General features: G+C 46.8%; 1 protein-coding gene across 1 annotated transcript; it reads right to left on the bottom strand.

Moving 5' to 3' along the window:
- Positions 1 to 26,261: 26,261 nt before the first annotated feature.
- IGF2BP1 (insulin like growth factor 2 mRNA binding protein 1) lies at positions 26,262 to 65,183 on the bottom strand. The gene is made up of 15 exons (XM_014740998.3): positions 64,909 to 65,183; positions 63,661 to 63,721; positions 40,465 to 40,513; positions 39,894 to 39,945; positions 36,615 to 36,678; positions 34,947 to 35,228; positions 33,967 to 34,101; positions 33,172 to 33,294; positions 32,242 to 32,377; positions 31,407 to 31,529; positions 30,874 to 30,993; positions 29,974 to 30,048; positions 29,065 to 29,196; positions 28,701 to 28,814; positions 26,262 to 26,818 (listed from the first exon to the last, which is right to left on the bottom strand). The coding sequence occupies exons 1-15, from the start codon at positions 65,081 to 65,083 to the stop codon at positions 26,726 to 26,728; spliced, it is 1,734 nt and encodes a 577-aa protein (XP_014596484.1). The 5' UTR covers positions 65,084 to 65,183; the 3' UTR covers positions 26,262 to 26,725.
- Between the last annotated feature and the right edge of the window lie 3,371 nt (positions 65,184 to 68,554).

The raw sequence follows: 68,554 nt of genomic DNA, 5'->3' as shown, positions 1-68,554 counted from the left end.
AAAATTTCAGCTCTATAACAGAATAGGTCAGTAAACAATTATGACATAAAAGACAAAGGGAAGGGAAGCATCAAAAATAACTATAAACACTTCAATTTAGTCACAAACTCACATTGTAGAAAAGAACAATTTGTGACAACAATAACTCAGAAGGGAAAGAGGAAAGAGAGGGAACTTGCTTGGGCTGATAGAGATAAGAGGTTATCAGGAAATGGACTATCTCATCTATGAGATCTTTTATATAAACCTCATGATAACTACTAAACAAAAAATCAGAGCAGTGGGCTGGCCCCGTGGTCCAGTGGTTAAGTTCGTGCACTCCACTTCAGTGGCCCAGGGTTTCACCAGTTCGGATCCTGGGCACAGACCTAGCACTGCTCATCGAGCCATGCTGAGGTGGTATCCCACATAGCAGAGCCAGAAGGACGTAAAACTAGAACATACAACTATGTACTTGGGGACTTTGGGGAGAAGAAGAAGAAAAAAATAAAAAAAGAAGATTGGCAACAGATGTTAGCTCAGGTGCCAATCTTTAAAAAAAAAACAAAACAAAACAAAAAACCAAAACCAGAGCAGAGATACAAATCACAAATAAAGACACAACTAAGAAAACCATCACAGAAAACCACCAAACTGAAATGGCAGTCAGAAACACAAGGGAAAAGAAAAAATAGAAATATAGGACAACCAGAAAACAAGAGATAAAATGGCAGTATTAAGCTCTCAATAATATATGGATAATCACTCTAAATATAAATGGATTGAATTCTCCAATCAAAAGACACAGAGTGCTTGGATGGATGAAAAAACAAGACCCAAGAATATGCTGCCTCCAGGAAACACATCTCAGCTCTGAAGACAAACATAGACTCAGAGTGAAGGCATGGAAGACGATACTCCAAGCAAATGGGAAGCAAAAGAAAGCAGGTGTTGCCATACTTATATCACACAAAGGAGACTTCAAGAAAAAAAGACAATAAGAGACAACAAGGGACTGTATATAATGATAAAAGGAACATTCCACCAAGAGGACATAACACTTATGAATATATATGCACATAACACAGGAGTGCCAAAGTATATAAAGCAACTATTAAAGGACCTAAAGGGAGAAATGGACATCAACACAATAATAGTAGGGGACCTTAACACCCCACTTACATCAATGGATAGATCATCCAGACAGAAAGTCAACAAGAAAACAGTGGCCTTACTAGAAATTAATTACAAGAAAAAAGCTGAGAAAGGCACAAAGATGTGGAGACTAAACAACACACTACTGAACAAGCAATGGATCATTGAAGAAATTAAAGAAGAAATAAAAAAATACCTGGAAACAAATGAAAATGATAGCATGCCACACCAACTCATATGGGATACAGCAAAAGCTGTATTAAGAGGAAAATTCATCGCAACACAGGCACATCTTAACAAACAAGAAAAATCCCAAATAAGCAACCTTAAAGCACACCTAACTGAACTAGAGAAAAAAAGAACAAATGAAGCCCAAAGTCAGCAGAAGGAGAGAAATAATAAAAATCAGAGCAGAAATAAATACTATTGAAACAAAAAAAGGCAGTAGAAAGGATCAATGAGACAAAGAGCTAGTTTTTTGAGAAGATAAATAAAATTGACAAACCACTAGCCAGACTTACAAAGAAAAAAAGGGAGAAAGCTCAAATAAACAAAATCAGAAATGAGCAAGGAGAAATAACAACAGACTCTGCAGAAATACAACAAATTATAAGAGAATACTACAAAAAACTATATGCCAACAGAATGGATAACCTAGAGGAAATGGATAAATTCTTGGACTCCTAGAATCTCCCAAAGCTCACTCAAGAAGAGGCAGACAATTTGAACAGACCAATCACAAGGAAAGAGATTGAAACAGCAATCAAAAACATCCCAAAGAATAAAACCCCAGGATCAGATGGCTTTCCTGGGGAATTCTACCAAACTTTCAGAGACGATTTAATACCTATCCTTTTCAAGCTATTCCAAAAAATGAGGGAAGATGGAACACTTCCTAACACATTCTATGAGGCCAACATCACGCTGATACCAAAACCTGACAAGGACACCACGAAAAAAGAGAACTATAGGCCAATATCACTGATGAACATAGATGCAAAAATTCTAAACAAAATTTTGGCAACCGGAATTCAGCAATTCATCAAAAGAATCATACATCATGATCAGGTGGGATTCATACCAGGGACCCAGGGATGGTTCAACATCCACAAATCAATCAACGTGATACACCACATCAACAAACTGAGGAATAAAAACCACATGGTCATCTCAATAGATGCAGAGAAGGCATTTGACAAGATCCAACAGCCATTTATGATAAAAACTCTGAACAAAATGGGCATAGAAGGAAACTACCTCAACATAATAAAGGCCATATGTGACAAACCCATAGCCAACATCATACTCAATGGGCAAACACTGAACACCATCCCCCTGAAAACAGGAATGAGACAAGGATGCCCTCTATCACCACTCTTGTTTAACATAGTACTGGAGGTCCTGGCCAGAGCAATCAGGCAAGAAAAAGGAATAAAAGGAATCCAAATAGGGAGGGAAGAAGCGAAACTCTCGCTGTTTGCAGACGACATGATCTTATATATAGAAAACCCCAAAGAATCCATTGGAAAACTGTTAGAAGTAATCAACAACTACAGCAAAGTTGCAGGGTATAAAATCAATTTGCATAAATCAGTAGCATTTCTATACTCCAGTAATGAACCAACAGAAAAAGAACTCAAGAATATGTTACCATTCACAATCACAACAAAAAGAATGAAATACCTTGGGGTACATTTAACTAAGGAAGTGAAGGACCTATATAATGAAAATTAAGGCCTTTCTGAGAGAATTGGATGATGACAGAAGGAGATGGAAAGACATTCCATGTACATGGATTGGAAGAATAAACCTAGTTAAAATGTCCGTTCTACCTAAAGCAATCTACAGATTCAACACCATCCCAATAAGAATCCCAATGACATTCTTTACAGAATTAGAACAAAGAATCCTAAAATTCATATGGGGCAACAAAAGACCCCGAATTTCTAAAGCAATCCTGAGAAAAAAGAACAAAACAGGAGGCATCACAATCCCTGATTTCAAAACATACTACAAAGCTACAGTAATCAAAACAGCATGGTACTGGTACAAAAACAGGTGCACAGATCAATGGAACAGAATTGAAAGCCCAGAAATAAAACCACACATCTATGGACACCTTATCTTTGACAAAGGAGCTGAGGGCATACAATGGAGAAAAGAAAGTCTTTTCAACAAATGGTGCAGGGAAAACTGGAAAGCCACATGTAAAAGAATGAAAATTGACCATTCTTTTTCACCATTCACCAAAATAAACTCAAAATGGATCAAAGACCTAAAGGTGAGACCTGAAACCATAAGGCTTCTAGAAGAAAACGTAGGCAGTACACTCTTTGACATCAGTATTAAAAGGATCTTTTCGGACACCATGCCTTCTCAGAGAAGGAAAACAATAGAAAGAATAAACAAATGGGACTTCATCAGATTAAAGAGCTTCTTCAAGGCAAAGGAAAACAGGATTGAAACAAAAAAACAACCCACTAACTGGGAAAAGATATTTGCAAGTCATATATCTGACAAAGGCTTAATATCCATAATATATAAAGAACTCTCGCAACTCAACAACAAAACATCAAACAACCCAATCAAAAAATGGGCAGGAGACATGAACAGACATTTCTCCAAAGAAGACATACTGATGGCCAATAGGCACATGAAAAGATGCTCATCATCGCTGATCATCAGGGAAATGCAAGTCAAAACTACACTAAGATATCACCTTACACCCGTTAGAATGACAAAAATATCTAAAACTAATAGCAACAAATGTTGGAGAGGTTGTGGAGAAAAAGGAACCCTCATACACTGCTGGTGGGAATGCAAACTGGTGCAGCCACTATGGAAAACAGTATGGAGATTCCTCAAAAAATTAAAAATAGAACTACCATACGATCCAGCCATCCCACTACTGGGTATTTATCCAAAGAGCTTGAAGTCAGCAATCCCAAAAGTCCTATGCACCCCAATGTTCATTGCAGCACTGTTTACAATAGCCAAGACGTGGAAGCAACCTAAGTGTCCAGCAACAGACGAATGGATAAAGAAGATGTGGTACATATATACAATGGAATACTACTCAGCTGCAAAACAGAACAAAATCATTCCATTTGCAATAACATGGATGGACCTTGAGAGAATTATGTTAAGTGAAATAAGCCAGGGAGAGAAGGATAATCTGTGTATGACTCCACTCATATGAGGAATTTAAAATTATGGACCAAGAACAGTTTAGTGGATACCAGGGGAAAGGTGGGGTGGGGGGTGAGCACAAAGGGTGAAGTGGTGCACCTACAACATGACTGACACACATTAATGTACAACTGAAATTTCACAAGATTGTAACCTATCAATAACTCAATAAAAAAAAAAAAGAAAAAAAAGAAAACAGTGGCCTTAAATGAAATACTAGACCAAATGGACTTAATAGATATGTATAGAACATTCCATCCAAAAAGAGCAGAATTCACAATTTTCTCTAGTGTATATGGAACACTCTCAAAGATAGACCCTATGTTGGGAAACAAGGCAAGCCTCAATAAATTTAAGAAGATTGAAATCATATCAAGCTTCTTTTCTGACTACAATGCTATGAAACTAGAAATCAACCACAAGAAAAAAGCTGAGAAAGTCACAAGTATGTGGAAACTAATCAGCATGCTACTGAACAACTATTGGATCAACGAAGAAATCAAAGTAGAAATCGATAAATACCTAGAGACAAATGCAAATGAAAACACAACATACCAACTCTTATGAGATTTAGCAAAGGTGGTTCTAAGAGGGAAATTCACAGTAACACAGGTCCGTCTCAATAAAGAAGAAAAATCTCCAATAAGTAATCTTAAACTACACCCAACAGAACTAGAAATATAGAACAAAGTCCAAAGTCAGCAGAAGGAGAGAAATAATAAGAATTAGAGCAGAAATAAATGAAATAGAGACTAAAAATAGAATAGAAAGGATCAATAAAACTAAGAGCTGGTTCTTTGACAAGATAAAAATAATTGATAAACACTTAGCCAGACTCACTAAGAAAAAAAGAGGGGAGCCTCAGATAAATATAATTAAAAATGAAAGAGGAGAAATTACAATGGATACCACAGAAATACAAAGGATTATAAGAGAATACTATGAAAAACTATATGCCAACAAATTGGACAACCTAGAAGAAATAGATAAATTCTTAGACTCGTACAACCTCGCAAAACTGAATCAGGAAGAAATAAAGAATCTGAATAGGCAAATCACAAGTAAACAGATTGAAACAGTGTTCAAAAATCTCCCAAAAAATAAAAGTCCAGGATCAGATGGCTTCTCTGGAGAATTCTACCAAAGATTCAAAGATTTAATATCTACACTCAAACTATTCAAAAAAAATGAAGAAGACAGAATGCTTTCTAACTCATTTTGTGAGGCCAACATTACCCTGACACCAAAACCAGACAAGGACAATACAAAGAAGGAAAATTATAGGCCAATATCACTGATGAACATAGATGCAAAAATCCTCAACAAAATATTGGCAAATCAAATACAGCAATACATTAAAAGAATCATATGCCATGATCAAGTGGGATTTATACCAGGAATGCAGGGATGGTTCAACATGTGCAAATCAATCAATGTGATATACTCCATTATCAAAATGAGGAATAAAAATCACATGATCATCCTAATAGATGCAGAGAAAACATTTGACAGGATCCAGCACTCATTTATGATAAAACCTCTCAATAAAACTGGTATAGAAGGAAAGTACCACAACATAATAAAGGCCATATATGACAAACCCACTGCCAACATCATAGTTAATGGTGAAAAACTGAAAGCCATCCCTCTAAGAAGAGGAACAAGACAAGGGTGCCCATTCTCACCACTCCCATTCAACATAGTACTGGAGGTTTTGGCCACAGAAATTAGACAAGAGTAAGAAATAAAAGGTATCCAAACTGGTAAGGGAGAAGTGAAACTCTCACTGTTTGTGGATGCCATGATCCTATATATAGAAAACCCCAAAGAATCCACCAGAAAGCTATTAGAAATAATCAACAATTAGAGCAAAGTTGCAGGGTACAAAATCAGCTTACAAAATTCAGTTGCATTTCTATACATTAATAATGAACTAGCATAAAGAGAAGTCAAGAATACAATCCCATTCACAAGCTCAACAAAAAGGATAAAATATCTAGGAATAAATTTAACCAAGGAGGTGAAAGACCTATACACTGAAAACTATAAGACATTATTGAAAGATATTGAAGAAGATACAAAGAAATGGAAAGGTATTCCATGCTCACATATTGGAAGAATAAATGTAGTTAAAATGTCCATATTACCTAAAGCAATCTATAGATTTAATGCAATCCCAATCAGAATCCCAATGACATTCTTCACAGAAATAGAACAAAGAATCCTAAAATTTGTATGGAACAACAAAAGACCCTGAATAGCCAAAGCAATCCTGAGAAAAAAGAAAAAATCTGGAGGCATCACAATCCCTGACTTCAAAATATACTACAAATCTATAGTAATCAAAAGAGCATGGAACTGGCACAAAAACAGACACAAAAATCAATGGAATAGAATTGAAAGCCCAGAAATAAAACCACACATCTATGGACAGCTGATCTTCGAAAAAGGAGCTAAGAACATACAATGGAGAAAGGAAAGTCTCTTCAACAAACGGTGTTGGGAAAACTGGACAGCCACACGAAAAAGAATGAAAGTAGACCATTATCTTATACCATAAACAAAAATTAACTCAAAACGCATTAAACATTTGAATGTAAGACCTGAAACCATAAAACTCCTAAAAGAAAATATAGGTAGTACGCTCTTTGACATCAGTCTTAGCAGCATCTTTTCAAATACCATGCCTACTCAGGCAAGGGAAACAAAAGGAAAAATAAACAATTGGAACTACCTCAGACTAAAAACCTTCTGCAAGGCAAAGGAAACCATGAACAAAACGAAAAGACAACCTACCAATTGGAAGAAAATATTTGCAAATCATATATCCAACACGGGTTAATTTCGCAAATATATAAAGAACTCATACAACTCAACAACAACAACAAAAACAACCCAATCAAAAATTTGGCAAAGGATATGAACAGACATTTTTCCAAAGAAGATATACAGATGGCCAACAGGCACATGAAAAGATGTTCAACATCGCTGATTGTTAGGGAAATGCAAATCAAAACTTCAATGAGATATCACCTTACACCCGTCAGAATGGCTATAACTACCAAGGCAAAAAATAACAAGTGTTAAAGAGGATATGCAGAAAAGGAAACCCTCATACTAGTGGGAATGCAAAGTGGTGCAGCCACTGTGGAAAACAGTACGGAGATTTCTTTAAAAGTTAAGAATAGAAATATCATATGATCCAGCTATCCCACTACTGAGTATTTATCCAAAGAACGTGAAATCAACAAATCAAAGAGATTTATGCACCCCTATGTTCATTGCAGCATTATTCACAACAGCCAAGACATGGAAGCAACCCAAGTGCCCATCAACTGATGAATGGATAAAGAAGATGTGGTATATATATAAAATGGAATACTACTCAACCATAAAAAAAGACAAAATCGTCGCATTCACAACAGCATGGGTGGACCTTGAAGGTATTATGTTAAGCAAAATAAGCCAGACAAAGAAAGACAAACACCATATGATTTCACTCATATGTGAAAGGTAAACAAACACATGGATAAAGAGAACAGATTAGTGGTTACCAGAGGGGAAGGGAGTTGGGGGCTGGATGATAGACATAAAGGGGCACATATGTATGGTGACAGACAAAAATTAGACTATTGGTGGTGAGCATGATGCAGTCTATATAGAAACTGATATATAATAATGTACATCTGAAATTAAACCAATGTGACCTCAATAAAATAACTGAAAAAAATAAAAATAAAAATTATTTGACACATACCAACCAAAAAAAAAAAAGGAAAAAATTGAGTTTGTTTTTCTATCAAATTATATTTGTTTCATTTCTTCCTCCACTCTCCCAACCTCTGCTTTTTCTAACATAAGCAGTCCAAAACTTCTACTGAAGACTAAATCTTTGTCCTCTTTCTTCCAGAATCTTTAACACTCTTAACCCCAAAACTACACCTGTTTTGTTCTGTCTGCTCAGTATAGAGACTCTTGTTCAAAGTTTGAGGAAGAAAACCCAATTCTGAGAAATCAAAAGTGAAACAATGAATTAAAAAATAAAATTTCTCTCCAGAAGGGCCAACTGAGGGGGCAGCAAATTTCCCACAAAGTCTAATTTTATTCCTATGCTTCTTAGATCTGGTTTCTTGTGGTCAGCCCAGATTTCCCAACTCAGAATAAAGAAAGCTCAGCAAACAATCTCAGCTGTTCTAAGAACAATCTGAGATCTCAGACAGACCATGTCCTTGGAGTAAGGCCACATACACTCCAAGAATAAAGGCAAAACTAAAATAAAAAATAAACCCCCTCTAACAAAGCCTAAAACCAAACTTCAATAAGACAGGGTTATTGACTGGTAATTTAACTGCCTGCCAGAACAAAATATATACTCTTTATGGGAATATAAAATAATCTAGAACCTCCACAAAACATTATCACAATGTCCAACATACAATAAAAAATTTCTGGACATGAGAAGCAGGAAAGAAGTAACCAAAAATCTTAAGATAAAACAGTCAATAGAAGCAACTTCTTCCATTTATTTGTAGCTACTTCAGACAATTTCTAACTCTGTGATACCCTGGGTTCTCTGTTTACACTTTGAGTTACCTCCTTAACAACTTTATACCTAACTAACAATTTCTTTTTAATTATGGAGGTATAATTGACACATAACATTATATTAGTTTCAGGTGTACAACATAATGATTCGATATTTGTATATATTATGAAATTATCAGCACAATAAGTCTAGTTAACATCTGTCACCATACATAGTTACAAAATCTTTTTCTTTTGATGAGAACTTTCAAGATTTACTCTTAGCAACTTTCAAATATGCAATACAGTATCATTAACTATAGTTGCCAGACTGTACACTACATCCCCATAACTTACTTGTTTTATTACTGGAAGTTTGTACCTTTTGACCTCTTTCACCCATTTCACCCACTCCCAATCCCCCATCTCTTGCAACCACCAATCTGCTCTCTGTATCTATGAGTTTGGTTTTTCAGTTTTTTTGGATTCCACATACACATGAGATCATACGGTATTTGTTTTTCTCTGTCTGACTTATTTCACTTAGCATAACGTCCTCAAGATTCGCCCATGTTGTTGCAAATGGTAAGATTTCCTTCTTTTTTGTGAGGAATAAGATTCCTTTATAGATACACCATACTTTCTTTATCCATTCATTCACTGATGGACATTTTGGTTGTTTCCATATCTTGGCTATTGTAAATAATATTGCAATGAACATGGGGACACATGTTAGCGATTCTTAACAACATTTTATTTTAAATTCTATCTTTCCAGATAACTGATATGGCTTCTGTCTCCTCACTGGACCAAGCAACAAAAAGAATGACAACAGCAATGAGTTAAAACACATCAATGATGTTTAAACTCTTGAATTCATAATAATATTTCAAAATATTTTTTGGTTTTGGAGAATGCTTGGAAACCAACTTGTTCTTTAGGAAACAGGTAAATAAAGGTGAAAATTTCAAGCATTTATCCTGTCTTTTATGTATGAACTGTTCCTCAGGGCAACCAAATAGCTCATGAGGGAAAGTTTTCATTATAGAAACATTCCAGTTAATAAATAAATAAGGAATGATAGAATTAGAATATCAACAACATTGCAATCTCTAATGAAATAGTGAAGCTAGGCAGGAATTGTAAGCAGCTGCTAAAAGCATTAGGTGTAAAGCTGCCTATATTTTCACTCCTATGCATGCGTAATAGTAATATATGATTTAAAAAATGTGCAAATAAGTCTAAAAAGGTTCTTTCAATGAAATAATTTTTTTTTTTTTGGTGAGGAAGATTGCCCCTGAGCTAACATCTGTTGTCAATCTTCTCTTTTTGCTTGAGGAAGATTGTTGCTGAGCTAACATCTGTGCCAGTCTTCCTCTGTTTTGTATGTGGCATGCCGCCACAGCATGGCTTGATGAGGAGTGTGTAGATCCGCACCTGGGATCTGAACCCATGACCCTTGGGCGGGTGAAGTGGAGCACATGAACTTAACCACTACACTACTGGGCCAGCCCCTAAAATAAAATTTCTAAGTGATAGGAAGCAATGACAACACGCTCAACATCATTAGCCATCAGAGAAACGCAAATCAAAACCACAACGAGATAGTACTTCACACCCACTAGGACAACTATAATCAAAAAGACAGATAGATAATAATAACATTAGTATTATTGAGGGTGAGAAAAAATTGGAACCTCATACATTGCTGGAGGGAAAGTAACATGGTACAGCGACTTTGGAAAACAGTTTGGCAGTTCCTCAAAAAGTTAAAAGTAGAGTTATCATATAGCCCAGCAACTCCATTCATAGGTATATACCCGAGAAAGAAAAATACATCTCCACACAAACACTTGGACAGGAATGTTCACAGCGACATTACTCATAACAGCCAAAAGGTGGAAACAACCCGAACATGCATGAACTTATGAATGGATAAACAAAGCTCATACAGTGTGATGTTATTTAGTGATAAAAAGAAATTAAATACTGATAAATCTATGACATGAATGAACCTTGAAAACACTATGCTAAATGAAAAAAAGCCAGTCCTATCGTATGATTTCATTTATAGGAAATATGCAGACTGGGCAAATCTATAGAGACAGGAAGTAAATTAGTGGTTGCCAGAGGCTGAAGGAAGGGGCTACAGGGAGTGACCAGTAATGGGGTGTCTTTGGAGGAAGGGATAAAAACGTTCTAAAATTAGAGCATGGTGATAGATACTCAACTCTATGGATATACAAAAACCATGGAATTGTACACTTTAAATGGGTGAATTTTATAATATGGAATTATAACTCAAGAAAATGGTTACCAAAAAAAATCTCAAAAAGAAGCAGTGATGGCACTTTCCTTTCATAGTGACATCTGAATCGATGCTGCATTTTACAATTGATGTAATCTTAGCAGTGATTAAACATGTTAGTTTGTTTTCTTAATTATCAAAGCAATTTGGGACTTAAGTATTAATATCTCTGTCTCGTAGATGAGTGGACAGGCCTTTTTCTGGATTTGAGGGTAGGTCTATATAGCTCCCACACTCTGACTGGGGAGAGTTTGAGTGATGGCAGACCCAGGGTTAGTGCCCAGCAGGAAGGATGTTGTGGTCTGAAGGAGCCAAGGTCAAGGCTGAGCCTACAGAGAAAGTAGAGCTGCTTTTGACCCCAGGAGTCCAGATGGAGGAGAATCAGGCAGGTGCTGATTTCTTCCAGGCTGGTCAAGAAGGTAGTTCCTAGCTATGGAACATGGAGAAAATGGGGCTGGGGGCAGAGTAGAGTTATCCTAAGGTCAGTAGTTTCCTCAGAAGCCTGCTCAAGGCTAACTCCTCCATTGAGTATACCGTATGGGATCCACCCCCAACCCCCAATTGTCAGGGATGGGCAATCACAGGGCTCCTCGGTCCCCAGGGGTAATGCCACGAGCTCCAGCTCTCCCTGGGAACGAGAACGTTTCCTCTGTGTTGCAACACTGCAGCCAGAAACATCCTTCCCTCTTCCTGGTACAGAGGCTCTTTCCCTTAGGGATGGCCGGGCTCTGTCCCAGGGAGAAGCCTGCAGATGCTCTCACAGGCTAGTGGTGCACAGCAGACAGCTGTTTGGACCGTTTCTGGACCCTTATTTCCAGCGATGACTTGAGACTGGGTTAGAATTTTGGCTTCAAACAATTAGCAAACCAGCCACAAAAGCCATCTGGGCGAGGACGAGAGAAGAGAAGGCAGAAGACTTAGGTGTTTGCATCTGAATGCGTGGTTTCACCCCTAGACGATGTCCAGAAAACAAGGATCCTTTGAGTAAGATCGTTATTCTGGAGAGTGACAATAATGTGCAAACCCACCCTGAGTCCCCTCTCTTTCCTGCCTTCTCTGGGTTAGTTTTCCAGCCTTGACCAGTTTTCTTGTCTGTCTTGTCCCCCACCCCCTAACTCCCCTGAACTTCGCTGTGTCACCCTGTTTTCCCTTCCTGAGGCTCAGTTTTGCCCTCAACGACATAGGTAGATTTATCTCTGCTCTGGAAACCATCGCTGCCGGGAATGTTGCCACTTCCTCATTCTTCCCAGCCTCCTGCAGGAGCATCTTTTGGAAGCACTCTGCTCCATCTGCCCCTGCCCTCTTGAACTGTCAGGAGTCTGCTCTGGGTTCTCCTCATCTGGCATCCTCCCTTCGGGGTGGGGCAGTGGTGGAGCTCTCTGCTTTGGTCAGGAAAGGACAGACAGAGTTCAGCCTATTGGGAACGGATAATGCAGCACCGGGAATCAGTTGACATACCGGCATGGGTCAGGCTACCAAGTGGAAAGGTGGGTGGTGGAATCTGCACACCTGGAGACCTCCTCTCTCCTCCCGAAAGAGTGGTGACTCAGCCCTGGGACAAGCTCCCCAAGGAGAACCCTACGGGAGCCTTCTCTGCAGCTCCATCATGTCACAATAGAACAAGACCCACTTGAGGGGAGTTAGAAATAAGAGGGAGGCCTACCCAGCCCCACAAATCTCTGCCCACAGTGCTTGCGTCACCCTGCTTTGTCACATTGCCTGACTTAGCTTCATTACCTAACCTCCTGAGGTCTGAGATTTTCTCTCCCCAGAAGCGGGGATTCTTCCCCTCCTTCCACGGCCACATGATTGTAGGACCAGCCTCTGCAGCAACAGCTTCCCCTTTCTCCAGCCTCCCCAAGTCTTGCCCACCACACACGCAGCCTCATCCCTAGGTGGTTCAGCAGTTTCTTACATGCCTTGTACCATCCTAGAACATCTACCCCATGTGAGCTATGCCAGGACCACCTTAGGAGTTGTCACTTTGTATTCTTGATCGTTATCATCAATGTCCATAATTGCCCAAATCCAGCAAGCATAGCTAGGTGATGGGGGGTTGGGGAGGGAGGCATAAGAAGCACCAGGAGAGTTGCCAACCTTCTTTGTTACTCGCAAATTCCAGTAGCCCGGTCTCCCAGGGGTAGATGTGGGAGGGGGGAAGGTGGAGTGAGAAGGGTTAATTATGTGGTTTGGGTCTCTTACAGCCATTATGGGCCTCTTCCCCTCCTCCCCAACCTCGTGATTAAGCAATTGATAAATTAATTAAATGGGAGGGAACTGCCACATTTAGAGGCCAAACTGCCTGTCTGAAGTGTTCCGCTGAAAACTGAACTTGGGTTGTCCAGTTACTCTTCTCCAGTTTTTCCTTTTTTAAAATCCATACCATGTGTCAGTGGCACCTGCTGCCTGAGAACGACAAGGGGTGTGAAAAGTCCCGCGAATGTTCCAGGTGCTGCCCACTACTGAGTACTTTTTGCTACAAAGGCAATGCCATTGTCTGATTGCACGTGTTCAGGGATCCAAAAACGTGGCACGGGCCATCTAAGAGTCCTTGAATATTATGGCACCCATCTCTCATGCAGATGGAGATGGCAGTGCCACCCTGAGAAGATATCTATGGACCACCAAAGATATCCACATTCTAATCTCCTGAATTTGTGAATATATTATATTACCTAGCAGGGGGAATTCGAGTTGCAGATGGAATCAAGGTTGCTATCAGCTGAATTTGATGTAGGAAGATCTGGATTCTCTGGGTGGGCCCAATGTAATCCCTAGGCTCCTTATAAGTGAAAGAGGGAGGCAAGAGAGTCAATGTCAGAGTGACACACGCATGTGAGGAAGGCCGGATCGGCCACTGCTGGCTCTGAAGATGGAAGGGGTCCAGGAGTCAAGGAACACGAGCAACTTCTAGAAACTAAAAAAGGCAAGAAAAGGTTCTCCCTTAGAGCCTCCAGAATGGAAAGCAGTTCTGCCAACACCTTGTTTTAGCATATTTTGGATTTCTGAACTACAGAACAGTAAGATGATAAATTTATGTTGATCTAAGTCTCTCAGTTTGTGGCAATTTGCTGCAGCAGCAATAGGAAACGCACACAGTGTCTACTGCAGCCAGTGCCCAGCAGTACCTTCAAGAGGAGGGTAGGGACCTATACGGTCTGCTTGCCGAGACCAGCTGGTCTGATATCCCTGTTATAGTCTCTGAAGTTGCCTTTGCTACTCAACTGTGGCTGGCAGTCCCGGCACATTATCCAGGCTCCCTTAGCCTCGTGTGCTGTAATCGCTAGGCCTTGTTTTAGGGTAGAGATGTGAATTGTTCATGGATGACCACCATGTGATAGTGTATGCAGGGAGTTACTGTCCTCGCTCAGGCAGTGCAGATCTGAATGGCTTGTCAACTCCACTGATTTTCATCCTTGAAGGGTCCTTTTCCATGGCATCCACACGACTCACAAACAGGGGGCGAGGGTCTTATGCAATCTGTTGCCATAATGTTTGTCCCCAGTGCCTGAGACTTGATGATCCATTTGACTCCAGACAGGCACCAGACCACACTGCCAGTCCCATGACTCTATGAATTGGTCACAAAGTACATTTGGGGGCGTGTTTTAGGACAAGTACCACAGCCTACAAATCTGCCCATTAAGCAGAATTCTCTTGCCTGTGCCCAGTTTGAAACCATTTTCTAGGGCCACCATAACAAAATGCCATAGACTGGGTGGCCGAAGCTACAGAAATTATTTTTTCACAGCTCTGAGGCTAGAAGTCTGAGAGCAAGGTGTCACCAGGTTTGGTTTCTCCTGAGGCCTCTCTCCTGGACTTGCAGATGGCCACCTTCTTGCCCTGTCCTCACAAGGCCTTTCCTCTGTGTCACACATCCCTGGGTCTCTCCTTGTGCCCAGATCTCCTCTTACAGGGACACCAGGCAGACTGGACTAGGACCCACTTCAATAGCCTCGTTTTACCTTAATCACCTCTTTAAAGGCCCTCTCTCCAAATACAGTCACATCCTGAGGTACCAGGGGGTTAGGGCTTCAACATACGAATTTGAAGGGGACACCACTCAGCCCCTAACAGTTCCCAAGAACTTTACTTGGGTGACTGGACCCTGACTCTTGTCAGGGTCAATCTTCCAGCCCTGTTTAGAGACCGAACCGTCTTACCTAAGGCAGTCCGTCTGCCGCCCTTAGTCCTTCCAATCAGAACGTCTCCGTGGAATGGTACCAGGACTCTGCTGGTGAGATTTAAGCCTTCTCTAGGTCTCGGCCTATTCAGTAGTGACAAATTGTAGAAGAGATTTAGATCGGCTTGCAGCAGCACGGTGAAAACATTGTAACCTAAGCCACATGAAGACAAATTGGCTCTGATCTGGGTGTGGTGGGATGCTGAAGTTGGCATTAACAACATTCCCCACTGTGTACAAGGCTCCTTCCGTCTGCGTAATGGACTGTACAATTGTTATGTTGTGCCTGAAACAGTAGGCACAAGCGGAAACTATGCCTCATTGAGTTTGCAGGAGATGCCAGGTACCACCAGCCTTTTCACTGGCCACACAGGCTATCATAAGGCAAAATCATTTCTTAAGCATCTCTGCCTCCATTAGCTTCTTGGTCAGTACAGTGACCTCTTGTCCCTCCCCTGCCCCCACCAACTAGCATCCTGTATTGGTTCACAGTAATAATAAGACTAGAGGGGCTGGCCCCGTGACCAAGTGGTTAAGTTCCCGTGCTCCACTTTGGCGGCCCAGGATTTAGCCAGTTGGGATCCTGGGCGCAGACATGGCACCACTCATCAGGCCATGCTGAGGCGACATCCCACGTAGCACAACCAGAGGCACTCACAACTAGAATATACAACTATGTACTGGGGGTGCTTTGGAGAGAAGAAGAAAAAAAGATTGGCAACAGTCGTAAGCTCAGGTGCCAATCTTTAAAAAAAAAAAGACTAGACTGGGGGAGCCTGGTGGGCTCCTGATTATGGACTTGTCCCATGACCACTGTTCTGATTATGGCATTTCTCCAGCAGTATCAGCGACAACCACTTGAGTGTGTATTGGCCCAAGGGGTCCACTCATAGAGTTACAGCAGTCCATTGTCCAAACTGAGAGTTATTTCCAAATCCGGTCGCAATAGCCTTCCAGCCATGCCCATGAGTGCTTTCTGGCACCATAGTGACTCATATCTCAATGTCCAAAAGGACTGAAAAGGTTTGGCAACCTTGGTTGCCATCAAGTCCTGAGTACACCTTGAGCAGTGCCTATGGCCGCCAGCCCTCCTTAGGAAGAAGGGACCTCAGCTTCTGCCCACGTCCTATTTGTTCTTGAAGGAAGTGACATCTGGGTAGACACGTGGTGTGAAGGCATCAGACCAACAGCAGTCTCAACAGCACAGACCTCAGCAGGGGCTCCAAGCCTTCTTGGTCCTTGTTTGTCCACAGTAAATGCCAAAGCTTGCTGGGCAGCTTCTCCTGCTGTAGCCCAGATCTTTAAATTGTGTTGCCCTCTTGTGGCGTGATAGTGAGAATTTCTCTCATGCGCAAACCATCAATCCCATTTGCGGACTCCCTGGAGTAAATGCCAGGTCCACATTGTCTTACAGCCTGGACCTTCAATTTGTTTCTTTTCCTCCTCTTTAGCCTGAAGGGCATTTACCTTGACCTGTTTCCAGGCTTCTGGACTTCCCAGCCTCCTGAACTGTGAGAAAAAAGATTTCTGTGATTTATAAGGTTTATAAGCCATAGGATCTATGGTATTGTTATACTGGCCCAAGCTGACCAAGACATTGGGCTTTTGCCCAAATCCATCTCTAATGTTCCTTTCCCGCTTATTGTTAAGAGTAGAACTCTGCATACTGAACAACCACCATACTGTTTTCCTTAGCTTTACGGGCTCCTCTCTCCTTTACCTCTAACTCTAACCGCCAACCCAAACCACAGTCAAGCACCACTTGTTCTCCTTGTCACCAAATGCTTCAGCACCCAGGGTTGCTACCATCCTGACCCACAGCCGGTTAGTCGGCCTGCAGGGTCTCACCTGTCTTTTTCCAAAAGGGCATTGTGTTCTTATCAACCTCAGGGGGAAAGCGGGATGAAAAATCCAATGTAGCCAACCTGTCAGAGGCAGGTGGGCCAAAGCCCCACGTAGTATGGCCTCTGTAATAGGTTGAATGGTGTCCCCCCCAAAAGATATGCCAGGCTCTCACCTTAGAATGTGACCTGAATTAAATACAGGTCTTGGCAGATGCGTGTAAGAATCTGGAGACGAGATAATCCTGGATGTGGGTGAGACCTAAATCCAATGATGATTGTCTTTCCAGGAGACAGAAACAGACAGAACCACAGAAAAGGCCATGTGAAGATGGAGGCGGAGATTGGAGTGATGCGTCTATTGCGCCAAGGAAGGACACGGACTCCCATCAACCGCCAGGACTCAGGAGAGAGGCATGGGATGGACGTCCCTAAGGACCTCCAGAAGAAATAGACCTGCTGACACCTTGATTTCAGACTTCTGGCCTCCAGAACTGTTGTTTCAAGCCACCAGCTTTGGCGTAATTTGTTACAGCAGCCCTAGCACACTAATATAGCCTCTTTTACAGCAAGACGAGTAGGTCAACTTTGGCCAAGAGTTGCAAGTTTTGAATTAAGAACATAGTTTCTCACTTTGTAAAAAACAGCAGTTTTCCCTTGATTGTCAAAAGAAATTCAAGACACTTGTTTCAAGACACTTTACTTGGCAAGCAGGCCCTGAGTCTTGTTGAGGCTTATGGTTGTGGTCGCTCCCAATGGCAGGCAGCCAAGGCCACTAAGAATGAGACTTTTAACTTGTCAAACAACAAGACATCATTATAGAGTGAAAATTTTGGACACCCAAGGAATTTTCTAACACTTCATGCACATTCACAATTCAAACCTGTGACACATTTCAATGCCAATTATACATTTTTACAACAGTTCATACAATGAATGGGCTAGACCCGTCACTTTTGCAAGTTACTTTATCTTTTTTTCCCCTTTCTTTCCTCCCTTCACTGCAAGGGCTTTGCCCAAACTCTATTAGGTGCTTTTTTACAGAAACACAGACCAAGGAGTTTTAACACAGGCACTGCAGGAGTTACGCAGGAGCTGGGAGCTGAGGGAACAACTCGCACCGGTAAGCACAGCTTTGCACTTACCTTTGATTTAAGTGGCCATTAACTCAGCCTCAAACCCATTTTTAACACCTGAAGGCACCAATGCTACCTTTAGCTGCTTGACCTACAAACGTTTATCAACAGGTTGCATTTGCCGTCAGATCCCAGGAAATCTCATCCCCCAATCCAACCCACAACCCACGCGGCCCCTGAACAGGTAGGACACCTCCCCTCCCCCACCACTTAGGGGAGGGCTGCACTGCCAGATCCTGGGGCACAGATGTTATCCCCTAACCTGGCGCACACGGTCTCCAGGCTTCTTTTAAGGGTACTGTAACTTTATGGGCCCCACATTGGGCCCCAAATTTGTTAAGCTCATGCACACATGACAAGGCAAGGCCAAAGTCTGACTGATTTGACCAGTAAAGATACAAAGAGCCACTTGTAGATTTATAGTTTATTACTTACACAGACAGTGAAAAGAATAAGGTGTTCTAGTAAACCAAGAGCTGAATTTAGAGTTTTCGTCTGGGCTCACATGCACCAACGAAGATTTCTTTTGCAGAGATGTTGGTAAGCGGTACTGTTAAAGGTCCGGGTTCTAGAATCAATGTCTGAGTGACTTTAGTAACATAACCTCTCTGATCTTCCGTTCCTTCATCTATAAAATGGAAATAACATTCATTTTAGGATTGTTGTGAGGGTTCAATAAATAATCCATCATGTAAGGCCTCTAATTCCTTAAATGTGTGTAAGAAGTACAATCTTTATCTCAACAAATATTGGCCATTACTAGGAAACTATCCACAGGGTTTCATTCCCCTGTTTAAGCCACCTTAATTATTTCTGAAACAAGGCAGGGAACAAATAAATATTCACCTCCTACATAAAGCTTCCACCAAGACTTGAAAATCATGTCCCAACATTTATTCAATTATTTGAGAAGGCACAATTGACAGCAATACTAAATCTAGCCTAATGACCTTAACCCATCCAGATTCACTTTATAAGTTTTTCAAAGAAGATTGAGTCAAGTAGGAAAAAAAAAGATGCAGAGGGCAAGTGTAGGAAGGAAGACTGGGGTAACCACACTTGGCAAATATTCCCCCCAAATATGTGCTCTGTGTAAGGTATCACGATGCGTTCAATATCCAGTGCAGCCCTGAAACCTAAATGGGAGGGAGAGATAGTCCTTAGTGTTCCTTCCACACTAGACTGCAGAACGCCACCACTGGTGCAAGGCACATCTATACTTCACAGATAACCCAGAATGCTCCTTTAAGCGTGGCGTTGCCCAGGACCATCATGTCATCTTTGACAGACAGATGATATAGCAGAAAGAGCTGGACCAGCCATCAGGAGAGCCAAGCTGGAGTCCAGGCTGTGTCACACACCAGGCTGTCTCGCCACCAATCTCGCCTTCAAAAAGGAGAGAAATAGGAGAATGCAGTCATGGTAGATGGTAACCAAGTTCCCTTTCCAGGAAGAAAAACAAGCCCTTGGCATCATTTTTCTTAGGGCGGGTGTCAGAAAGAGCAACACGTCGTCCTCACCTCCAGAGCAAGTGGGACTGCTCTGCACAATGATTGTGCAACTTCTTTAATGGTGGAGACCCTACTCCAATATGCAAAGGAAATTAAGAGCAAGGCACCGTTTAAAAGCCACTCCTCTATGCCATCCTGCAAATGTAAGAAGAATGCCCACTTTGCACGAGTGATTCTGGTCCCTGGGAACCAGGTCTCTCACACTGAGGTTGACCCCTGAAGGTCTGGGCATCTCAGCCAACAGACCCTGAAAACCCTCCCTGAGACACAGACACACTCAGCTTTCAATATAAGTTTCCTTTTATTTTGAAATTGAAACAGCGGAATGAAGTGGTTTATGGCTGAAACAATCTTTGCAGGAAAGAAAATTTGAGTGCTCATCCAGCAAAAGAACAAGCTCCAAAAGTCTGAGCCAACTGCCCCACCTCCCCCGACAAAGTAAAGAACAGATTAAAGGGTGGGAGAAAGGGTACAATCAAAATCCGAGTGGTGATGGCTGGCAGATTTCCATCAAAGTACAATGTTCAAAGTGGCCACAATTACAGAAGAGGGTAGCACCATCACCAGCAGGGGTCCCCCCTCCAGCCCCCACTAAGCTTTGCATTCATAAAAATACATTTTCAGTATCCTGAGTAAGTGATGTCTCAGGACTGGATACCAACTCACTATGCCTCTGGGGAGGGGACTCTTTTGGCTTATTCTTGTTTCCGGGACCCGGACCAAGATGCTGGAGAAAGGGGAGAGTCCAAACGGTGGTAGAGAATGTTTATTCGTAATGCTAACTCATTATCTGCTGAAATTCATCTTGAACACCTTTACATTGCAATGGGTTACATAAAATTTGCAGAGAAGTGTTACAAGCAGCCCCCAACCCCACGGGGGTGGAAATGATGAGTCAAGACTTAATCACCCCAACATACACAAAGCCTTTGTTCTTGCTGGGGTGACAAGCTCAGGCAGGACTCGCTGGCAGGACTGGGGTGTGGGGTGGGGCAAGCCAGGGGGCAGACTGTGAAGCTGTACCTGTTAGAATAGCACATCATCTTAAACAAGTGGAGAAAATCGCCAAAGAGTGAAACTTATTTATGGGGGAAAAAAAGAGAAAAGTTTGGGGAATTAAAACAATCCAGTGGTCACTGGAAAATGTCTCCCTCTTTTTTTTTGTTTTTTTTTGTTTTTTTTTTTTTGGTTTTTTAATTTTTTGGAAAGTATTTTTAAGGTAATATTTTTTTTTTCCTTTGGAAAAAGAAATCTTTTTCCCCCCTAACCTAAGCAAGTGGAGTTGCCACTACCTAATTTCTCTCTATTGTCTTGCTAAGAGGTAGATAAAACAAAAGTGAAATGGGGCTTCTATGAGGAGGTCCATTAGCGGGTGGGGAGGGGCTGGGATGGCCCAGTGGACTCCCCGACTACAAAGGCGCCCGAGCCATCAGAGGACCAGAGGGCTGGGCCTCCGACTCTCAGGACACAGGATCCTGCTCCACCTTTTCTCCTTCTAGAGCCAACTATCCCCGTGAAGACTGAGAAGGGGGTACAGTGGAGGTGGAGCATCTCAAAGAAACCCTGTTGAAGAGGTCTTAGCTCTGCTTCACCAGGTTTCCTGGCTGTGGGGCTAAGTGGTGGGTTCCGGGCCAAGCCCCAGATTTCACCTCCAGCCAACCCCCTCTGACAGAACGAAGAGAGGAGGTAATTCTTCTCCTCACCCTCTGGTCCAACAAAGGTATAGCAGGTGAGAGAGGGGCAAACTGGAGGGAAAGGGGTGAAACATGAGACCCCAGGGCAAGGAAGGCAGAATGGGGGGACCTAACGGCCAGCCCTCCCCACCCAATCGATCTGAGTGGGGGATCAGGCAGGCCTTGCCTGTTCCTTAAGGACAAACCTTTCGTGGCACAAGCCTCAACTCACTCCTCCTGGCTGGGATTCACATCCTTATGCACGAGTCCCTGCCCTTGGTTCCAATCTTACTGTAAGGATTGAGGTAGTTAATCCATTTATACTCGTAGCGTCCATCACCTGTGGTTACTCAAAACACATGCTCCCAAAGAGCTTCCTGCTATTTCATTTAAGAAAAAAAATTCTTTCTTTTCTTTTGTCTTGTCAGTCCGGATTCAACCATACTAAGGCACCAGTAGTGGTGCCATCAGACTGTGCCCCCAGGAGAGGCACAGGGCCGAGGGTCAGGGTTGGGGCTCCGGCCCTCACCCTCACAATCCACCTTCGGTCACGAGGCCTCCTCCCTGTCCTGTGCCCCAGTAGAGAAGCCTTATGGATCCAAAGGAAAGAAACTGAAGTTTTCCGCGGGTGTTGCTCTAAGTCTGAAGCCAAGAGAAATGTTCTGCATCTAAATCATCGAGTGTTTGGAAGGGAAATGGCTTTATGTCCCCTGGCAGTGAGGATTTTTCTTCCATCTTCCTATAATTACTGTGTCAGACTGTGCTGTTTTCCTTCTACCAGTTTTCAACAAACAGGCGAAACAGTTGCATGGTTTAAATGTCAGTCACTAGGACCTCCACACAAACACTCCAAGGGAAAGAAAGGAGGAGATCCCCCACCGCTGGATGAGAGGTGGGAGCAGAGGGTTGACTAGAGGCACCAGCTTCTTCGGGAACCGGGAAGCTCAGGCGGGCCCTTTGGGGCTCTGTGAGGTAGTTACATAGCACTGCTGGTTCCCAGTTTGGCAGAGGATGTGTCTGGGGTGGGAGGAGGGGAAGGCACCCTTGAGAGCTAACTGAGGCCCCTCCTCACTGCCAGTCTGCCAGGCCTGAAGGGAACCCTCCGTGCTGTCTCTGCAGAGGGGGCAGGGGACGGAGAGCAGTCCCACGTGGAGGAGCCCCAAACTTTCCCTCCTTCCCCAAAGTGCAACCAGGAGCCGTCCGACCCCCTTCTCAGCTCCCTTCCCCTTGGCACATCCACCCCCACAGCCCCCGGAGCCTCAGAAGCGAAGGGATGCGTCTTTAGCTCACGCTGTTTCCAAGAGCCCTCCCCTCTCAGACAGCCCAGGTATATGTCGAAAGATGGCTATTACTGTGATTCAGAAATGGCCTCTCTCAGCCTCTGTCTGTCTTTGGCACAGAGGAAAACGGACACATAGAACCAACTGGAGTGTTCCCTCCAGTGTTCTCTGGGTTTTACATGGGGTCTTTTCTGCCAATAGTGAGGCATAACTAAGAGAATAGCTCCCTATTGCCCCCAGAAGTGGAGAGCTCAGGGGAAAGGAAACGACCGAGGACGACTGGGAGGAGGGGAGGAAAGGGTAGAAGGTGACAAACTCCTGTCCCTAACCCTGGCTCTCTCCTACCCAGACCCCTCCTAGGAGCCGAGTCCACAGCCCAAACCTTCAAAGGCAACCAGACCCAGAGGGGATAAAGCCATTGGGGTGTAACAGATGCAGCTTCAAAGTCAGTGAATCAAACCATTTTGGTTTTCTATGTGTTCCACAGAATTAAAAAATATATCCTAAAGAGATGGTCCTTTCTTAAAAATATATATGTAGCACACACACATATATATCTTAGAGCACAGAAGCGGTTTTTAAAGTCGCTTTTCTCAGATCGTCCAATCTCCCAAGTGCTTTTCGAGCTAGCTTGTTATCTTGCTAAGGATGGGGAAACGGAGGCAATGGGCAGGAGGGCAGAGGACTGCCCACACCCCGGCCTAGGGGCCAAAGGCAGACCCACCAAGACAGGCCCTTTATCCCGCCAAACCTTAACCACCAAACCATATTCCGTTTGCTTTCTGATAGTTTAACTTCTCACCATTTTCCTGCTGGGCAAGTATCAGCAATGAGTGGAGCTGTGCCTAATATCCAAGTGAAGTCTGACTGTCCCTTGCCACACTTCCTGATCTCTCCTGGGAGCTGAATCCACCAAAGGAAAAGGATGTGGGCATAAGGTGTGAAGGGAGCAGGATCCCGAGGAAACTGAACACTGCAACAATCACATTTCAGGTACTGTGGGATTTTCTTTTTCTGATGGTAGTTTGAACCAGATATCAAAGCATGCTTGCTGCTGGAAATTCGCCTTAAATCACTAAACGGCCGATGTCTGAATGTCATCTGCTTCATTTTGGGTTAAAGCATATAGAGCCAGAGATGGAAGTTGGGAGACCCTTTTTTGTAGTTAGGACAGGTGGGAAGCTTAATTATACTGGCCTGATATTACCCCCAAATGCTTTCCTGCTTTCTCCTCTCTGTGGGGCAGACAGTTCTGGGGGCCACCAAGGAACGTCATGGGGAGAAAGTGATAAGAGATAAACGAGGTGGGAACCTGTCCCCAGTCACGTTCCTGGATCTCTCGCCCCTCCTTGCCACCCACCCTAAATCAAGACTTCCCTAAGTTTGGGTCCACTCTTAGAATCAATCAGATCCATCTAAAGAAGAGAGGGAGATGGGAGGGGGCAGTTATCTGAGTATCCATTGGCCCCTGGTCTATTGATATAAACCAAGGAGAATAGCAAGATGGGTTTGAATGAAACAGCAACGACAAATGAAAAGCACTGCAATGACAAACCAGGTGGACCTCTCCGAGGGTGAGAGGGTGGCTTTGTCTCTTCCACCAACGGAATCTTGGCTCCCATATTTTTAGACAGAGAAGTATAGATTTTTTCTTAAAAGGGTATATATTTTTTTTTCAGTTATTATTTCTCTCCTCGATAAAACGGAGGCAATATTTTTAAATATCTCAACAGCACCACTGGTGGGAAAATCCAGCTGGGGTGGCCTTCAACCCAAGGGGGAGAGAGGGGAGACCATGGCCGTTGTTGGAGACTGGTGTTTTGTCATTGGGGGCCCAGCGCTCTGCTAGGCCTCTGAATCCCCTGAGGCAGGATTATCCAGAAGAGGCCAGTGGCCGGGGAATCTGGGAGTCTGAGATCAGAGCCTCACTCGCCCTGGTCTCTCTCAGCTTGGGCCTCCCTCTCAGCCCCAGCCTCCTCCCAAGGCGCCAGCCCCCGCTGCCTTTCCCACAGGGCCTGTTCTCCAGAGAGAGTTCCTAAAGGGTTACACTGGCTCATGTTGTAATTAATTATGAAACATAACTTTCTCATTTTTTCTTTTCATTAAAAAAATAAAATATTCAAGACTATCAGCTTCTCTTTTGCTTTGCTTTTCTTTTTTATATAAAATATCAGCAAGCCGCAAAGAAAAAAAGATTAAAAAAAAAAAAGAGGTGGGGGGGAACAAAAAGGAAAGTAATTGCTGAGGTAACTTCATACCTTGAGGTAGTTTACTCCGCGCACAGCATTACCTGACTGACTCCGCCCACATATCATGGTTGTCTTGTTGTTACTGTCGTTGTTGCAATGTTGGAAGGAGGGGACTCCACGCACAGGCTTTTCCACATGCAGAGGCCTTTCCTCCCTTCCCAGCACACTTGATAGCATTGTCCAAGGCAGCTAAAGTGCACCGCCTGGCTAACATGCACTGACAATCAGTATATTAGGAGGGGAGGCCTGACCTCATTTAACTGATGTCTGCTGTCTTCCCTAAGGGCTGAACTTCAAACGGGATCTTATTGAGCCTGGTAAATTAATAAATTAAGCTTATTTACCCCTTTGTGCATAAGGTTGCTGGTATTTTGAACTTCGTCTTTTAGGCACATCGTGCCGATGATTCAGGGAGGCAGGAGCCATCAGTTAAATACGCCTCTAAGATATAAACAGAAGCAAATACTCTCCAATTTACTGAACAGCCATAATATATGCCAGATGATGGACTTTAGCTTTATCGGGAGCTCAGGGTTGGGTTCCACATCCCCCCACCACCAAGGGAACAGTGCCGTGGGGAGGGGAGTGCCCCGCAACCCCTGCCTCTGGGAACCAGCCCTTATGAGAGCACATGGGCTGGGGTGAGGGCACAGTGGCAGCCTTTGGGGCCACTCAAGTCCTCCATGGAACTGAGACTTTATCAAGGGGAGTTAGTGTCCCCTTCCCAGTGCTCATATCCAATCATTAAAATAGACTTTAAAAAAATATAAAATCTGCCTGAGAATGGTGGGAATCAGGGACAGTACAGTGGTTGGCCCCTATCCCGCTCAGCATTCAGCACCACCCATGTGCACCTGGAGACCATGTGGGACCTGTACGGTTAGAGGGACACGAATAGGGCGGGGAATCTTAGCAGGGAAGCCCCAGGAGAGTGGGTGAAATTTTCATTGTGCCAATTTTTCATGATGGTGATCTGGAATAGATCAGCCACAAGGGCGCTCCTTTTAAACGTGGATTACTATATATTTAATCATCTTTCTCCCCATTTCTCCCACATTCTTTACTTCTTTCTGTTCCTGTTGGTTGGTTAGGGAGGGATTGGAATTAAACTACAGAGGCTGACGTGTCTTCTCCCTTTGAGTCAATAACAGAAGCAGAGCAATGCATTGGTTCCCACTTTTTCTGGTAGCAGTAAAGATAAAACAATTAGTGTGAATACAGGAAGAGGCCATGGCAGGGCACAAGAATAGAGGTATTTTAATCAATAAACCAAGTCAGAGAAGGCTGGAAGGATTTTAGGGTCAAGAAGCAAACCATCCTTTGAGGCTGATTAAAACACCCCTCTGCATGTTTTAAAAACCTGAAGGAAATTTTATTTCTCTTCCCACTGGGGTCTGACCTACCCTCTCGGTGGGACCTTGAGACCTTACTTAACAATCCACGTTTAAAAGCACCCTGAGCTAGAATTTCCATGGTGACATCCTGAGGGGCGGGCAGTCTTAGGCCAATTGGTTGGGTATTTGGGGCCGAGAGATCAGGGTTCCTCACTGGAACATCTTTCTCAACCAAGTGGGCAAACCTGATCTCCATCCCAGCCCGAGGGTCCCTGATTCCCACTCATTCTCAGGTCTGCTGGGGAGAACGCGCTCTCGACTTCAGCCCGTGGTCCTTGAGTCAACGGGATGGAAAGAGGCTGGTCACTTCCTCCGTGCCTGGGCCTGGTTACTTTGTCCCTTTTGGTGCAGCTGTTTAACTTGGGCCAGGATGTCTCGGATCTTCCGCTGAGCCATCTGCAGAGAGAATAGGCAAGAGGGAGGGAGTGAGGACTTCCAAAGGCAAGGAGACAGCCTGACACGAGAAGAGAGGCCATCAGGATCCAGACACTAGCAACAAACAGAATAGGACACATGGGAGTTAGAGGAAGATTGAGGGTAGAATGACCTTAAGGTTCTCTGCCTTTGAGTACCCTGAGCCCTGTCACACAGCACGGGTGGGTGGCGGGGAGGGAGCACCCACAGGAGAAACAGTAGTATAAACTCCTTCAGAACTTAAAACTTGACAAAGTCTAAAAATTGACAAAGTTGACACATACGTTAGCAGACCCAAAATGGAATTCTTGTTCCAGGGATACATGTCATCAGAGGGTCATAAACTAGGAGACCTTGTCACAAATCACAACTCCACTACACATGAAATGCCCAGAGACAGATTAACAACAACAAAAAGCAGTGAAATAACGTCCATCGTGTCCATTGTGAAAGTCGACAAAATACCACAGGATCGGTATCTTTACTCTTTACTTCTTAAAAGTTTCTTGCCTAAGAACAAAGTTTTATAAGGGAAATAAAAAGCAAAATGTGATTCACTTGACCGATATTTTACCAGAATGTCTCCCTTTCCATAAACTGAGTCCTTGGTTTCTTGGTTAAAAACAAAGTTGGTCTGGGTTGGGGAAAGAATGTGGAATTAATATTTCTATTATTCTTACTGTCGACCCCGTGCTTGGTGTTTTACATAGTTTTTCACTTATTCTAACCAACAAATATTTTCCCTACTTTGGTATTTAATACATCCTGGCTCTGTGGATCCTTGATTATATCATTTTCCCTCTTACACCTCATGTTCCTCATTTGTAAAATGAGGCTGTTGTGGGGATTAAATGAGTTAATATACATAAACCATGTAGAATAGTGTTTGGTGTTTATCAGAAACACATAAATTTTAGATACTCTTGTGGCTCTTATTAATGCTTCTCAAATGATTGTCAAAGAAAGTTGCTTATCCAAGGTCACACAGCAGGAAAGGCCATGTGGGGTTGGAGCTCAAAGCCTCTTGCTCCAAAATCTATGTTCTCGATGCCGTGCAGCCACACTACACTGGCAGCTGAGAGCTGGGGTTCTGGGTTCCTGTTTTGCCCTTGACTGCTTGAGCAGCCACAGGCCACAAGCCTGCTGTGACATGCTTATCCTCTATGAATGGAAGGGGCTGTGTCCAATAGTCTCCACATCCCTTCCAGTTCCAACAAGAGGATTTTAGGATAATGCCATCAGCTTCCAATCATGCTTTCTGACTTGTTGAGGTTCAGAAAATTTAAACCTGATATTCACACTCCTTTCCAGGCTCTGGGGTCAGTCCCAACGCAGGGCAGTGCTGATTGGCTCACTGGAGGCAGTGCAGGAATGGTGAATTCTGGAATGGGAATGGGAGGGTGGGAGAACAGGAACCAGGGATGCAGCAGTCATTCTGGGAAGGATGAAGGGACTGCACTGGAAAAAGGAAATCTAGGGTGATATCATTACTGTTGTTGTTATTATTTCCCGAACAAGACTGGGTGATGGATAACAGCAATTTCTCTTCTCATCCAGTGAAATAAGGGCTTAGAGCGGGACCAAGTTTAGAGAGGAGGAAAGACCATTAATATATAATGTATAGCACATTAGATAGTGTTTTATATATAATATATACTCTATATATGGATGTTGTTTAAATCAAGTGAGTCTTAAGAGAAAATAAAGCATGTACACATCATACTCTTAACCCCTGGAAGAGAAAAATGACCCAGCCCAGAGTCCACAGGACCTGTCATGGTCATGCAGGTCAACCTCTGGAGTCCTGCTTCTCTGATCCCTGGGCTCCTGCCACCCTCCTGTGATGGGGGAGTGCCATATGTACCTGGCTGGCATAGAAATGCCCAATGATCTTGACGATGACTTGGTCGTTCTCATCAGGGGTCTGATCTCTTGGCACCACCACCTCAGCTGCTGTCAAATTCTGCAACTCATTCACCTGGGAGCAGGGTGGGCAGAGAGGAGCTCAGGGTGCCGTCCAGACAGCACGAGTGCGATTAGAGGAAGAGGCGGGTGACTAGCAGGAAGAAACTGCAGTCGTCGGGAGCTGAGCTTGGGGAGTAGAATCAAATAAACGGGCAAATCAGGAGTCCTAAGGTTGAGCAGGGCAAGGGAGCAGACAGCCAGGAGAGAGCTGTTGGTTTTGGGGACTAAGGTCCAGAAGTTTCAACCTGGCCCTCGCAGCTCACCGTTTTGCCACCTTTGCCAATGACCCGGCCAGCTGCTGACGCTGGTACCCGGATGTGAGTCTCCAGCTTTACTTCCTCCTTTGGACCAAAGAAGTTCTCCTCCTTGAGCTTACCGTAAATTCTTCCCTGAGCCTGAGAAGAGGAGGTCATTGTTAATCAGTGGGCTACACAGACATGACAAAAGGGAAGCGTGGTAACCACGAAGTGCAGCCCCCAGCTCCCCCTGAGCCCCTTCTGGCTCACAGGCCCACCCCACCTAGGGCAGGGTCGATCATCTAGGCCAGGTGAAAGGAAAGGGCCAACAGCATTGACCTTCCACGTCCCTTCTGCTTATTTGTAATACTGGAGAACCTGGGTAGAGTAACTGAAGACACACTTCCCATCAGAATATAATTCATAAACTACAAACCAGACCTGTGGGGTCTGGGATGACTGCACGTACTTGGACAAGGCAGTGGCTAGCAACTCAAGGCCCTGCCCGAATGGCAGCTATCAGTCACTTGGAGGGCAGGCTGTCAGACACTCAACAGCGTCTGGAACTGCCATTCTCCAACCCTGTCAGGCAAAGTTACTATCAGTTCTTTTGACTGTCTGATCAGAAGTCCAAGAACACACGGATATAGTAGGGACATAAAAGAGAGAAGGGAATTTGGCATCAAAGGCCTTCCTTAGAAACTAAAGCAGAGTGCACAGAAGCCGCCCTCAGACTCCCTCTTCTTTCCCATATTCCTGTTGACCTCAGGAAGTAACAAAGGAAGCAGAAGTCAACAGAAATGAAGTCTGATGTGAGTCTGAAAGCAGCCATACAAGCCCTATCTCTGCAGGGAAGCTGACAAATGTGGCACGATTTGTACTCCCACCCCATCTTGATTCTGTGTGTCCAGCTTGGAAAAAAAATAAGATCAGAACCTTGAATTGGGCCTCTGGGGGTCCAGTGATGATGACCATACGAACTTTGGAGTCAGGAGTTTCAGGAGGAGCAATCTACAAAGCAAAGAGCTGGTCAAAGAGGTGCCCACTGTCTCCACCTCCTCCAGTCCCCTACCACCACCCCACTTTCCACTCCCCGCTTCTGAGGACATGGGGAGGCAAGAACAAAGACATCGAACCCCAAGGTCGTTGCTTCTGCACCAAATCTGTTTGGAGGGCATGGGCGGATTTGTTTCAGTGACATTTCCTAAGTAGGGCTCCCCGCCTCTCCTCTCTCCCCACTCCCAATCTCTGGGGGGGTTTCAGTGGAGAGAGGGGCACAGATGAGATGACCAATGCAGGAATGCAAGGAGAGCAGGGACCACAGCCACTGAAACAAATGTAGATTTACACCTGGGAAATTTAACAACGCCTTTGTTTCATTATGACAGATTCTCCCCACTCTCTCCGTGGGACTCCGTGGGCCAGGGAAGGTAGAAAGACAGCTAACATTTACTGAGCAACCACCATGCACCAGGCACTGACGGAGCCAGAGGCTTTGGCTGCATTATTGCAGTGTTATGGTGACTACTGTACTGATGAGGAGACGGAAGCTCGGGTCACACAGCTTAGGGGCTGGGATTGGAACCAAAGTCAGTCTGTGCCAGAACCTAAGCTTTCTTTCTACGCTACAATACCGCCTCCTTCCTGGCCTGAAAATCCAGAACCTCGGAAGGCATTCCATGGAGGACCAAGCAAGGCCAAACGCCAAGGGGACTGTGATTCCACAGGGAAAAGGCCCCCACACCAGCCAGATGGGGCATCTGGGAACAAAAGTAGCAGGTGATGGGAGCAGAGCACTCCTCTGTCTGGGACCTGGAAGGAGACAGAGCAGATCACCTTGATGGAGGCGCTGGCGAAACGGGAGAGCTGCTTGATGTGCTGCCCCTTCTTGCCGATGATGGCGCCCACCGCCTGGGCGGGAATAAACACCTGCACCATCTCTTGCTCTGGAGCCTGCTGCATAAAAGGGCATGTTGTTACAACAGAAGCCAAGGGGCCCGGCCACGAAGCCCCTCCACACCCCTGCCGCGCAGCCTCAAGGAAGAAGGGCGGTGCAGGCACCCAGCAGCCAACCTGGGCTACATGCTCTTTGGCTGTCCCTCTGCCCAGCAGGGATAAAAGGAAGAAGCCGGACAAGAGGAAGAAGACGAGGGAAGAGGAAGAGTGCTGCCAGCATCTCCGAGGCCGCCCTCCAAGCAGTTAACCTTCTGAAGGGTCACCAGTGGCTGGGAGCAATGCAGAGGAGCATCTCCAGACCTCCCTTCCCTCTCCCTGCAAATTCCCAAACACGAGGCTCCCACAAGAGTGGGACCTTTAAGAGAGGCCACAGACAGGCCCAGGGGTCCCCTGTAACGAGACCTTGCACCTACCATAAAGGAGCTGTAGGGAGCGGCCCCAGTGACGCTGCTGGGAGGCGGCGGAACTGCACTAGACGAGGCTGGGAAAAGACCTACAGCAGCCAAGTTCAGGCCGGGGATGAGATGAGACTGCAGCTGGAGAAGGAAGGAGAGGAGGTCAGCTCATTCTGAGGGGGTCTAGCGGTCCTTTGTGTGTGGCCCTGGCTGAACTAAGAGGGTGAGTACACCCAGAGAGTGGGCCAAAAAGAGGAGAACGATACGCCTTTACACAAACCCCTGCCTGAGCTTTTGGTTTTCACATACACACTCAGGGTGTGCAGCTGTGAGCGACGTGCTAGTCTCACTGAACCAAGAACTAGCAACTCGGACCAGAAGAGCCGACCAGTCTCACGCCCTCAGAAGTCCCTCCTCCCTGGTTTACTCCACTCTGATGGAGTAAACGATGGGCTCAGCCCTGCACTGTGAGGAGTGGCAGGGGCAGAGCTCCGTTTGACTTCTAGGAGTGTCCTTTGTGGTCATGTACCCTATATCTGTACTCCCCTTTGAAAACCAGATGAAAATTACGGACCTACTTCCCATTAAAGTGTACACATAAACACCAACTTTACACATGTTTACAGGAGACCACAGAACTTGAAGCCCAAGATTGGAACCCCATTCCCACCCCAGGCATCAGGCGAACGCCTATTAACTAAACGTAAAAGCCTTTTTCTGATGAATCAGTGTTCAAAAGCAAAGTAAATGCTCCAAGGCCACCCAGCGCACAGCATGCCCACACCACATGGAAGACGCAGTCCTGTGGGGGCTCAGGCTCAGAGGAGGGTGGGGAGAGGCGCCCGGCACTCACACTCATGGCAGCCACGTCATTCTCATAGGCCTCCCGAACTTTCTTCATGATCTCCTGCTCGGCCCTGCAGCAGTTCTCAATGGCCCCCTTCACAGTGATGGTCCTCTCGGGGTTATAGAGGGTGAGGTCCTGCAGCCTGCGGGGAGAGCAGAGCAGTGTCACCCTTCCACAGACAAAACAGGCCCAGGCCAGGCTGGAGACAAGCCACAGCTCCACCATTGCCACAGGCTATTTAACTTTTGGCAAAAAGTGTGTCTCTGGGCTTTGCTTCACAACTAGGGCACAGAGAGTGAAGTGCAGGGAGATAAGAACACCCAAGCGAAACCCATCTACTTGCAAGGAATCCAATCACAGACAGGTTTTCATCGCTGGTAAAGCAAGAAAGATGCTCGTGACTGGAAGTTTCCCCAGCAGTTCAAGGCAATCCATTTCCTGTGCCTTTTTGGAACAGAGCGGTTATTCTGCCCACCAGTAAGTCTCCGACAAAATTAAGAAGATGGCCTAAGAGGAGATAACCCACCCCCTTAGCTCCGGTTCTTCCCAGAAAGGCAGGTACCACGCAGAGAGAGCATAGGCCAAAAGGACCAGGGTCTGTCCCACAGCCTGGAGACATGCCTGAACCCCTGAAGCCCTAGCTCTCAGCTGCAGGCTCCCTCCTGGAGATGCAGAGCACCTGAGGTATGATGTGCAGGGCAGAGGACTGAGGAGGCAGCACCCGACCCACAGCCCTCCAGCCCACATGGCAGTGCTGATGGCAGAGCTCCAACCCTTATAGAAATAAATGCTCTTTACCACTTCTTGATTCTTCTCTAATAAGCAGAAACTGCATCCAAATTAAGGGGCAAGCATTAGGGCTCAATAATGAAACACTGCCAAGCCTGGGCCACCGGGCATCCCGTTCATAAAGAGGGAAATGGAAGAGAGTCTTACGAGGAAATGGTGATTTTCGTCTCTGTGTCCTGCTCCACCTTCTTCAGGTTGCGTCCTTCCTTGCCAATGAGACGCCCCACAAAGTTATTATGAGCCAGGATCTTCAGGGGAACTTCGTCAGCCCTTAGGAAGACAGAGGAGGAAACAAGAGACAAGAGCTCCTTAAATGGTGGGCCACGTTGAGACTCAGTCGTCAAGCCACCCCAGATGTGGGGATTCCAGCACAAACCACAGGATAAAATTACATTTGAAGAGTGCAAAAATCAGCAGATGGGTGGTTGCTTAGGGATAGAGAAATGGGAAGGTAGGGATGGCTTGCCAATGGGGCACCAAGTGCCATGAGGGTGATGGATATGTTCGTTATCTTAATTGTGGTGATGGTTTCACGGGTATGCGCATGTTAAAACTCATCCAACTGTATTCTTTAAGATAGTCATACTACAGAATTCTATGCAGCTATCAAAAGAATAAGGTGGATTAATATGTACTGATGCACGAAAATGAAAAAAGCAAACTACAGAACAGAATGTTCATATGATCCTATTTATGCTCAAACACCCATGTGCACGTATATATGTGCACAGACATGCACATGCACACATTTGTGAGTGCACAGAAATTCTAGGAGGGTATACGAGCTGTCACTTGTGGGAAGGAGGATTTCATTTCTCAGTTTATGTCCTTTTGTACAATTTCAAACTGTACCTCCCACATCTCTCTATTCTTACTAATAAAGCATGTGCTGGAGTGGTGAGGGTGGCAGTCCCCACATTCCAAGAAAAGCTGAAGCCTTACGTTTTGGTGTCCTTTGCCTCCTTATGCATAATCTCCAAGATCATCTTACAGGCAGAGGAGCAGCCCTCGGGGGTCGAGTGAACGCTGATGGCCTTCTCCGCAGCACCTGCATTCTCCTTCCTGTGCACGTCTATCCTGAGGACCACAAGGACAAGGACGGTTAGCTGTCCCCTGTGAAACCAGGTCTTCTTCAGGCTCCCCCATCTCTCCTCAACCAAAGGCACAGGGCCTGCTCTTCCTGGAACAAAGCTGATCAAGCACAGAATTGGGAAGGGCTGAGAGAGAGGACCAGGGACACATGACCAGCCTGTTGCTATGGATCCTGCCCCGGTCAGGAGGTGGTTGGTGGAAGAATGGCATCTATCACAGGAATACAGGGGTGGGAATCAAGAACCCAGAACTCTCAAGCTGTTATTTCCCCTTGAATGCTGGGTTTCTGTCTTGAAACAACTGTAAAGGGAAGGTATATGCTCCCAAATTAAAAGTAATAAAAATAAGGACATAATGTGACCTGTTCTTTTCCAGAGTATACTGATCCGCTACAAGGACTGGAGAAGAGATGTGGCTGTGGTGGAATGGGAGATGGGGCAGAAGTGTGACCTATTACTGAGGGCCCTGGCTTTCACCCGGCTGGCCAGCCCTGTTGACGCCAACAAGCAGTGCTGAAATCACAGAGCTCTGAGGGGTGGCTGACTCACCAAGAGTATATTTGCTTGACGAGATTTTCTACGAGAAATTTTAGAGCCCTTCTTACTAACAACAGCCCAGCTACCGCCACCAAATGGCACCAGGCCCATTCTACCTCCCCACCTGCCCCCTCTATTTAGGAGGCAAGGACTGGCAGCAGTGACCCTTGAATGTTCCAGGCCACATTTCCTAAGAGGTAAATGTTGATGCCCCCCAGTGTGTTTCCAGGAAGCACCCCACCTCCCCAGGTGTTTCCTCGCACCTGCCTCCATTCCCCAAAAGCCAAGACTCACTTCGACTGGGTCTGTTTTGTGATATTGCGGATGGTGGCACCCTCTTTGCCAATGATGGCGCCCACATACTGGGTGGGCACCAGGAGCCGCAGGGGGATGTCCACTTGCTGTTGCTTGGCAGGGGCTCCCGCTGCCACAGGCGAGCCCTGGCGGGGCTGACCCCGAGAGCCAAAGCCCCCTCGGCGCCCATTCTCAGGACCCTGTGCTATCTGGTCGTCAGGAATGTAGGAGACCTTCAAGGCGTGGTTCTCCAGCTGGTGACCGTTCAGCTTCATGATGGCTCTGGGGACACAGGGAGAATCAACTGGTCACTCCAATCCACGTCAATCACACCAAATGCCCTCCACGTGTAAAGCACTCTACTGGGTTACAGCATGGAACGACAGCTAAAGAAGGAGATGACCACCTGCCCCCTACTCCCACCTCCACCTTAGAGAACCTTCCAGTCTAAATGGCATAGGACACCAAAGGGAAATGTAAATAAGTTATTTCTATTGAATTTTGCGATCAACTTGTTAATTTCAGCCAAAACCACCTATCATATAGGAGTCATGTGAGAAATCATGTGACTCGTGATAAATAAGTACAATAAATAAAAACATGATAAATCAAGAGATTTGTTTTTACACTTGTTGAGTCTGGCACCTTCTATGATTAAGGAAATTCTGCGGAAAAGGGAAAGTTAGAGACGGAATGGCTTCCCTACCACTTGGACGCAGAGGTTTAAGTATAGCTAGGATGCCTGCAAAACAAGGCTGAACAACAGTGAAGGGAGGAGGCAAGCCCCATCCACTCCCAAAGCTGATTCTGGTTAGAAATGTTAACAAGGCAACAACAGGTAGCGGAGGAGTGGGCAAGTGTTGCCATCATCTCTAAAGCCAGGCTCAAGACCACAGATTGGCCACATGGGGCAGTAGGCACCTCGAGAAAACTCTGGGCCCAGGGGGCTTCTGAAAGAAAATAGCATTTTGGGGAAGTGGAGGGATTTTACAATGCATCACTAAGCTGGAGGAAACAGAAGGGTGGGAGGCAGCCCACTGAAGAAGCAAGAAAGCCATAAAAAGCCAAACGTGGCAAAAGGCCTTTAAAAACAGGGTCAGATATGGATATAAATGAGTACATGCATAAAGTATACAGTTTTCAGTACCGGTGGGTGAGAAGCATAATTGCTCATCCAAAGGATCAAGGAGCTAGAAACTGTGGGTGTGAAGGGACTGAAGGACCCTAGCAGGCGTACCCTGGGCAAAGGCGATCCGGGCAATAAAATGTCTGCCCCGGCCACATCATAACGTCAACCAATCCTTGTTTTAAATCTCGCAGTTCCTCCTCACTATCACTAGATGGCGCCATAAACACAGCAAAGGACGCTGCAGTTCTGCTGCAGCTAGAAACCTAAGAGAAGGCCACCTTTCCGCCCCCCAGGATTTCCCACCTTCCCTCGAAGGTCTCTGGGTCCCTCCCTTTGATGTATCTGCCTTCAATCCTGGTGAGTTTCTGAATCGCTGAGATCCCTGAACCAAAGGATGAGAGTCTGGGGTTGGCTACAACAGTATCAGAACCCAGCTGGGGACTCCTGTCTGCCTGGAACCCAATCCTGTCGGGAATCGGGGGTCCCAGTTCCCAACACCCCGCAAAGACCCTCCCAGCCCCACTTTCCAGCCCACTCACTGCCTGGTCTGTTCCCGGTTGGAATAGGTCACATTCACCACTGCCGTCTCACTCTCGGTGTTCACTGGGGGAGCAAAAACAGAGGCCAGGGTCAGAGCAGCGAAATCTGGCGATGCCGCCGATGAATCCCGAGCCTTAAGGCTCATCCTTCCACGTTGTGAGGTGAAGGAGGCATCTAGCTGATTCTTTGGAGCTTATGAAATACTTGAATGACAACGCACACTTCCCTTTCAGGTCCCTTTCACCAGAACTCCTAGAAAATTCACATTAACCTTCCTGCATTTTCCTTTCTATGTCTTCTTTTGATTTTCCTACCCAGCCCCCAAGAGAGCTGGGTGTACAAAAGGATGTAGTCAACACAGCAGTTAGGCAGCAGGGTGAACACCCAGCCAGCACGCATGCGCCCACACACACAACAACCCGAGAGAGATAAAATTTACCCTTGGAAAGTTAAACTAGTTAAAAATCAACACACTCTGAGTGCGATTAGCAATTTAAAGAAGTAAACATCCCAAGAAATGGTCTGTAAGGATATGGCTGAAAGACTCGGGGAACACCCAGCTCTATTTTAGAGGCCTAAGTATCCTGAAGGCTACATTAATCAAACGCACGTGCATGATGACCTAGCTAAATGGGTTCACAGGAGTGGCTGCTGGTGAGTCTACGGAGGGAAAAAAGAATGTGTCTGCATCTTTTCCAGGGGAAGGATTTCCTGAGTGAGTATTCCAAACATCTTGGCGAGGGAAATGCACATATTCAGGCCATCATAAATTCATGACACCCGTCATTAATCCCATCAAGGTCCTAATCTCGAGCAGCTTTTGGATTTCATTAGATGACCATATACTCTTTCCTACAGGGGGGGAGACTGGGTTGGACGAATTCCAGGCGATCTGGGCACATACTTCTCATTTTAAATTAATAAAATTAACCTTCTGTCTTATACATGATGGTCTTATGATTTCGGGCCCCCTAGGCCTGCTCAACCCTGGGGTGGAAGAGGCAAAAAGCAAGCCTCTGCCCCCACAACACTGAGGAGCAGGTACTTAACCACAAAACCGCAGTGCAGACACTCTTAACCCTTCTGGCCTTCGGTACGGTTCTCTCACCTCAGTGGTGAGGGAGAGTCTGCAAGAACAATCTTCCAGTTAAATGGAAATACAGCAGTGAATGAAACCAACACAACCTCTGCCTCCATGGAGCTTACATTCTAGAAGGGGAAGACTGCGGTAAGTGAAATAAGCAAATTCTATAGCATATGACGGGTGACGGGTGCTATGGAGAAATATAAATCAGGGTGAGGGAGGCAGTGGTAAGGGATGCGGTTTATTTATTTTTGTTTTTAACATTTTATTTTTCCTTTTTCTCCACAAAGCCCCCCGATAGATAGTTGTATATTTTTAGCTGTGGGTCCTTCTAGTTGTGGCCTATGGGACACCACCTCAGCATGGCTTGATGAACAGTGCCATGTGCACGCCCAGGATCTGAACCGGTGCAACCCTGGGGCACAGAAGCGGGGTGCGTGAACTTACCCACTCGGCCACTGGGCTGGCCCCAGGGGTGCAGTTTTAAATAGGGTGGACAGAAAGCACCTCACTTCGAAAGTGACATCTGAGCAGACTTGAAGACCTTCTCTATTGTCCAATCAAATCAAACGTTTCCCATTCTGTTCCCTCCAGGAAGCAGGGATCCCCCTCCAGACACTGGATGCAACAGCCCCCTGGTGAGACCTGGATTAACTTAAACTAGTGTTGACTCCTGCTGGGCCTGGCACCCGTCTGCAGGCCACCGCCCAACGTTGCTCTCTTTGTCCAGGAGTACCGCAGCCGTTAGCCTGCGCTGTGCGCAGTACGGGGCAATGGTTATCAGTGCGTCCAGTTGCGCCCTGGCGTTTATGATAAAACGGAAGCCACAGGATTCGAGCAGGAGAGAGCCTGTTTGATTGATTCAGCACTTTACTTCTGTACGGGCAAGTGTTTTAGTCATTTATGATTGACAGCTTGCCCCTTTCCACCAAGAATTCGGAGATGAATATTTAAATCTTGACCTGGTGATTTTCTAGATTTCCAGAAGATCTACAAATTCTAACTGTATCTTGTCTACCTAATGACCAAGCTCTACCTTTTGTCCAATCAAAACCACTACATATTTTATTTTATGCTCATTCCCTCTGAACATAATTTATAATCTTAAGCAATGGAGAAACCTCAAAAATCATAGCAAACTTTTTATGATCTAGAATTCTTTTTATCATTTCTCCTTCTGTGGGCCCACTTTTGAGAGATTTTGCCTGCCCATCAATATGTACTAAGTAATTCCTCTGCTTTCTTTTTTTAATTGACCAAAGACATGTAGCTGATAATCAGAGCTTCTTGCAAAAGAGATAGCCCGTTGATTACTCCAGCCAAAAACAATGACTCGTGAAGCTTTTAAAGTAAAAGCCGTGCAGACTTACTCAGGCCGAGTGCACCATTTCCATTCTTAAACTATTTCTAAAATCCTGGGACCTCTATTTCCACCTTGGTTGACCCCTAGGAGCCTGGGGACCCCATGTTGGGAATGAGTGACTCTCTTCAAGCCTCTCAGGAAACAGGAGAAACCTGTTCCAGAGATACGCAGCGGAGCCACAGCCGGGACCACGTGTCCAGGTCCCCAGTCCAGCATATCTCCCTCCATACATTCTGTCTCTCTGCCTTCTTTTGGTGTGCTAGGTAAATTTCGTAATTAAAAACAAAGCAGGGGGGCCGGCCCCATGGCCGAGTGGTTAAGTTCACCCGCTCCGCTTCAGCAGCCCAGGATTTTACCAGTTTGGGTCCTGAGGGCAGACATGGCACCACCCATCAGGCCATGCTGAGGCAGCGTCCCACATGCCACAACTAGAAGGACCCACAAGTAAAAATATGCAACTACATACCAAGGGGCTTTGGGGAGAAAAAGGAAAAATTAAATCTTTAAAAAAAAAATTAAAAAAAAAAAAAAAAGCAGGGGGCCAGGCCCGTGGCCAAGTGGTTAAGTTTGCATGCTCCACTGTGGTGGCCCAGGGTTTCGTCGGTTCAGATCCTGGGCACGGACATGGCACCGCTCATCAAGCCATGCTGAGGCAGTGTCCCACATGCCACAACTAGAAGGACTCACAACTAAAATATACAACTATGTACTGGGGGATTTGGGGGAAAAAAAGGAAAAAAAAAAAAAGTGAAGTGCTTAAAGTAAAATGAAGCAGAAGAGACCCCGCCCAAACCCCTCCAACACCCGCCCCACCACCTCTGCCCCTCTTACCTTGCTCGCAGTTCTCTACCGTACCATACTGAGCCAGGAGGCTGTCCAGTACCTAGAAGCATGGAGAAAGGAGGAAGGCTACTCTGAGCATCCTGGGAACTACCACAAAGCCAGCCACTGGGCAGCCCTCATCCAAAGCCCTGGGGCCCAGGCAGAGCCTAGGTGGGGATTTAGCATTATTGCCTGTGCAGGTTGCCCTTTCTGAGGTACTAATGCTGGTGGTAACCTATCGGGGTATCTTTACAGAAATGCACTTGAGCTCAAAAAGGCATTTAAGGGCTTTTTTAGAAGCAGACCCGGGTCCCTAAATCAACTTCTGCCATCACGAAATTGTGGACTCAAGGAACACCCTTCTCACCTCTCTAATGCCTCTCACCACAGGAAGAGCCCAAAGGGCTAACAGGGTGAAGGATGAGACCCAACCAACCTCCCCTCAGCACAAGGGGACCCTCCTGGCCTAGCCCCAAACCATCAGGCGACTTCGCAGTCATCTCTGCCAACTGAGGCTGACCCAGACTTACTTTCCAGTCTCCACTACCCCGCGCCATTCAGAGTTTCCCCAATCACTTACTTCCCATCGAAGCTGGGGTGGAATATTTCGGATCTGAATTTTCCGACTCCTGAAATTAGAGGGAACAGGATTAGTGACAGCTCTGGATGCTTTAGGGGCCTGTGACTTTGCAATTTTTAATCCTCGTCTCAGTCTTTATCTCCCTACCTTCTGCTCAACACCAAAGTCTTAGAGTCTAAGAATGATAACGTCTAAGAATGATAACCTTTGGGAATGGAGATTTGGGGTAGGGGCGCATCACTTTAGAGAATTACCATCGGTGCCACCACAGACAGGAAAGCCGAAATCAGACGCCCTCAGCACGAGGGTGACATAATCCCCTAAAATTACAGCCGCATTTTTTGCCTCTCTACTTAGCTTTCTCACCAGTTCTTTTATTCAGTAACCACCTAATATCACCCACTGTTTCCGGCACTAGGAATACAAAGCTACCTAAGACTTTATTCATTAATCTAAAACCTTTCATTGGTGCCTACTTCATGCCAGACACTGTTCTAAATGCTGGGGCACAGCAATAATCAAAACAGACCAAGTGCCTGGCCTCAAGGTGCTCACCATTTATTAGAGGAGGCACATGTGCAAACACATTACGGCAGGATAACAGTGCAGCTGTTAGTGCTCCCTGTAGATCCGGACTTGAACTGTGCTCCACGTAACAGCACTGATCTCAGAAAGCTTATTTAACTTCTGAGGCTCAGTTTCCTCCTTTGTAAAACAGGGATAATGCCTACTCACCGGGTGGTATGGGGTGATGTTAGATAGGGTTATAAAGAGCTTAGACATGGCTGGGCGTAAGGACTTCAGTGTAACAATAGACGCATCTTTGAATGTGAAGATGGGAGTGACTCACACATACACAACCCAGCATCGTGACCACCACTTTGCTTCCTCCCAGTTTACTACACTTTCTCCCTTCCCAGTTTGCATATGCCTCTTAAAAATGTAATTTTCAGGGCCGGCCCCATGGCCTATGGGTTAAGTTCAGCACACTCCACTTCAGCAGCTTGGGTTTGGACCTACGCCACTTGTTGGCAGCCATGCTGTGGTGGCAACCCACATACAAAATAGATGAAGATTGGCACAGATGTTAGCTCAGGGTGAATCCTCCTCAGCAAAAAAAAAGGAAAAAAGTAATTTTCTCTGAGGAAGGGTTTCAGGTTCAAGGTTGACTCCCAGGGTAATTAACTGCTCAATACCCAAATCGATGCCCTAATCTCTGGGCTTAAAGCATTTCAATTACGGGCCAGCCCTGTGGCCAAGTGGTTAAGTTCACATGCTCCACTTTGGTGGCCTAGGGTTTTGCCAGTTCAGATCCTGGACACAGACATGACACCGCTCATCAAGCCATGCTGAGGCGGCATCCCACATGCCACATCCCACATGCCACAACTAGAAGGACCCACAACTAAAAATATACAACTATGTACCTGGGGGCTTTGGGGAGAAAAAAGGAAAAGTAAAATCTTTGAAAAAAAAAAAATTTCAATTAATTTGATCTGTGTTGGTCAAGTGTCATTTATGTCTGCATATCCTTGATCATAAACTCTTAGATCAGAGACATGGTCTAACCAAATTATAGTGTCATGTGGGAAGCAGACTAGGAAGCAAGAAAGTCCACCTCTAGCCCTTAAACCACCTCTGATGGGATGTTCATCTGTCTCAACCACTAATAGCTTCAGGCTTCAGTATTCCTACTGATATGCAAGGGGCCTATGTCAGCTCTTGCCAAGCTGGAGGGGAGGGGTGTTGGAAACACACTGGATGGGATGCTAAACTCTAACTGCAAATGTTTCCGTCTTGCCTCTGTCCTGGGCCAGCTCACTCGTTTCATCCCTGACAACTCAGGTGTCTTCAGCTGTACGTGGAAACAGAACGGTCTTTAAGATCCCTTCTAGCTCTGCAGTTCTGAGCGTGGAAGGTCTTACCGATGAAATACATTAAGGAAATCTCTTCCTGGGATAAAACAACTTAGGGGAAAAGGAGGATAAATGGTGAAGAGAATCTATGTCTATGGCAATCTACTTTGGTTGTTGACTCATGAACCTGATCTAAGGGGTCAGACGATAGCAGGACAAAAGAGTAAGGATCAGAAACAAGTTCCGTTCCAGATCCTCGGATCCCACACCAGGCCACCTTCTTGTGATTCAATTCATTGGGCAAAAGGGAGCCCTATGGCATCTGCCCTTGGGAGGGATTTCCCATACAACTCATTTCAACACCAAATGGGCAGAGAAAATGCAGGAACCCTCACCGTGAAAGTCAAACTGTTGGAGAATTGAGGAAGAGATGATCATACCACTGGAAGATTGAGAACACTGATCTAGCACAAGGATGCCCACTCCTGACACTCTTATTCAACAGTGTTGGAGGTCCTAGCTACAGCAATCAGACAAGAAAAATAAAGAAAGGGCATCCAAATTGGAAAAGAAGAAGTAAAACTGTCACTATTTTCAGACGACATGATACTATATAGAGAAAACCCTAAAGACTCCACCAAAAAACCATTAGGACTAATAAATGAATTCAGTAAAGCTGCAAGATACAAAATAAATATACAGAAACCAGTTGCATTTCTATACACTAACAACAAACTATCAGAAAGAGAAATTAAGAAAACAATGCCATTTACAATTACATCAAAAAGAATAAAATACCTAAGAATAAATTTAACCAAGGAATTGAAAGACCTGTACACTGAAAACTATTAAGACACTGATGAAAGAAACTAAAGATGACACAAATAAAAATGCAAAGATATACCGTGCTCATGGATTGAAAGAATTAGTATTGTTAAAAGGTCCATACTACCCAAACTAATCTACAGATTCAAAGGAATCCCTATTAAAATACCAATGGCATTTTTCACAGAACTAGAACAAATAATCCTAAAATTTTTATGGAACTACAAAAAGCCTCAAATAGCCAAAGCAATCTTGAGAAAGAAGACCAAAGCTGGAAGTATCATGCCCCCTGAGAATAGTGATCTAGCTTAATGCCAATGACAGGGGTCACCCAAGCTGAGAGGACCTCTCACGCGAACTCTTCCGGACAGAGGGTAGGAGGTGCGGGCTGCCTGCCTGGGAGTTCAAACCAATAAGGGCGTAAAGCAAGCCCCGTGCAGGAGCTCAGTTTGAGGAGTGCTCTTTCAGATGGTCCCTCAGTATAATCTCAGGTCAAAGGTCAAAAATACCCTCCTCCTACTTCAAACTCCCAGTTTTAGGAGCTTTCTTTTCAGGGTAGGGAGGAGATGGGGAGGGGATGGGGTAGTGAAATCAAATCTCAGCTTGGGATGTTAATCCATATCCTGAAAGCAATGGCAGTCTGGAATGTCTGGAATGTTCCAGGAGAAGGAGGGGGAGGAGGGCAGGGCCACCCAACCAATGAAAGAAAAGACATCCTGGCAGCTCTCCCCCACCCCCAAGAGGCAGAGACTCACCCACCCCTCTAGGGCACACGCACCCAATCCTGGGAACCCAGACCAGGCCCCTTCAGGCCTCCAAACCTCCTTTCAGCAAAGCCCCCGGCCCTGACAAAAACACAACAGAGGCCATGAAGAACCTTGCCTGGTAAACCCTTCGCCTGGTTTCTGTTAAGTATGGTGCTACCTAACTTCTTTCAGGCCCAGAGCACACAGGGCGATGTTGGGAACTGTACCAAGGACCCTCTCCCCAGGACTCATTCACCCTACAAACATTTATGGAAGGCTCACTGCGGGCTGGGCTGGGGCAGCGTGCTGAGGGCTTGGGGGATCCAGATGGAAGCTAAGAGCACCGTGACCGCTTACTTCATTCTCGGCGCCTTAGTTTCCTCATGTGGAAAGCGGACGGGGCTTTTGTGAGGACTTACAGCACAGTGCCTGCCATGCCATGGTCCTTAGTCCCTGTGCCCGTCTGCAGAAGCCTGCAGGTATCCAGAGAAGCATAGGAAGAGGCAGGCCAGGCTGACAAGGAGTCGCTCAGCGTGACAGTAAAATTGTTAGACTTCTGCACTGGTGGGAACATAGTGGGAAATACCACAGCCTTGAGTCCCACCCCACTCCTCCACCTCCCTGTGACAACTAAAGGGACTCACACCAGTGGATCAGCCTACAGGTAATAGGGCACTACACTCTGAGCAGACGCTGGAGTGCCTACACCTCAATATCCGCTCAGAAAAAGCAAGAGAACTCCTAGAGGGCCATGAACCACCACCCGCCCACCCCAGAGCTGACAAACCTGTTGAGTAAAAGAATGGAGCCGCCAGCCCCTGGCAATGTAGGAGATGGTTGCACCAGCCTAATAATTTCCCTGGGTGCCCACACCCTGTGGCTTCTGACCTCTCTACCCTGACGTGTATAGGGCAGTTATCAGGCCCTGGGGCAGTTCCCCAGATACAGAGCAACACAAGAGATGCACCTCTCTAAAGGTGCCAGGGAACATGAGGGCCACAGGGATGGAGTGACTATTCTTCTCAAGCCCAGGAGAGATTCAGAGAGACAGCATTCATGCAAAAGCATAAGGAGTTAAGTAGGAAGACGGAAGATTCAGGAGGCACAGGAGCTGGACACCCGGAAGGATGGCTGGAGTTCTCCCTCGGCAGGAAGCTCTCATCCTTTACAGCGAAGTGTCACTGACTCAGATGGAATGGGAAGGAAGACAGGTCAATCAGGGAAGAGCCTAACACTGAGGGGTGCTTCCCAGATGCCAGGCTCTGAGATTCAGCACCTCCTATAAGCCTGCCATTGCCCAGGAGGGTGACGGCTCCATTTTACCTACCAGGGCCCTGAGATCAGGAGGTTGAGTATCTTTGCCAACTCACACAGCTACTAAGAGCCAGAGCTGGGATTTGAACGCAAGGCCTGTCTGCTTCCAGGTTCTTTGCACTGTCCCCTGGTGCTGCCTTTTTGATGGCATGAAGGAGACAAAAAGGCCTTTGCCAAAATACAGTCATGTTAGGCTTGAGGACAAATTTAAAATATTCAGAGTTCACATAACGTGCTGAACAGCGGGCCTGCTGAGTGGATGCTGCTCTCCAGTAAGTCAAAACATCCCACCTATAATTTCTTAAACCAGTAACTTCTTTTTCCAGCTGCGTATTTCCATGGTTAGTTGAAAAGTGATTCTATGGCATATTGAACACTGACTAGATGGTTAACGCGTTAATTTTTTTAAATCATAGTGATTTTTTTTAAGTTCTTATATTTTAGAAATACATACTGAAATAGTTACAGATAAAACGACATGTCTAGGATTTGCTTCAAAATAATCAGGGGATGGGCATAAATGAAAATAGATTAGATATAAGTTGATAATCTTTTTTTTAAAGATTGGCACCTGAGCTAACATCTGTTTCCAATGTTCTTTTTTTTCTTCTTCTTCTCTCCCCAAAGCCCCCCAGTACATAGTTGTATATGCTAGTTGTAGGTCCTTCTGGTTGTGCTATGTGGGACACCACCTCAGCATGGCCTGATGAGTGGTGCCATGTCTGCGCCCAGGATCCCAACCGGTGAAACCCTGGGCCACCTAAGCGGAGCATGACAACTTAACCACTTGGACATGGGGCTGGCCCCCAAGTTGGTAATTTTTAAAGCCAGGTGGTAAGTACATGGGATTCATTACATTATCTTTTCCACTTTTTTATGCTTTTTTTTCCATAATAAAAATGTCTTTTTAAAAAAGATTATTCTATGGGGCTGGCCTGGTGGCGCAGCAGTTAAGTTCCCATGTTCTGCTTCGTCAGCCCGGGGTTCGGCGGTTCGGATCCTGGGTGCGGACAAGGCACCGCTTGGCAAGCCATGCTGTGGCAGGCATCCCACATAGAAAGTAGAGGAAGATGGGCATGGATGTTAGCTCAGGGCCAGTCTTCCTCAGCAAAAAGAGGAGAAGTGGCAGTAGTTAGCTCAGGGCTAATCTTCCTCAAAAAAAAAAACCAACAACAACAAAACGCACACACACACACAAAAAGATTATTCTAGCTCACCTAGTTTTGAAGTCATCACAGGTTCCAAATTAGTGGATCTAAGCTAAGGAGGTTTTCCCATAGGTGTTTTATTAGCAAGAATCCAAGGGAGCAGGGGCCTGGGGTCCCGAGGAGTGAGGAGCAGATGCACAGATGGGACCCTTCTCAGAATGGGGCCTCCCTAGAGGGCAGATGGCACACTGGGGGAACAGTAAGGAGGAGGGCTGAAAACCACCCCAGGGAGTGCTCTTTTTCTAATCCTCTGCAAACCCGTTCCTTCCTCTTCCCACCCCCATTCCCAGAGGGAAGGGTGCCATCCTCAACGCAGATGGCCTTGCCCCTCCCTAGAGGCAGTAGTTCCTTTAAACCAGGGTGGGGCAAGCCGGAGGGAGGTGGGGAGGAGGAGGCAATAGTATGTTTTGGAAATCTCGTCAAGCTTGGGGCCCCACTCCCCAGAGGCTCCTATCAGGAGTTAAACCTGGACTTTCATCTCGCAGAGAACTAGGATTAAACTGGCAGAGAACTAGGATTAAACCGGGATCCCCAGATTAGACCCTTCACCTCCACCCGTGCCCCAGGCTGCGATTCTCTGATTAGCAGGCTGTGTGGTTTTGGGTAGGTCAAGCTGTCAACTCTCTGGACCTCAGTTTCTCACATCTAGAAAATAAGGTCTGTGTCCCCAGACAGGGGTCAACCCTTGTCCTCCTTTCGGGAAATACTTTCTCTTTTTTTTTTTTTTGAGGAAGATTAGCCCTGAGCTAACTACTGCCAATCTTCCTCTTTTTGCTGAGGAAGACTGGCCCTGAGCTCACATCCATTCCCATCTTCCTCTACTTTCTATGTGGGACGCCTGCCACAGCATGGCTTGCCAAGTGGTGCCATGTCTGCACCCAGGATCCGAATTGGTGAACCCTGGGCCGACGAAGCAGAACGTGCGCACTTAACTGCTGCGCCACCAGGCCGGCCCCAGGGAAATACTTTCTTAATTAGAGAGAGCTTCTGTGCCCTAATGGTCTTAAGTAAGTAGTTCTTGACCTTTTTTTTTTTGAGACTTGGTTCCCATTAGGAAATGTGATGAAAAGTAACAACACTCTCCACCAGAAAAATGCAAACATTTTGCACAATTTCAAGATTTTAGGGTTAATGAAGACTTTGGAATCCATCCATAAACCCAAAGTTACCACATCCTCCCACATATCTACACATTTGACTTCATCCCCAGTGAGGTCCAGCCAAGTCTTCACTCAAGCCTGAAGGCAATTAGGAAGAAACTAGCCCAAGGGACTTAGAAAACTACTAAGCTTGACTTGGGATGGGGTTGGGGTTATTACTTGGATATTGGAAAAGAGCAGGCAACTAAGATGCTTCGAACCTGCAGGAACACACCAGACTTATTTAATTCCAATCAGCAGTCAAGAAGCTGGCTGGCCTCCATGACTCTCCTTAAGGTTTCTGGAGTCCAGCTACGGGAGTCATTCATTCCACAGATTTTTCTTAGCACTTACTATGCACCGGGCCTGTGCTGTCCACACTACAATAACCACTATTCATATGTGGCTATTGAGCACTTGAAATGTGGCTACTGCCAACTGAGGAACTGAATTTTAAGTATTTATAGTTTAACTTTTTCATCTGTAAATTTTATGAAACCTAAATATGGATCAAATGTTTCCAGTGAAAACTTAGCCTATGAATTGGGACGGGCTCTAAGCAGAAAATAAAATACACACTGGATTCTAAGACTTAGTACCCCCCTAAAAGTAAAACATCTCACTGTTTATATTGATCTCATGTTAACTAATGATCTTTCAAATTAATTTTTGAATTAATCTTTTACATTAATTCCACTCTTTTTTTTTTCATGTGACTATTAGAAAACATACGCTTCCATGTGTGGCTCCTGCTGCACTTCTACTGGCCGGTGCTGGCCCTGCGCTACAGTGCAGAGCAGAGTGATGAAGATGACAGGCATGCCTCTGCTCTCATGGAGCTTACAGTCCAGCAGGGGAGCCCAGCGTGGTCTGGGACAGGAGAAGGGAACGGACACGATGAACTGGCGCATGGAGGGGGGCTGTCCACTGGACCCCTTCAGAAGAGGGTGCTCCTGTGAACTCCTCAACAACAGAGTCACGCGGCTCACACAGAAGTAGAAGCACCCTCCCAAAGCTGGCTCCCTCCCCAGTTTTTCCCAGCTGGAAATCACACATAAAAGATGTCCTAACGTGCCAACCCCTGCCTTTTCCATAAGATCACCACTGACTTAGTCCTTCCTCCCCATTCTGCCTTCTTATCCCTATAGGGTGGAGAAAAGAAATAATTGTTCAGGAAAGCTTCTGAAGGGGGCGGACCTGGCACGCTCCAGGCATGGCAGTAGCTGAGAAAGGGGGCGGGGCTGGGGAGGGGAGGAGGAGCTGGCCCAATGCCCAGGGCTCCGTGCCAGGCTGATCTAGAGACAGGGCAGACGGGCAGGCGGGCAGGCGGGCAGGCGAGCCGGCGGGCAGGCGAGCCATCGGGCTGTCGGGTGCGCTGTTGGGCAGGTTAGGGGCTGGAAAGGAAAATGTTGACCTACTGGAAGATGCAAGACCAGGCAGAGCAGACACCACCACCAAGGAGAATGCCAGAGTGTAGGACAAGGACACCCCTGGAATGTATCTGCAGTCCTTTGAACACGGTTGTTTAAATGTGTGTGGCACATATGTGCTGTCCCGTGTGTGCTCTGACTCCAGCGCTCATGTTGGGGACAAGCAGGAAGGAAAGGCAAGTCTCCAGGAGAAACTCCGAGCTGAACGCTATTCACTCTCCTTTGGAAGCCTCTTGTACTCTGTTTAATATGCTTCTGGGCTACTTGAGTTAGGAAAGAAGAGGGGGACCACTCCCCAGACCAAGGACACACACACTAACCAGGAACTAGGGAGTGCCAGCTGAAGGAAATCAGGAATCATACATTGAGGAAACCAAATTCACACACTGAGGCAGGAGAGGGGTAAGCCTCTCAGATCTGAGAGGGTCTTAACCCATCATCCTCATTTTATAGAGGAGCATCTGAGGTTCAGGAAAAAGAAAGAGAATTGGCAACTTTGAGGTAGGACTAGAACTCAGCTCTTCTCCCGGGCTGGTTTATGTTGATCTCAAACTTCACGGCTATCTCTCTGACAAGAAGTGTTCATGTTAACACTGCAGAAGCCGTATACCCAATGTCAGCATCAGGAAAGATGCCCATATTCTGTATGGCTAAGTGCATGCCAACTGGCTTTTACTGCATGCGGCTCTTATTTGGGCAGAGGATTTAACTCGCAGAAGAGCTAACTTCCCTATAAGATGGCTGGATGACCGTCAGAGAGATTTGTTAGCAGGGTGAAAGGGTAGTCACCAAAACTTCCATCTTGCAAAATTTCATCTAGGTTTGGGATAGGCGAGGGAGCCAGAGGTGGGACACAGACCGCAAGGCACTAATTGGTGTCAGAGAGCAAGCAAACCTCAAGGATGAATACTTGACTCAATTCACTCATCATGGAAATAAACGGTTTGACAAGAGAGCCCACGTTTTTTTCTTGCCCATCTGGGCAGCACCAGAGGAAGCCAAAACAGAAGCTCTGAGTCAGTGGAACTCTCTCCAGACAAAATCTAAGTCTGCATGGGCCAACTGCCACCCCCTCCCTCCACTGAGCTCTCTCTGCCTAGAATCTCGCTCTTTCACCTGAGTGGTTCCTAGAGCGGGAGCTGGCCGTGTGAGCTCTACGGCATGAAGTGGAAGGAAAGAGAGGCTGGGAAGTGGGGATGTGTGGAGAAGAAACCATCAGAATAAACCCAACCAGTGGGGACAAATGGAAAAGAGGTGACCAAATGTGCAGTGCAGCCTTCCTGGTGGAGGCAGGGATGGTGTGGGTAAGAAATTAACGGTTGGGGACACTGCTCACCATCCTTCGCAGGCTGGCAGTGGGAAGCATTTCAGGGATGTTCCCTGGGGGTGGAGGTTAATATGCTCTAACAGAGGGAAAGGCGCAGTGGGACTAGAAAGCCCATTTCCTGCCCCAGCCTCACCGGAGATGCTGGTTTAGCTCTCACCTCACTCTCCGTGGGGGTGTCAGCATCTCTCCACGAAGCTTAAGAGCCAAAAGGTCTGGCACTCTGGGGCCCAGAGACCCGGCTGAGGATGGGGCTGGCGCTCAGAGGAAAGCATGCAGAACATGCCCCAGAAATGGAGGAAGGGTTGAGTCTCTCATCAGGAGGGAAGAGCAAGCTTGAGAGCCCAGCTCAAAACAAGGATTTTGAGGTGGAGCTCTCAGAAGCAAGGAAAAGGAAACCAGACCAGCCTCAGGAGAAATCAGTCTTCTGCAAGTCACAATTCTGCACTGAGAAAAACACCCTATGGCAGTTAGAGTAATTCTTGAGATGGTTGGTGTTCCCTGGGAAAGGAGGAGAGCGTCTCCAAGCATACATTTAAAAAAAATAATTTATCCTATTAGTGGATTAGCGGAGCACTGGGTGTGCGCCTCCAACATGAGGTTAACAACGGCCAGAGATCCATCCTCCCCCTCCAGCTGCCAACAAAGACCTGTTGGTGGTCGGCAACTTCAGGAAGCGGGTGTTTGTTTCTTCCTAGTGGGATAGTTCTTACTCAGAACAGCCCTCCTCGAACGGGGATACTGATCCTGAGTTCTGCCTGGCCGGGGCCGGAGCAAAATGCCCTCTCTTTCTCTTCAAAGACCAGGGACTTCTGTCCGGGAGGACTAATGGCGCCTTCCAAGATGGTTCTCAGCCATCCTCGGCCAGGAGCAGGGGGCAAGGGCCCTAACAGCCAGGGGGACCTGGGGCGGCGAAGACAGCCTTTCACTGGGGAGGACAGTGGAAAGCGAGAGCAGGCAGGGCAACTGAGGAGAAAGAGGTGCCTGGGAAGGGCGGCAGCAGCTGATGGTGGGGGAGGGCTGGCAGCAGCTGGGGGGGAGGAGGGGAGTCCTCATGAACGGGCAATTGAGAAGCTCCGAGCAGCTGAGCGGCCGGGCTGGCGTCGGCCGGGCCTGTGGCCCACATGGGTCGGCCCCTGCCCCCAGTCCCTCACCTAACCCGGGAAAGCGTAGCGCCCACCCTCCCATGCCGGCCGCTGGGTGGGCCGAGTAGGCAGAGCACAAGGAGAGGGGCACAGAGGATGCCCCCGAGGCCCCGTCTGCCGCGGGGCTCGGCGGTCTAGAATGTTCTGCCACCAGAACCCCCTCCGTACCCCGACTCGCTCCGAGCCAGTCCCGCCCGGCCCAGGGGCCCTCGGTGGCCCGCGCAGGGCCCGGAGGGGGAGGGGACCCGCGCCGGGGGCTGCCGAGTGGGGGTGGGGACCAGGACTTTGCCCTTTGTCTCTCTCTCCAGAGCCACCGGCCGAAACCCGACCCTAGCAGCGAGCCAGGCAGCCAGCGAGGGGCAGGCTCCCCCTCCGGGGTCCTTTAGTAAATCCAGACCCGACCTCCCTGTGGTCAGGGCTGTGACTGAGGTGGTCCTGTGGGGGAGGGGGCTTCCCGCCTGCAAACAGGCCTGCAAGCATTTAAGTGGGAGCCGGCTGGGGGAGGGGGCCGGGAGGGGGCTGGAAGTGGGGCCGCAGAAGCTGGAGGGGAGAAAATGGCCCGGGAGGCGGCATTCCTTAGAGACCTCGGCTGGGCTGCGGGAGGAGGCAGGACCGGGCGGAGAGGCCTCCCACCGAGAAGGCAGGAACTGAGGCCTGGGAGTGGGCTGGGCCGGGCAGGGGGAACCGAACGAAGGGGCCTTCCGGGCCTGGAGAGAAAAGACCCTCCTTCAGAGGCGTTCTGGGAACCTCTACGGAAAAGTTATAATCGAAGGGTCATACTCTCCCCCATGCAGAGGAGGACATTTGTCTGGGGGTGAGAATCACTTTCTTTGTCTGCCCTTTTGGGGTGTCATCGTTTAACGACAATCTTATTACTAACTCACATTTGCACAGTCCTTCGGAGTTTACAAAGTACTTCTTTACACCCACACTCTCCTATGGACCTAGAGCGACGAGGAGAGTTGGATTTGAGCCTCTAAACAACCACAGGAGACTGGAGATATTTTTATTTCCATTCTGCAGTTTCGAAAAACGGCAGAGGGGTGAAGTGACTAGCCCAAGGTGACACTAGCCAACAAGTGTCACTACACCATGACGCCTGCTCCTGCTGGTCAGGAAAAAAGGTAACTGGGTTCTTTGCTCCTCAAAAACATGTATGAACTATGAATTATGATTCTGGAGGCATGTAACAAAGGTCAACTCTTTGTCCTTCCTGCTAGGAGGAGGGGGAGGGGAGGGGAAGCGTTGCAATCTCTGCCCTTCCCCCTTCCTCCCATTTTCCCCAGGGTTGAACCCAAACAAAAGGAAGAGGGAAAAAAAATCAGCCAAAGACTCCAGCCCTGGTGCCTACCACAAGTGCCAGAGGACGGAGGCTCTTAGGATCCAAAATACTTAGCCAGCTATTTCATAGGGTTTCTGGAGATGGGGAGAGTTCAGATGAGGAACTGAGGCCCGGGGAAAGATACTGTCCCTAGATCCCACAGTTTACACAGCTGGGGAAAGGACAGGCTGGGACTGATCCCTGAATTCTAACCCCACCCCAAGTCCTTCTCCACTCCATCCAGCTGGCTCTCCGTGGGCTATTTCGTCCCAAGAGCAGAATTCCCACCTCTCATCTTAGCTGCCCAGAGAAAGGAAGAGTTTTGCTTTCTTCAACCACTCAAGACTGCATGAAAATCCCAACAGTGGGAGGAAAATATTAGGCAAAGCAGGTATGAAATACGTGGGGAAGGAGGCGGTTCAGAGCAGGGCGAAGTTAATGTTGGGCAGCATTTTTATTTGCTGAGCTTATGCTCTCCTCCCCTAAAAAAGCTCAAGATAAGACTCAGCTCCTCTGAGTATCAGAGGATCACCTGTTGCCGCTAGTTAAGAGGGCTCAGCCTTGGAGGTAGAGAGGCCTGGGTTTGAATCCCGACACTACTACTTCTTCAAGGCATGACCTCAGCTAAGTTACTGTGACCACTCCCAGCTTCCCTTTCTTCTTGTGCAGAAGGAAAGTAAACCTGCAGGGTTCTTAGGAGGATTGAGTGAAGTAAGTGCTTCGCTCTGAGTAGACACTCAATAAATGCTCCCTGTAACTGCAGAAGGCACTCATATTTTGCCCCTCATCACCTCACACAGTGCTCAGGAGCAAGGAAGATGCTCAAAAGGGGAGACAAACAGGGACACCTGCCCTACCTATCTGAGGGCCTCTCCCCACTGGAATGGCCCCCTCTCCTCTAGATGAATTGTGTTCCCACAAATATTGCCCTGTCTGTTCGCAATGCTCTCCTTAATCCAAGCTCCCTTTTTTCTGCCTATCCTCCAAAACAGCTTAGCTCAAAGCTCCTCTCTTTTAGTTCCTGAGGTTGTGTGCCTCTCATGTTAGGACATAGTGTCTTGGCCTCTGCTGTCCCACAGCTTTTCCTGGATCTAAAGTGAAAATGCTGGAGGGCAGGAATTTTATCTTGTACCTCTTTTGTGCAGCTCTTTCTCTCTTAACCCCTGTGCCTCCCTTCCCCACCCTGAAAGAGATGCAATCGTGCTAAATAAAAAAACAATAATTAGTATTTAATACAGGAGAAGAGTCAGGCAAAGACACCCATTTTATATAGGATGAAGAGGTGACCACCGTATAGGACAAAGCAAAACTGGCAATGGTTTAAATGTGGCCGGGGGAGAGCGGGAAATGGGGAGTTATTGTTTGTTTAATGGGAACCGAGTTTCACTCTTGCAAGTTAAAGAGTTCTAGAGATGAATGGAGGTGTGACTGCACAAAAATGTGAATGTTCTTAATACAACTGAACTGTACACTTAAAAATGGTTACTATGGTAAGTTTTATATACATTTTTACTACATTAAAAATAATCTTTTTTAAATACCAAAGATAAAGTGAAAAATCTAAAGCTCCTGGGGAAAAAATGATCTGATAAAGTATATTTCCTTCCATCTCCACTCTAAGACCAAGGTCTTTCATTCCTTCCTCACTGTATTTCCAGTACCTGGCAGAGGGCATGTCATGCAATAGTAGATTCTGAAGAGATGAAAATAAGCAGATGAACGCATGCATGCAAAAATGAGCCAAAGCATGATCAAAGGTACCACCTCTGCAGCAATACACAAGCTATCACAGACATCCATATTTTGTTCAATATTTTCTTACGTGGAATTTTGATATAAACACGTATTTTAAAAGTCACCCCCTCTCCCAAAAAAATGGCTAATGACTGAGTGGCAAAGACCCCCCCCACACCCCCAGGCTAAAGTTGCTGACCACGGGATGTTTTGACGAGGAGACCAAAGGAGCCTGGGTCTCAACAGGCATCATTCCTCTTCTAGTTAGAAGTTTAAAGGAAACTAGTCATTCTAGATGGTCAGCGAGGGGCAAGGGTAGAAAAGTGAAAGAAAGATTATCTCACCGAGATTCTTGACGTTTGCAAAGATCCTTTTATTCCCCTCCCTCCTTCCCCCAGCTTATCCTGGACAGGTATCACTATCCTATTTTAAAAACTCAGCAGCAGCAGCAGCTTTGAATCAAATGGTAATAAACACAGGGAGGAAAACCCTCTAGATAAAAGAACTTCAGTCAGCTAGATTTCCCCTTCTTCTACATTAAATAAAAAGTTGCTGGAGTGGACACTACAACTACAAGAGGAGTGAAGAAAATATTCTTCTGAACCCTGCTGTCTCCCCAGCCAACATCCTGTTACATCGAGTCCTCGCTCAGAACAGACTGGCTACAGCCACCAACAGCCACGTCTGTGAAGGATCATTTTTGCCCTTTAATTTAGGGTTCTGTCTCCAAACCCTGCCAAAGCAACTGCTCTCTATTACAGTTGGACTTCTCCACCCAAGCAACTCAGAGACCTGGAGGAGGAAGTAGAATAAATATTTCTAACTCTGAATAGACATCCTCAACAAGTCTACTCCAGCCAACTGCCCCCACTTTAGTTCCTGTCTCCCCTGATTCTCTCCTCCCTGGAGCACCTCATGAAAGTTGACACGCCCCAAGCAATCCCAAATGCCACTCCAGAAAAGAGGCAATACACATCATTCTGCATAAACTAATTGTAAAACCCTTTATAGTAACTGATTAAAGTCACAAGCCTGTTAAATGGCCAAAAACCACATCCGGATTGGAAGCCCTTCCCCTCCTCGATCCATAGAAGAAGGTTCAATCGTCATTGCCTGGACTGAGCCTGCGAAAGGGGCTGTGATCTGTGTTATGTGTGTGTGCACCCACTCATGCTGGGTGGGCTCAAGAGAGGAAGTCAACATGAAGATGGGTTCTGAACACATCTCTGGGGACTGTTTCCAGATCAAGGGGCCAGGGAAACAATCTGAGGCCACTGTGGCTTTGTCCCCTACAAGGGCACAGGAAGAACAATGTAAGTAGTCACTTCCTGGGCATCTAGGGATCCCCAACTCCTGAATGCCTACTTTGTTAGCTTACCAAGCACAGAATACTAGGACCAACATGCCCATCTCCCACCAGGTACAGGAAGATGCTCTCATTTCTTCCTTCCTCAGACCCTCCAAAGGACTCACACAGTCCCCTTCATCCTGAATTCTTACATTAGCTACCTCATCTGCAGAATCAAGATGATTCCCCTCACCAATATCCCTACCCTACATGCACCTGTGACAATAGCCCCAATGTGTAATATTTCGGCTAGGAACCTGGCCTGGCTTCAGAGTATCACCAACAATAGAATATATGGCCCATTCCCATAAGGCACCATCAGTAGCATTCTCCACTATCCTTGCCCCGTCTCTTCAAGCCTTCTGTCTGAAGATGGGTAAGGGACATAGTGATGAGGTCCATAATCTACAGCTCTGGGGCTTTGCCCTGGTGGGCTCCATCTCCCTCTCCCAAAACGTGACTTTTCCTTTCAGCATACAGGTTATCAAGCACTCTACTACACATATGCCTTTCACTATGCCTGCCCATCACTGCTCTGTACCAAATACATGCCAAATTCCCTATGCGTGTGTAAACATCCTAACCTACTGCCTTAGATATATGCCCCAAGCTGCCACACACGGAGACCAGACAGGAGGCAGAGTTCCATATCTAAAACAATATCATCATCATCATCATCATCATCGTCATCGCTAATGTGTGATAGCACCAGTTTACAGTTACAGTAATGGAGGCTTCAGGAGTTTACCATAACTTTCCCAGTTTCGCAATCAATGCCCACTCCAAAGCTCTTGCTTTGAGACACTGGACTCTCCTGGGGAGACCTTCCCGCCGCACTCCCGTGGAGGACTGAGTGAGGGACCTAGGGCAGGTCAGGAGACTGGCCCAACAGCTCCCTCTCTCCTTGAACCCCAAGAATTCTGAATGATTCCTGTCCGCCCTGCTCTCGTCACCAGAGAACTCCGACCCCACAAACAACCTTTAAACAAAACTATTTTTTTAATTTCTGAATTCTCTGATTTCTCCTCTTAAAGATAAGTACATCCAATCAACAAAACTAAACTATCCAATCAAATTTCACTCAGACTTAACATTTTCCATTTCAAGTGGCCAAAACATCTGGAGGAACGACTAATTTTTTAACTGAAACCCAAAATGAAGAAAAACTGAAGTTTTCCTTAACCCCCTTTTCCTAAGGAAATGGTGAAAGGATTGACCAGAATATATGAAACAGACATGGCGGCAAGGGAAAGAAAAAATGAGAGCTCCTCCATTTCTCTGCCTCCTCTCTAAGAGAGATTTTTTTTCTCCACAACCCTCCCCCTAAACTCTGAGCAAAATTCCCACCCGTCCTGACAGGCCCCTTATATGCTTTTAGCCACCCAAATGGCCCTTGTCTAATAATCAGACTTGTCCTGAGGGGTCTTCAAAGTTATCTGGACAACCCGGTCATAAATTCTTGTACTCATCCAGCTGGTTGCTGTGTATTCCATTCAAAAGCGGTTTACTGATGGTGAGCCATGCCACACAACCAGAACTTCAAATCCTGGAAGCCTGGACTTCTGCAATAGGACAGCAATGTCTGGTGGTGTTTGTTCTGTATAGAGTTACATTTCAGTGTTTGCCAATCAGGTTTTCTCCAACTCTATTAAAATGATGAGGTCCAGACCTCCTTTTCTCCTGTGATGAACCCATAATCAACACACATTTTGTTTCAGCAGTTGGTGTTTAGGGGGAAAGCTTGTTCAAGCCTTTTGTTCGTTCATCCCTGGCTATTTATTGCAAACCTACTGCGCTGCAAAGGTAGGTTAAGAAGCAGGCCTTCCAAAGCTGGCTCTGCTTTTTCAAAACCAGGACGACCCCTTCCACGCACAAAAACTACACGGCCGCCTTTGAACAAAGTCTGAGGGTATGCCCCAGTTCTCCTACTAGAATGCGGTCAGTGGACTCGGGGGACTGGACATCTCTCTGCTGGCAGCGCTTCCTTGCCATGCTTGTGTTATCACAGGTGCTCTCCTGCAGGCTCATCTTCTAGCCAAATCAAACTTTTATCAAGAACCAAATGAACATGCACTTTCTTGAGTGCGTGTTTTTTGAGGAGAGACCTTTTCTTGTTTTGTTTCGACAGGCATGTAAAAAGGTGCAGGCAAGGAGAGGAAATGTGTTCAGCACAGGTGGAACTGGGGGGTAAACTTTCTATTAAGCTGGAGTCAGACACTGGCTGAGACCCCGAGAAAGGTCTTCAAAGCCTAGCCAGTGGCCAACTAGAGGACCTGTCGTCTCTCTTTTACAACATGAATAAAATCCATCATAGAGCCCCTGGTTACTATTACTCCCTTCGTTATTGTTCCAGTCAGCCTTTGGGACGTGGAGACAGATAGTCCGTTTTCTAAAGATTACAGACTACTTGACACTGTTAACTCTTCCAGGTTCTATGCCCGATGGCCAAGGGACCTCGGACACTGGGAAAGGGCCACAGCTACGTGCACCTCCATTTTCTCTCCACCTCTCTCATCCTCTTCTTTTCCCCTCACCCACTCTCTTCCCCTCTCCCCTGCCTCTTCACTTCACATTCACCCAGGGGCCTTCTGCTTTTGCCTCAGGACGGAAGGGTCTTCAGACAGCCCAGGCGCTGTAAAGGTCTGCGCCCCACAGCCGGGGGAAACTCTCCACGTGGGCGAGCTTTGGGATCTGGGGGCTCCAAGGACTAAGGCGGAGGCTGTGGGCTGGCGCCCCGCAGCCCGAGGTCTCGGGGACCCTGGGGAAGGAAGCTCCTGGGAGACCCAGGCCTGCGGATGTTCCTGGCAGGGGCTTGCTCGGCGGGGGGAGGCGGGGGCCCGGCGCTGCGCGGGCAGAGACTGCGAGGCCGGGCGGCTCGGCGGGCGGGCTGGGAAGGGCCAGGCCAGGGCCGCGGGCGCGGGCTCTCCAGGAAGCGCCTCCAGCGCGCCGCGACTTTCTCTGCTTTTTGAAAAGAGGAAGGGAAGGCAGGCAACGCCGAAAGCAAAAATAGCCTTGCCGTCCCCGAATCTACCACCCATCTTCTAAGCCCGGTGTCTGCGACCCCCTCTGCCGCGGGTCGCCGGGCGCCTCCAGCCGCTCCTCTTTAAAAGGGAAGCGGGAAACCCACCCCAACCCCCATCTCTCTCTCTCTTTTTTTTCCCCCGTCTGGAATTTCCAACCCAGGACGAACTCGTCTGATTTCTCCAGTCTCCCCTGCTGTTTTTTTCCTCCCCTTTTCTCTCCCTAACACTCCCATCCCAAAATCTAAGCTGCACTTTCTGGAAGGCATTAGCCACATTTTAAGAATCTTTTAAGAGGATGGGGAGCAAACAAGACTGAATTTAAAATCTAACAGCTCGCAAAATGTCTGTTCTTCAAACGCCTTCGGTTCATACATTTATTCTAATGACACTGTCACCACCAATCTCCCCCCCCCACCCCCAAATCAACACAGGTACAACCAGTATGTATCTCTTCAACACAAAAATCCCCAAACTTCAACAAATAGCACTTGCTGGTCTCCGTTTCCTCTTTCCACTAACTAAACCAGATCTAAATTTTTAAAAAATGTTTTAAAATCGTATATCCACTAGCCTATCTGAATGGTATCTTTGTCAAGTGGCTGTTACACATTAAAGTGTAGAATAAACAAACTCAGAAAACAAGCCTTAAAGTACCCAAACACATAAAACAGATTCAAATGGCATATATTAAGGTAATTTAAAAAGATTAGAAGCCCAGAACCTTTGAATCAAGATTCTTCCAATGGTTAATGTCATGTATTTCATCTCTAAAACATAATTATAAGAAAGAATGTTTTGCTCTTTTTCCACCAAACACTGCACCATTAAAGCTTTACATTTGGAACAGCTAACTCTATTTTTGAATAAATTTGTGATGGGAATTATAATTCTTCCCCTTCTTTACTCCAAAGTTCTCCATCTAGGAAATTCATGGAGTAAAATTTCATCTTTCCACTTTGGGTCAGAAAATACAGGGTTCTGGAAACCTACAACTCTTCCAAAGCATGTTCAAATACCAGCGTCCTTAGGGAAGTCATCTTGAAACACTGAGCACTAAATGGGAACAAGTTCAGGATTTCTCTAGCAGTGAAGAAAATTTAAATTTGTCAAGTTTACTTTCTAGGCGGAAATTAAAATGGGGAGAGTGAATTGGTTTCCACCTTTCCTCCAAACAGTGCAGAAAAATTTAAGAATCAACCATTTTTTAAACTTATTTAACACCGAAAGAGCTAACCTAATATTAGTAAGAAAACCTTTTTACTAAAAGTGTCGTAAACTGTTTCTAGTTTAAACTTATTTGTTGAATATGGGGATCAGATGTATCTTTTAACTACAACCACTAAAACAAAAGTGCCTGAAAATCCTCCCACTCGAGCACTTTTTACTCCTTTGTTTTTTTTTTTAAAAAGACATTCCCTTGTTTCTTAACCCCCCTTATAATTCATTTTCAGCCCCTCAGAACAATTTTCATTAAAGGCAAATTCATTTCCCAGGGCAAAATTTTCTTGCTTGTTTTGAAAACATTCAGTGATCCAATTATTTCTTCAGAGCCTCTGCATATCACTTAAAATTAAAAATAATACTTTTGCCATTTACAAGACATCCCTTCACAGAGATTTTTAAAGCTGCTAACTTTAGAAAATTAAGCTGTAAAATCAGAATGAAGTTGGAACACTTTCTCTTCTGAGTTCTCACACATATGGCTGAGACCAGTTTTTTTTTTTTAATAGTTGGAAATTTAAGGGAAAGGGCTGGCCCACCTCATTTTAAGTCAGCTTAGAGAAAAGAACCACCATTAACCTGCCTAAGGAAATCAGAGTCTTTAATGTGAACTCGTTGCACTGAGAAAAATCTGTACACATCTCTTCCATTTTTTTCTTAACAGCAACACCTTTTATTTTGATGACACCAGTTGACAGTAGGTATGCTATCTTTAGGTCACATTCCTCTAGAAAAAGGCACACATACTGGCAAATGAAACAAAAGTTTAATTCCCTTAAAAGCAAGTCATTTCCCCAAATAAACAAGTCTCACTAAGAGGGTAGCCCTTTATCTTAACTACTCTTAAGTCTCTCAAAATAAAATACACATGCAAACCCTTTCCACAACTGTCTTAAAAATACTTTTGGTTTTTCTCCTTTGTCCTAATATTTGACAGTTACTATATGCCAATTCTCAACAAAAAGACAAAATTGTTGATCAAAATTCCAACACTGACTAAGAGGGAGTTTAGGAAGACCTCAGGGAAATTTAATGTCACCCATTTTAAAAACTCAAATTACCATTTCAGTTTAGATGTATGGTGTTCAGTTTCTTGGGTTCTTAAAAGGGTACAAATTACATTTATCAAACAGATACAAAGTTAGAACAAAACATATTAATACTTCAAAATCAGGGGTGCTCAGGGTAACTCCTGTAGTATTTTGTTTGATTCCACCCTTTAAAACAACAAAAAGCAAAAAAAAAAAACAGGAACATTTAGGTTTTTATGAATCTCTCAGAAATGTTTACAGTCATTATTCATTTGGAACTGAGTGCATCAAGAAGAGTTCTCTATTTTAAACAGTGAAAACACAAGAGCATATATACACAAAATATATATGTACAGTTGTTCACTTTGCTCGAGATATTAGTCATAGTTAATTAACTAGTTCCTGTTCTATACATGAGATTGAAAAAGCCAGTATACACACCAAATGAATACTTTTCAGACAGACTAAAAACACATACCACAACATGCTTCCTCAAAGAACACAAAATGATAGAGCAAACTGACTTCATGAAAACAAACTTTCTTTTTTTAAATCCCAAAATTTAAAAAATTGATTCATTCTAGAAAAATGAAGTGCCTTCTCACCACTACCCCCAAAAAATAAAACACAACTGACTCAATGTTTGTGCTCAAAAATTATTTCAGGAAGGGGGAGAACACACAAAAGATCGAATTTAGGATAATATGGGTGTGGAAAGGAAGATTTTGTACCCACTCTTCTCACAAAACCCACCCCCCTCCCAACTCAAAAGAGCCCTCAGTAAGACATTTTGGAGGGAACAGGGAACCTAAAAATGGCTTGAAATCAAGCAGATGGCTTAGGGAAAAAGATCCATAAATACAGAGCACCATAAAAATTAAAATATAAATGTTTGAGGTTCCATTTCATCACATTTTGCTATTTCTCCTTCTTTTCACTGCATTCCCTTTAAAATTTAAACCATCCTAAAGAGCAAAAGAAAAATTTCCACATATTTCAGAATCCCAGTTGTTCTGGATATTTCTCATCAACATGTTTCAAAAACTCAGCTTTTTTAATATTTCAAAATGTGAATATTTTGTGGATATTTCAGTTCAAACACCCACAATCTTCTCAATAACTCTACTAGTGTCAGTGTATGTTTTTCTCTTATTCCCATCTCCAGGAAATGTTTCAAAATAATAAATAAGACGTTTTTTTCTTCCTTCCGATTTTATTGCCTCTTTCCTCCTAACTCTAATTGCCTTTCCAATAACAGAGTATTTCAAGCACTTGAGCTTAAGTCACAAGCTCTGTAAACATAGTTACAAGCCATATTGATCATCTATAGATACAATAGTTCCAAGTTACTTAAATCTCTCAAGCTAAACCACTGAACAGATTATCTCACATTAAACTTTCTAGATCTTCTTAGCAGCCTCCAAAAAAGCACAGCCACCCATCTCCACCTTCCCACCCTGAAGACCGGAGACTATTCTGAAATGCAGCAAGTTTCCAGTTGAAATGAGAGGAGGGAGCGAGAGGATCAAAGATTCACTGGGGTTTGCAACAGAGAGAAAACTCTGCACTGTCAACATGTTTAAAGTCAGATTTGAGAAAGCAGAAAGACTCTGCCCTTATACTTCCCAGCCAGAGTTCAATGAAAGATTTGAAATCCACCGTGAATCGGATTTGGGGATAACATGATAGAGGTACCCCACTTTGCTGAAGTGAGGCTAGAAAGGTATTGGAACACTCACTCTCTCTCACACATATACACACGCACACCATTCATCCAGGGAGTTCTAGACCCTCCAAAGAGCCCTAGCTCACAGCCTGAACACAAAGCTCTCACCCCAGATGGTCCCCTTGTAACAATGGACTGAAGGAGTGGGGGTGGGGGGGGCTCGCAAAGGATAGTACGGCCAAAGCATATTCTTTGCAAAATCCAGTTGGGAGGGGAGGACGTGCATGTGAGGGACCAGGAGTAGGGCTCTGTGAACAAAATAATGTCCATGCCTGTTGCAGAAATATAAATGAAGCGCAAGTATAAGATAATTCTTTTGGGAAACGGAACTCATTCCACGTCCCCTAGGGAGTGGAAGGAGACCCCCACCAATCCACTGAAGAATTATGGTGAGTGAAGGGTGGGGAAAAAAACAGAGAAAACGAGGCCTGCTAGGAAGTTGCAGAAATGTCCATGAGTCTGAACTCTTGAAATCTTTTTAGCTTCCCCACAAAAATGGCCCCACACCCCTTGAACAAACTCCACAAGGTTTCTCCCCTATTTTTTCCCTTTCACTTCTCCAAGTAACATCTCTGAGCCCACCCCAGCCCCGGCTTATTTATTTATTTTTTTTTACAAGCTGTAAACCACTCATTACAAGATCTTAGCCAGTCTTCCCTCCCTGCCCCCAACATCCGGAGTTGGGGGTGGGAAGGCCAGTAATGGGTTTCTTCCACTGGAGACACTTTGGACCCCAGAACACAGCTTCTCAGAGCCCCAGACTGACCCCGCTCCCATCCCCGCCCGGAGAAAGGCTCTTTCCTACCTTTGTTTTTTGGGGACCGAGTGTTCAATCTCTAAGCGTTTTCCTTGCAGTTCCACTTTCCCTGAAGATTAAAACAAGGAGAGAGGGAGACAATATGAGAACTTGAATGGGGTGGGGGGGCGGGAAAAGGACAGAGAAAGCCATTGGGGTAATTCAGGAGTTACTCGGATCCGAGATCTTGCTAGGAATCAGGCAGTGAGTTCCGCAGCCGGATGAGAAAAGGTCGCTCTGGGAATGGTGGAATCTATAAATTCATTGTGTTTTCGTTATTTTTGTTTCGTTCTATTATCTCATCGAGGCCGGTTGAGCAGCGGGTCGTTCTGGGAGCCTGATCTGGGAGAAGTGCGCGGCCGCCTCTCCGGCTCCCAGATGTGGGGAGAAGGGGCCGAGAGAGAAAGGCTCTCCGTTTCTCCCGAAGTGTGTTGCAGGGCGGGGGGGAGGGGGGTGCGGGATGAAACTTTATTTTTCGGTCGAGCCAGGGAGAAGGGCTTCGGGCGGCTGGGCGGTCACCTGTCGGGACTGGTCGGGAGGAGAGGCCCTGGGGGAGCGGAGCGGGGCCCCGCTGGGAGGGTCCCGGCGGCCGCGGTGGCGGCGGCGCGCGCCTCTCGGCCCAGCCTCGGCGGCTAGGGAAGCAGCATGGCGACCCGGCGCCGCCGCCGCCGCGCCACCCCGCTCACGCCCCACTTTCAAATCAGAATGGCTCGAGCCCCAGGCCCTGGGCGGGAGGCGGGACCCCCTTCCTCTCGGGTCCTGTCCGAAGGCTACGGTCCCTAAGGAAACCCAGGAGATCGGAAACGGAGCGGGGACCCCTGCCCCGCCTGGAAAGGCCTAAGGAGGAGGCAGGGGAGCTGGGGGTGTTCGCGCTGGGGGCGGGGGCCTCCAGCCGCCGCTAGGGAGGGGCTCACGTGGAAATAACGCCCTGACCGGGTCGCCTTGGTGGCGACCCCCCACTACTGCCCACGGGGGCTCCCGCCCCGTCGGTGGGGGGTCAGGGGATCACCTTACTAAAGGCTCCAGCTTCTGGTCTCGGGTTGGGAGGAAGGGGTGAGGAGATGCCGAATATTTGCGCGCGCGAGGGGAGTGGGGGCCGGAGGGGGCGTCGAAGGAGCTGGGTGCAGGGTGGGTACCGAGGCCGAGCCCGCAGGCCGCGGGGAGAGAGGAGTTGGCGGGCGAGGACAGAGGCGGCGCAGGTCTCCGTTGTTCAGGGATTTCGTTGTGGTTTTCTCGGGGCCGTGAGTGCGCTCTTACCCGAGAAAGTTTCGATGGCCTTCATGGCCCAGTGCTCGTCGGGGCAGTCCACGAAGGCATAGCCGGATTTGACCAAGAACTGGCCGCTGTAGGAGATCTTGTGCTCCGCAAACACTTTCTCCAAGTCCGCGGGGGTCACGCTCTCGTTGAGGTTGCCGATGTAAAGCTTGTTCATGGTGGCGGGCTCGGGGCGGGACGCGGTCCCTGGCGAGGCCGAGCGAGCGGGCGCGGGCGGCGAGCCTCCTAGGCCGAGAGGCGGGAGGCCGGAGGCGGCAGCCGCAAACTTTCTTTGCACCCCACCCCTGAAGTTGTCCGGAGCCCGGCGGGGAGGGCGGCCCGAGGGCGCGCAGAGGTCGCGGCAGAGTTCGGGGAGGCCCGGGAGAAGTGCCCGCGGCGCGCTGGGAGGCGGACGACGCGGCGCTGCTCCTTCCCTTCGGTCCGAAACCCCTCCGAGCGGGCTGGTGTGTCACGTTTCTCCGCGGCCGCCCTGGCGCCGCCTCTAAATAAAATCGACTTGAAAAAAAATGGAGCGGAAAAAAAAAAAAAAAGGCGAAGCCACGTGGTGAAAGCCCCCACCCACCCTGCAGGGGAAGACCCCCGACGCCTCCGGGCCCATCGACCCTCCAGCCCGGCCCAGCCCACCAATCTCCCGCCTTGGGGGGGGCGCTCAACTCGCCCCCGGGTAAACTGGGCGGGGTGGGGGAGTCTGCGCTCCCGAAGCTCTACTCGCCCCCTCCCCTTTTGCAAGAATCTGGCCCCAAGGGAGGCGCCCCGCCCCCACCCATCCCCCTACCCCGGCCCTAGCTGGGGGAGGGTGGTCGCGCCCAGAATCTCCCACCTCTTTATGGGTAAAATGTACGGTGATTTTTTATTCGTGTGTTCGGGGGATGGGGGAGTTTGCCCACCCTACCTCGGTTAACTGCTAGCGACTGACAGGCGGGGGACGGCCGAGAGAGACAAAGAGAAGCCGAGGACTCTAGGGTCTTCAGGAGGGGGTCGCGCGAGCCGGTGATTTAAAAAGAAAGGCGCTCTTCCCCTACATTTTCAAGTAGGGGGTCTGGGCCTTCCCGGCCCCAGCCCTAGGAGACTCCCTCGCCTCCGGGAATCCAAGACCGAGGGGCCCTGCGAGCGCGGGACCGGGAAGCTGGGAACACGGGGGGTCGCGGCTGGGAGCGAGGAATCCACAGGAAATCATGTTTCGGGATTCCCACGGGAGAAAGGGTGGCTCCCACCCGGGTTTCGGCTGTTGAACAACAAGGTCTCGGGGTCCTGGGGGAACGCGCGGCTCCGGCCCAAGATGACCCCAGGGGGGGGGATGCTGGAGGGGAGGAAGAGGAGTGGTAGCGTGAGCAGACCCGGGCGGACCGAAGGGGGAGGTCTCAGGGAGGGAGTGACCGGGTGAGCCGAACGGTCCCTTCTCCCTCCCTGGCGCGGGGACAGACAGGTGGAGTCCCCTGCGCCCGCTCCACCCCGCGCGGCGACAGCCGCTTTCCCAGCGCGGGGTTCGGGTCCCGGAACTTTGTTTGGGGTGCAGGCTTCGGATCCGGGCGGGAAGGCGGGAGAGGGGCCGCGGGCAGGGGGCCGAGCGCGAAGCCCCGCCCACGTCCCCAGGTCAGGCCCGCGGAGGGAGGGGGTAATTTCCGCTCGGCGCTCGGCTGAGCGAGGGGCGGGAGCTCGGAGGAGGGGGCGGCGGCCCCTCCCCTGCCCGTGCCTGGGGAGGGGGAAGCGGATCCGCCCTGGTCCCTTCCCTCGCCTTTGACCAACTCGTTCCGGATCCTCCGGCCCCGGGAGCCCGAGGGACGGACCCGACTGGGCAAGGGGCGACACGTGGGCGGTCGCGCCCCGTCTCGGCGGTGGGGGAGGGGGCAGTTGGCGGCGCGTTTCGGCGTCCCGGATACACGGCGGAGAGCTGGACGCGCGGTCCACGCGCAACCGGGATCCCGGCCCGAGGGGCGAGCGCGGCCAACGAGTTTCCAGCGGCGGGGGCTGGGACGGCACCAGGGGGTGGCGGAGAGCGCGGCCCGGGGACCCCGGAGCCCCCTTGGCCAGGGAACCGGGGAAAGAGGGAGGTGGACCTCCAGTAAAGCCAGAGTCTCCGTGAACTGGGCGGAAGCTCGGGGTTTGCTCCGGGTTCTGCAGGAGGGAGAAATCCTGTCGGGGGCACGCGTGCTGCGAGGGCAGGTGAGGAAGGGGGTCACTCTCCCTTTCCCGGCCCCCGACCCCATTGTCTCAGTCGCCTGCAGCCCGGGCCGACTCCGCAACACGTGTTGGCTGCACCGATATGAAAGCCTTGGGTTTTTTCCTTGTGATTTTGTGTGCAGAGTCAGTGAGCTGAGTCCGACTTGGGCGCACCGCTCTTCTGCCAGACGATTTCATGCCGTTCACAAAGTCGGGAGTTAAAAGACAGAACGCTGCACCTTTGTCCCCCTCCCGCTTGTCCCCGCGCGCTGAAAAGAAATGGGGCTTGGGCGTGGGGGCGGGGGAAGCCTTCCAGCTCGGTTTCTCCGTCTCCACCACCTTCAAAACCCACCCTCCAAATCCGCGTTTTGTTCTGGACAGCCACGTGTTTGTCGGATTTTTGTTTTTGTGATTTTTTTTTTCTTTCCATAGGGCGACAGAAATTAAAATAGTGTAAGCCATTAGTTGCTGAGTAGAAAAAGAATTTTGGGGTGGCTGACATCTGTATCCCACCCTCGGTACCTCCTCCCACCCTCCCCCCTGTTTCTCACTCAATATTTAGTCAGTTCTTCACCATAAACAATTTTAAAACAAACCAACGAGCTGGAAACGGTGCCCACCACATAATAGGCATTCAATAAACATTTTTTTAATGAAAAACAAGCTAATACAAACTGCAGAGCAAAGAAAATTCATAGGAAAATTACGAGTCCAGAAAAAAAAATTATCTTGGCCAGAATGTGTGGGTCTGTTTCCCGCGGACTTTTCTCGGTGATGTGTGTGGACTTTTGAAAGGGCTAAAAGATGGTCTCAGAAAGGCTGCTGTGTTCCTTGGCCTTTTCCTAAAGAGGAGCCCCAATCTCCTTAAATCTTTTCTGTTAGATTGGGGGACAAAGAAGAAGGTACTAGGGCGGACATTTCAGTTCCCAGAAACTTTAAGTGCTGTTTCCTTCATTTGATTTAAATCTTTAGAAATTAATAGAAGCACCTCTCAAGTTTTCTCCCTGGGGGACATAGCCACTACTCTCTCTCTTTATTCCTAAAACAAAAGCAAGTTACACCCCACAAAAATCTCAACCCAGACCTCTCAATGCCTGTGAAATGCAGCCCACCTCTTATCCTAGATTCAAAGAGAAACAAAAAAATTTAAAATAATTGAATTCAGTTCACTTTTAGGTTGATTTTTTCCATTTAAAAAATAGAAGTCTAGATGTTAACTGGAATTAGTTTAAATGCTTTTAAATGACAGTAAAGGAAAAAATATGAATTTATTAAATTAAAGTTTTACCAACTATTGCTAAATTGTAACTGATTTGTTCTTTTTAAAAATCAGCTGTTTCACTGAATTCTAATCCCCCCCCCCCCCCCCAACACACACACACTACCAAGGGCTTCTGTGTATAGTCAGAGGCTGCAAGAACACAAGAGATTGGAGACAGCTGGGGTGAGAGGCAGACCTTTTTAGCCC

Source organism: Equus caballus, chromosome 11, assembly GCF_041296265.1.
Source record: "Equus caballus isolate H_3958 breed thoroughbred chromosome 11, TB-T2T, whole genome shotgun sequence".
Taxonomy (NCBI): Eukaryota; Metazoa; Chordata; class Mammalia; order Perissodactyla; family Equidae; genus Equus; species Equus caballus.
Note: the sequence above shows the minus strand (reverse complement) of the source record. Positions and strands in the feature narration are given on the sequence as shown.

What these genes read in the sequence shown, in the direction of transcription:
- IGF2BP1 (XM_014740998.3), bottom strand. Translation starts at nt 65,083, where the DNA reads ATGAACAAGCTTTACATCGGCAACCTCAACGAGAGCGTGACCCCCGCG. An exon ending in TCGCCAGCGCCTCCATCAAG is followed by an intron (nt 30,049 to 30,873) that starts GTGATCTGCTCT and finishes TTTGCTTTGTAG; the next exon opens with ATTGCTCCTCCTGAAACTCC. An exon ending in TTGGCAAAGGTGGCAAAACG is followed by an intron (nt 28,815 to 29,064) that starts GTGAGCTGCGAG and finishes CCCTGCTCCCAG; the next exon opens with GTGAATGAGTTGCAGAATTT.